The sequence below is a fragment of the Talpa europaea genome, assembly GCF_964194135.1.
Source record: "Talpa europaea genome assembly, chromosome: 16".
Lineage (NCBI taxonomy): Eukaryota > Metazoa > Chordata > Mammalia > Eulipotyphla > Talpidae > Talpa > Talpa europaea.
In genome coordinates this window covers 29,063,228-29,135,059 of record NC_140084.1, presented here as the reverse complement: position 1 = coordinate 29,135,059, position 71,832 = coordinate 29,063,228, and the positions used below count along the sequence as shown (strand labels likewise).

The 71,832-nt window shown below is 48.3% G+C and overlaps 1 protein-coding gene across 1 annotated transcript; it reads right to left on the bottom strand.

Moving 5' to 3' along the window:
• Positions 1-35,033: 35,033 nt before the first annotated feature.
• Positions 35,034-60,539, bottom strand: LOC311185832 (liver carboxylesterase 1-like; the record flags this gene model as incomplete). Its single annotated transcript, XM_084256658.1, has 14 exons — positions 35,034-35,217; positions 35,539-35,611; positions 37,150-37,275; positions 39,390-39,537; positions 39,823-39,903; positions 41,760-41,900; positions 42,654-42,692; positions 44,354-44,458; positions 46,584-46,688; positions 47,389-47,542; positions 49,130-49,263; positions 52,422-52,566; positions 55,317-55,521; positions 60,488-60,539. 14 exons carry the CDS (start codon positions 60,537-60,539, stop codon positions 35,034-35,036), a joined length of 1,692 nt encoding a protein of 563 aa, XP_084112784.1.
• Between the last annotated feature and the right edge of the window lie 11,293 nt (positions 60,540-71,832).

Here is a 71,832-nt window from a genome sequence, read left to right as displayed (position 1 = left end):
AGGAGCCCAGGGTAACGGTCAAGGTAGCAGGTAAGTCCATCTCCTTTCTGTCTGACACGGGGGCCACCTTCTCTGTCCTCCCCTCCTATTCTGGTCAAGTTTATCCTTCTCAGGTCTCAGTTATGGGTGTTGACGGCCTTCTCAGCCCAGGATCACTGGGTCTCTTCAAGGCCAGCTTAACAAGCCCTTAGTTCACTCCTTCCTAGTCATGCCTTCTTGCCCCACACCACTCCTGTGTCGTGGCCTCCTGACCAAACTTGGGCTACTCATGGTTCCAAGACCCTAGTGCTGTTCTCATCCTCCCACTGCTCCAAACATCTCCTAATCCTCCTCAGGACTCCTCGCTGTCTCCTTCCACTGTCAACCCTGTGGTCTGCAATATCTCTATCTTAATTGTTGCCACCCATCATACCCCAGTCCTCATTCACCTTCAGGATCCCTCTTCTTTTCCCTCTTGCCCCCAGTTTCCAATTTCCCTCATTCACCATCAGGGTCTCAAACCCATCATCCAAGGACTCCGGGGAAATGGACTCCTTACTCCTACCAACTCGCCAAGTCCTACTCCCATTCTACCCATTAAAAAGCTCTATGGTTCCTATCGCCTAGTTCAAGATGGTTCCTATCGCCTCATCAATGAGGTGGTGGTGCCTATCCATCCCATAGTGCCAAACCCTACACCCTCCTATCTCATGTACCCTCTTCTACCACACGCTTAGAGAAGCGTGTGTATTTGACCTCAAAGATACTTTTTTTTTTTACCATCCTGCTGGATCCTCAATGTTACTTCCTATTTGCTTTTACTTGGGAAGATCCAGACACACACTCCTCCCAGCAACTGGCCTGGACAATCCTACCTCAGGGCTTCTGGGCCAGTCCTCATTTGTTTGGTCAGGCATTAGCTAGTAATCTCTCGTCATGTAATACTCCACCCAGCACTCTCCTCCAGTATGTTGTGACCTCCTCCTCTGCAGCCCTTCTCTGCCACAATCTCAGCAACACACTGCACAACTCCTCAACTTCCTGTGCTTCAAAGGATACCTTGTCTCCCCATCCAAAGCCCAACTTTCGGTTCCCACAGTCATCTATCTGGGTCTTCGACTAACTCCTTCCTCCAAACAGCTGATGGTGAACCGCAAACAGGCCATCCGGGACCTTCCCTCCCCTGAATAGGCAGAACAAATCCTTTCCTTCCTAGGTTTGGTCGGATTCTTCCATCACTGGATCCCTAATTTTGCTTTCCTAGCCAGGCCACTGTACGACGCAGCAAAAGCCTCCCCTGAAGGACCTCTCCAATCCCCCAGAAAGGTCCACAGGGCCTTCCTTTCACTCAGAAATACCCTTCTTAAGGCACCTGCCTTTGCCCTTCTTGATCCAGAAAAGCCTTTCCTCCCGTTCACAGACAAACGTCGGGGTATTGCGGCAGGTGTCTTTCCCAACCTCTCGGGCCCAGCCCTGTGTCCTATCACTTACCTCTCCAAGCAGAAGGATCCCACCGTCAAGGGCTGGCAACCTCACCTTAGAACCTTGACAGTGGCAGCTCTACTCACCTTCTTTTGTTTCTTTTACCATCAAACTTCAGATCACTGCAAGAATACCTACAAAGAATATGGGGGGTGCCCTTACCCATCATGTACAGTGCACCTTCCAGACAAAGGCCGAATGTTCTCTCTGGTCTGTCATAATATGGGTTTCAATACGAATCAAGTTAACTGTGCTATTTCAGATCCTTGAGACCAACGTGGGGTACAGGGTGTCCAAGCCGGAGTGTACAGTTACCCAGTAGCAACATTGTCCATCTCAAGGGAATATGTGCAGATACAAAATGCCACAGTCCAAGTCTCCCAGGACATCCTCCATTTGGAGCAAGTCCTACAAAATCAGCTAACATCAACCTGGATTCATATAATCCAAAAGGCTATAACCTTCCTAAATGACTCTTTTGGGTCTAAAACCTCCTCTTGTTTCCTCTGCGCTTCCCTTCAGAGGCCTCTACTGGCGGCAGTTTCAATTAATCTTAGTACCATTATGACCAAGATAACGGACACTGCTTGCCGGACTCCCAACTCACAGTTCCTGCTGTAGTCTCCAATCGCAGGTACCCCTGCGATTGTTGAATAACTGATGCCCTTGTCGGCTTTCATTCCTGCATTTCTAACATTTTGGTTAACGGACAGATATCTCCTTAGAAAAACCTCTGTGTCTTTAGCATCATTACAAAGACAGCTCACCTCCTGGCACAGGTCACTCTCCCAAACCGGTGGGCTCTGGACTTGTTAATGTCTGACAAGGGGGGTACCTGCCTGTTTCTCAGGGAAGAATGTTGTTACTGCATCAGTGAGTCAGGGACCTTAGAACAAAATGTGGAAGCTTTAATGAAACTATGCAAAGGCACGGACAGGGAAAGCCGGGGCTCCAACTCTCCGCTGACATCGTTTCAAAATCCTACAGTGTCATGGCTCCTCCCACTCTTAGGGCCAATATTAATGATGACCTTATTTTTTCTTTATGCTCCTTGCCTCCTAATATTCATACAGGCTTGCATTCGGACAATGTCCCGTACCACCTTTAATCAACTCCTTCTCCACCCACATACTCGCGTCCCTGCAGAACACCCTCACAACCAGACCTGAGCCACCCCCTTGGTCTTCACCCCTTCCAGCAGGAAGTAGCCAAAGAACGGACCATCGCCCCTTTTCCTATCAAAAGGCTGGTATGAAAGGTCCATGCAGGAGGCCAGAATGCAAAAGCCCACCAGGCAGCCCACCCGGGAACAGGAATGGGGAAGCCTGCCTAGAGGATTCAGACAATGACGAACGTCCCCCCCGCCCTACAAATCTTTTCACGCCCTACAAACTTTCCCTCCCTATAAACTTTCCCGCCGAACAAACCCAGTTTCCCACCCGACCTCACCCCATAAAAGCCTGCCTCTGCCTGACAACGTGCGTGTCGTCACTGACCCCCACCTTGGGTAGTGAAGTCCACCCAGGGCACAGTAAGTTTTCCCTTCCTTTGAGAAAGCTTAGCCTGGCTCCCCTTTTCTTTACTGTGCCGAACCTTTCATGAAGGTGTGGGAGAGGTAGCTTAGAAAAAATGTTACGTGCTGGAATGACTTGCTTTAGAAATATTCAAGGTTATTATCAGTAATGTATTTATGTAAAACCAAACTTTAATTTCTTTCGAACTGCAGTAAAGAATCAAGTATTCTTAAACTGCTTTTACTAGTTCTTGATGACAAATTAAATTAAATACTGTTTAGGTATCTAAAATCTTGGTTCTCTTTTACCCTCATACTTGGGTTAACTGAAAAATATAGTCCTGCCAGCATTGTTGAGCACTGTAAAAAGATAGCTACTTTTAAAAACCTCCAGTTATCACTTTGGGTAATTTAGTGTTGTTTAATAAAAATCTGTATATTTTTATTAAATATACAGATTTTTTTTGAAGTGACAAAATTTTTCTTGAAGTCAAATTTCAAAAATAGTAAAGTTTTTGATCAGTAGGATGTTTTGATATATCTTAGTGTTACAGGGCAAACCCCGATATAAAATGGGGCTGCCTGACCGTGGGTCCTCACCCGCATGCTTCAAGGGCACTTATTAATGCTAAACTGCAGACATACAAAAAAAGGTTGATAAAAGGTTTATTTACAAGGGAAGGGGAAATGGGAAATGAATAACTTGGGGAGAAAAAGAGGGAGATAAGTTCGTAAATGTGTCCTACCCAATCCTCTGACCTGGAATCCCAATGACCTGCTGAACTGGCAGAAAAACCTAGCATGACTCATGGCCAAGCCAGCCACCCCTACCCCTCACCCTGACCCCCAACCCCTCCTATATCCCCCCCCACGGCCAGATAAATACCCAAACCGGGAGCCTAGCTTCTTAACTCTCAGGTCCTCGCAACTCTCCCTTTGGTGATCATGGGATTTGTAATTCCCAATGTCGTGGGGGTGGAGTCCACAAAGCCTGCGTGGAGTTTGCTCAGGACATCCTTTTCTCTATCACTAGAACTCTTAATAAATTATTTTCCTTGAGGAAAATGCTAAAACACATTGGACCAATCTAGGGATGTTAAAACTCCATAGAAAAAACATCGTCATTGACAAAAAATGTTATACCTTTTCAGCATATACAAAAATTGATTGAAGTGTTCTAAAATGATATTTTTAAAACCTAGTATGTTCTGGTATATTATTGGACAATTCTGATTATTCTAAAATAGAGATATGTGTGTGTGTGTGTCATAAAATTGAGCAAACATCCTTGTCTTTTGCCTTAAACCATAATTTTAGGTATGGTCATTTTCAGGTTTTTGTTATTTCTAAAGGTTACTTGCTGAGCTTTGTCTTCAGAAAATTCACAAAAAGAGACTGACAATATAGGTATGTTTTGGAACTTCCGAGCCTGTAAAAAAATGGATTTATGAAAATTACCAATAGAAGATCGATACTTAATACATGGGAAAAGTACACTGAGGAGAATTTGTATAATATTCAATGACTTTTTCAAAAAAAATATTGGTTTTTAATGTTTTGTTTTGATTTTTTATCTCTAGAAAACGTGTCTTTAAACGGGTCTACAACGTTAGCAGTGGCAATTTGCACCTTTTTATGAGCAAACTTTGCTTTTCTCTTTTCTCATCCTCAAAATTTGTAGGTAGTATTTGTACTTCTAGGACAATACCTATCTTTGCACAAACTCAATAGGGAATTTCATTTATTTTTCCTTAATCTAGGAAAAAAACATGTTTTGTTACAGGCTTTGATTGAAATTCTTCTGGGAGTAAAATTTGAGCTGAGCCGAGAAGAGCAAGCTGAGAAGAGCAAGCTAAGAAGAGCCCGTCACCTTGCTTACCAGTTTCCAAAGACCTCCACAAAAGGTGAGGAAGCTTGCCTTCATTGGCAGGACTGTTAAAACCCTGGAAAAAGCCCTAGGAAACTTGAGAAGAGGAAATCTCAGGTAAAGTCTGGTAAGACTGTGACTTTGATGAAGCCTGCATGGATTGGCTGTCAAAAGGCTCACTGTAGGGCCTCCCCGGTGACGCAGAGGTTGAGTGCTGGGTTGCGAAGCTGCCCGCAGCCTCTACAGCACTGGTTTGATCCCCGGCCACTGGCAAGGGTCCCACATGGCGCACAGACTTCTCCTGCCGCGCCTACTGCTCCCCTCAGCAGTGTGCTTCGTCAGTCTGCCTGTTCTGTTCCCCGCTCTGGTGAATTCTCTCACCCTCCCACACTTCTGACTGTACCCAATGCTTATATAAATAAATAAATCTTAAAAAAAAAAAAAAAGCTCACTCTAAGGTGAGCATTTGTTGGTTTCAACAAAACCAACAACATTCTGCTTGGTTATTCTGCCCCATGGGTTTATGCAAATATAGGTTAAAATTGTTGGAAATTAGATTTGGTTTGCTATTTTACAGAATTGGGATGAGGGCAGAGAAAAAATTATGTCTCAGTAACTATTTATATTAGTCTCTGGTCCTCTTCAGTGAGGGCTAAATGTATCCTAAATGCCATCATTTTGAGGAAGAGAAAAAGTAATCCCTATTACACTTAGGACTATGATATGTTGTATATATTATTGCTGCCACACAGCCACCAAAGCCTTAAAACATCATGTCAGGAACTATGGCACCAGCAATTGTAGGCCTTCCCTAGTAAACCCCCCACCACTACAACCCCATTCAGAAAGAAGAAGCCGTAAGATGGGAAGCCCTCTTCTCCCATAAAATTGGAAGGTCAGAACTGAGAGTGGGGATTATGATACAGTCACAAATGACTGGTCTCTTAGATAAGCATTAACAAGTTTTTAACAAGTTTGTCTTTCCTTTATTTCCTGCAATTTCCCCCTTGTTTGACAGGTTTGTCTTTATGACTGGTCTCTCAGATAAGCATTAACAAGTCCTCCTGCATTTCAAGGAAGAGGGAGTTAAACATCAGCTATTGAAGAAAAGCAAGACAGGTGCCCACCTGTCTCCCTGCCAACAGTTTCACCCTCCCCTCTGCAGACCCTAGCCCATCTTCCCTTTTCTTGCTTTGTATAAATAACCCTGCACTCTGCTAAAGAGAAGGGCGGTTGTCTTTCAGACATGAGTCTGCTGCCCTTCTCATTTGTCAACAGATTAAACCACTTTCCTTTTCCTCAAGCTCTGTTTCCTTTTATTGGCTGAGGGAAACTGAGGCTGGTGTTCTGTGTCACTAGGAATCTACCTAAAGGACACAAAAACATTAATTCAAAAGGATACCTGCACCCCTATGTTTACTGAAGAACTGTTTACAATAGGTAAGATATGGAAACAACTCAAATGCCCAAAAATAGACGACTGCATCAAGAAGATGTGGTATATATACACAATAGACTATTACTTAGCAATCAAAAAGGATAAACTCATGCCATTCTCAGTGACAAGAATGGAGCTGGAGGGATTATGCTCAGTGAAATAAGCCAAAAGAAAAATATTGGATGGGGCCTTTCCAGTGGCGCAGAGAATTGAGCACTGCGCTGTGAGGTTGTCCGCAGCCTCTGCAGTGTTGGTTCGATTCCCTGCTGGCCAGGGAGATGTCCACATGGCGCCACAGACCTCTCCTGCCTGGGCTGCTGCTCCCCTCAGCAGTGTCTTTGCTCTGTCTGCCTGTTCTGCTCCCTGCTTTGTCTCTGGTGAATTTCTCACCCTCTGGGTGAGAAAACACCCTCTGGCCTGTTCCCCAGTTCTTATATAAATAAATAAATCTTTTTTAAAAAGTGAAAGAAAAAAAAGAAAGAAAAATATTGGATGGTTTTGTTAGGGGAAAAGGAGCACCCCGTTTTGTATCGGGGCTGCCCTATAACAGTTTCACATAGAGGAACCAAATAAGGGATCAGGAAAAAACTTAAAAAAACAAAACAAAACATTAACAGGCAACTATAAATCCAAGACATTTTGCAGGGGAGGGAAGAGCACAAGGGACTATGGTGATGGTGCATGGGGGAACTGGTGGTGGGAATTTTATAGGACTACCCCTGAGAGGAGAAAGCATACATTGCACAAAAAGGATAATGTAAAATATATATGAAATTAAAAAATTTAATAATGGAAAAAATACTAGACTTTTTAAAGAACCAAATAAAACATGTAGAAATGAAAAAAAAAAAAGGTAGAGTTCAGTAAAGTTACAGAAGACAAAATCAATACACAAAACTCAGTTGTGTTTCTATACCCTAAAAATGACCCACCATTGCATCAAAAAGAACAGACTGGGAATACAATTAACCAAGAAAAACCTGCACAAAGAAAAACTATAAAATATGTTGGAAAATTAAAAAGGGGGAAAAATAAAGCATAATTCAAAGAAATTGAAAATAAAAATCAATGGAAAGATACTCTGTGTTCATGCTTAGAATAATGACTGTGATTGAAATCTGCAGACTTCCCAAAGAAAACCGTGGATAGAGTGCAATCCTGACGAAAACTTCCATGACATTTTTCAGAGAAACAGAACGAACCATCCTGAAATGTGGATGGGAGTGTTAGGGGGAAAGGATGTCCTGAGTTAATCCCACACAGGCTTTGTGTACCCCACCCCAACTCCAGACCAAAGTCATCAAGACATTGGCAAAGACAAATCCCATCACCACCAAAGGGAAGGTGGCTGGGACCTGAGGGTGGAGTTGGGCAGCCAGGTTGGATATAAAAACCAAACACGTGGGCCTTGGGGTGTCTCGCTCTCTCCCTCGCCTCCTGGCTTCACGGCTCGTGGCTCCTGGCCAGCTCTCAGAGTGCCATTTGGGATTCCAAATCGGCGGATTGGGTAGGACGCATTTAAAACTTTGTCTCCCATTTTTCTCCCTGAGCTGTGCATTTCCTCATTTGCCCTTCCCTTGTAAATAAACCTTTTATTAACCTTTCCCGTGTGCCTGTAGTAGAGCATTGATAAGTCCTTTTAAGCACGCGGGTGAGGACCCACAGTCAGGCACCCCGTTTTGTATCAGGGCTGCCCTATAACAATAGAAGTGGTGTTCGGTTTCACCCCTTCTTTGTGCTTTATCCCCCTCTACTTCCCACACCCACCTCCTAGAAGATCTGTTTTCCCAGCCTCACTACCAGAAGGCGGCTCTGCCTTGCTCTCTATTTGTGGGGGAAAGGCATGGCCCTTTCTGTCCCCCTTCCACCCTATATTATTCCTCTGCCTGACTATGAGCATGTTTATTTTCACCAATCTACCTGTTCTGCTCCCCACTCTTTCTCTGTTGGGGTAAATGTTAAGTTCCTATACCTAAGCTAATGGTTATGTTATTCCCTTTTCCCCCCACTCCAGCTCCCAGCATTGTGTGAGCCAGGTTTCTAGTCTTTATTTATACAAGAACCAAGGAACAGGCCAGGTGCACGGGAGGGTGAGAGGATTTGCTAGAGCCAGAGCGGGGAACAGAACAGGCAGACTGACAAAATACACTGCTGAGGGGAGCAGCAGGCATGGCAGGAGAGGTCTGCTGTGCCATGTAGTACCCTTGGCCAGGATTGAACTGGCGCTGCAGAGGCTGCAGACAGCTTCGTAGTGCAGTGCTCAACTGCCTGTGCCACCAGGGGAGGCCCTCCAACCTCCCTATTTTTTTTTTAAAGATTTATTTATTTATTTATACAAGCACTGGGTATAGTCAGAAGCGTGGGAGGGCAAGAGAATTCATGAGAGCCAGATTGGGGAGAACAGGCAGAAGGACCGAAGTACACTGTGAGGGCTGCAGTGGGCCGCAGGAGAGGTCTGTGTGCCATGTGGGACCCTCACTGGCAGCCAGGGATCAAACCGGCGCTGCAGAGGCAGCTTCGCAGCCCAGTGCTCAACCGCTGCGCCACCAGGGGAGGCCCCGCAGCCTCCCTTTCTAAAGACATGACTCAATGCCAGGTCCTTTTGACTCAGCTATCCGTGACAAAAGTTCCTTTCCATTGAAGGTCTTACATGTTTTGTCTTGATGCAGAGGATGGCAAGAACCTATTTAGAATGGTCCGGTTTGGCGCTTCTGGGGTGCCCCTTGCTCTGCCCTGTAACACTACCAGCTGGGCTGTATTGTAAGGTCAGTGCAGGGGGCTTGGTGAGGGCCCCAGGCTGCAGGCACAAGGAGGGGCCTAGAAACCTCAGCTCCTGGAACCAGAGACCTCCACCGGAGACAAACAGGACCTGATAGCTAGCGATCAACCAGAAACCACCAAAAAATAACAACTTTGGTTTGGCATACCCACTTTCCCGTCTAACCATTCCTCACTCTATAAAAGGGCATCTGTCCTCCACATCTCTCCCCCGTGGGGGTCGGTGAACCTCGCCCGGGAGAGCAATAAATTTCCTGCCTGTGAGAAACTTAGCCTGGTTCTCTTTCTCTTTACCGTGCCAATCCTTTCATGTATCAGCCTGTGTGGTTGGGGACCAGGAAGTGGCATCTCAGAGTGGCTAAGAGGACAGACCTCAAGCAGATGTCCTATGCTCAACCCGACTCCCCAGGTACTAGCTATTTAGTCTCTGTGTCTCTGGTTCCCCCTCTTGGAAATCAGGTAAGGCTACCTCAGGGGCTGACAAGGAGGACGAGTTGAAATATGTCAACTCCCATAGGGGATTCCACACATTTTTTAAAAACATTTATTTATTTATGCATACAAGAACTGGGGTACAGGCCAGAGGTGCTGATACTGAATGCCGGCCTCAGTTTCCCTTAGCCAGTAAAAGGAAACAGAGTTTGAGGAAAAGGAAAGTGGTTTAATTTGTCAACAAATGAGGAGGGCAGCAGACTCCTGTCTGAAAGACAGCTGTCCTGCTCTTTAGCAGAGTGCAGGGGTATTTATGCAAAGGGGGAAACAATGGAGATGGGGTAGGGTCTGCAAAGGGGAGGGGGAAGGGGTCGGCACTGAGATGGTGGGCACCAGCTTGCTTCAATAGCTGACATTTAACTTTCTCTTCCTTGAAATGCTGGAATGCTCATCTGGGAGACTGGGTCATAAAGATAAATCTACCAAATAAGGGGGAAATTGCAACAAATGGGAGGAAGACAAACTGTTAATCTTGTTAATGCCCACCAAAAACAAACCTGTCAGGAAATAGGAGAGAGACAAATTTGTAAATGCCTATCTAAGAGACTGGTCATTTTTTTTTTTAAAGATTTATTTATACAAGAACTGGGGTACACATCAATGGCGCAAAAGGGTGAGAGAATTCACCAGAGAGAACAGAGCAGGCAGACGGACTGAAGACAATGCTGAGGGGAGCAGCGGGAGATGTAGGAGAGGTCTGACATGCCATGTGAGTTTCTCCCTGGCTGGCCGGGAACCGAACCCATGCTGCAGAGGCTGCAGACAGCTTCCCAGCACAGTGCTCAACCCGCTGCACCACTGGGTTGGCCCAACACTGGTCATATATAACTGTATCAATGCAGAGGGTAGTGGGGGGAGTGAGAGGATTCACCAGAGACAGAGCGGGGGGAACAAACAGGCAGATCTACTGCAATACACTGCAGAGGGGAGGGAGAGAGCAGGGAGCAGGGAGCAGCGGGCTAGTCAGGAGAGGTCTGCTGCACCAGTGTGTTGCTCCCTGGCTGGGGATAGAACTGGTGCTGCAGTGGCTGCAGATAGCTTCATAGGTTGCATCTTAACCCTGTGAGTCACCAGGGAGGCCCACATTTTTTTTTTTTAAAGATTTATTTATTGGGCCTTCCTGGTGGCGCAGGGACTAAAGACACAGCACTATCAAGCTATTGCCAGCCACTGCAGCTTGAGTTTGATCCCAGGCTGGCCAGGGAGCAACCCACATGGTGCAGCAGACCTCTGCTCTCTCGCCCTCTGCTCCCTTTGGCGGTGTATTTCAGTAGATCTGCCTGTTCTGCCCCCCACTCTCTCCGGTGAATCCTCTTACCATCCATCCCCACCCCACACACCTCTGGCTTACATCCCAGTTCTTGTATGCATAAATCAATCAATCAAGGTTTTATTTATTATCCTTGATTATTTTATTATATTACTATCCTTGATTTATTATTAATAAGATTTATTTATAAATCTAAGACTTATTTATAAATAAAAAACTGGTGGTCAACATGGGCTGGAAGACTGGCCCATGTCCAAACCACAATGTCCTTTCCTGTGTCAGCAAAGCTAAGCCTGAGAAGCAGGCAAGATTAGAAAGGAGTAGAATATACATGATAACGTAGAACCTTGGCTATGAATGTGTGCCCGGACAAGGCTAAATGCTAAGAGAGTGATTCATTGTCTAGTAACTACAAAGGAGGGGAGAGGGGCGGTTTGTATCACTAAAAATGAGTTGTATCTGACATTTAACTTCCCCATGCAAATTTTCATTTAACTTCCAAACTGTGATGTTTTGAAGCCATCCATGAACATCTAGTATGAATAACTCCCGATCCATCATGTATGTGAACACATTGAGGCCTAGAGAGATTGATGAGAGCACACAGGCCCCTCTTAAAACCGCAGAACCAGGCAGGTAACCTGAGATAAGCAGAATCAGAGTAAGCTGATAATAGTAAACAATTCCAGCAGACCTGCCCCAGCTTAAACAACTGCAGCAGAAAAGCTCCTGGCAGGAGAGACCCCACCACTTGTGCGCACCAAAAAATTTCGGCAGTAACCTGACCCAATAAAGACTCACGCTCCAAATTTCAAGTCCCAATTCTCACTCAGCAGCCACCAAGAATCGCCCCTCACAGGCATTTGTTAAACAGCTTGGCTTCCTTTCTTTTCTACCACTCTCTGCTGGCATATCTCCAGTGGTGGGCAGCTCACCACTCCAGCAACAGTCCGTTTTCTGTTGTATTGAATGATCTTACAAGTGGCCTTCTTGGACTTCCTGGTTCACCCCTGGGGCTCACCACTGGCTCCCTGACAGCGTTTACATACTTGGAGACATGGACTTAATTAGTATTGGGCAATACCTCCTTTGTACTGTGGCACTGTCTACTGGCTGATTGTGCTGGAGGATAAGAATAGAAAAATTGGAATAAAGATGCCACAAGACCAGAAATCTGGCTCACACAATCCTGGGAGCTGCAAGTGTGATAAATGTAGACCTTAAGCCAGCTATGGAAAGTAAACATTCTTAGGTGCCAAGGTACATACCCAAGACATAGTGTCAAACTGTTAGAGAGTCATGGTGTTGTTGTAGAGCAACCCTGATACAAAACGGGGTGCCTGACAGTGGGTCCTCACCTGCACGCTTAAAAGGACTTATCAATGCTCTACTGCAGGCACACGCGAAAGGTTAATGAAAGGTTTATTTACAAGGGAAGGGGAAATGAGGAAATGTACAGCTCAGGGAGAAAAGTGGGAGATAAAGTTTTAAGTGAGTCCTACCCAATCCGCCAATCAGGAATCCCAAAATGGCGCTCTGAGAGCTGGCCGCCAGCCAGGAGCCCTGAAGCCAGGAGGCGAGTGACAGCGAGCCCCCCAAGGCCCACGTGTTTGGTTTTTATACCCAACCTGGCTGCTTAACTCCACCCTCATGTCCCAGCCACCTTCCCTTTGGTGGTGAAGGGATGTGTCTTTCCCAATATCCTGATGGCTTTAGTCTGGAGTGGGGGTGGAGTCCACAAAGCCTGTATGGGATTAGCTCAGGACATCCTTTCCCCCTAAAGTGTTATAGGGCAGGGAGAGGGGACGCCCCAGAACTCCTCAAACCTGCCTGCTCTAAACAGGTTCTGCCGGACCTCCCCTGGAGGTACAGGCGGTTGAGCGCTGAGCTGTGAAGCTGTCCGCAGCCTCTGTAGTGCTGGTTTGATCCCGGCCTGCCGGCAAGAATCCCACATGGCGAAGCAGACCTCTCCTGTCATGCCTGCTACTCCCCTCAGCAGTGTATTTCGTCAGTCTACCTGTTCTGTTCCCGGCTCTGTCTCTGGTGAATCCTCTCACCCTCCCACACATCTGGCCTGTACCCCAGTTCTTGTATAAGTAAATAAAATAAATCTTTAATAAATAAATAGGTTCTGCCATCCGCTGCATCAAGACAAAACATTTAAGACCTTTAATGACAGCGGCTTCACAGACCCCCACCTTGGGTCCGTGAGGTCCACCCGGGGCACAATAAATTTTCCCTTCCTTCAAGAAATTTAGCCTGGCTCTCCTTTTCTTTACCACTCTGAACCTTTCATCTGGTGAGTTGGCCGGGGACGGGGTTCAATCCCACGTGGGGACCCTGCCCCGTCCCGAAACCCTGCTTTCCCTCTTGTCCACACTCTCTCCCTACCTCTCCCCATGAACCTGGAAGCCAGGAACCCCTCCGAGCTCACTAAGGCTTAATGGCTGCCGGTTCGAAACCCAGACCACCCCTCTGTGTGGGAGAACGGGCCCTTGCTGCCTCTAATGCCACGTGAGCAGAGCAGGGACTTGCTCTAGTACCTTATTAGGCTTCCCTGGTAACTCCAATCCATGTGGCCACTTCTGCCTCAACAACTTCTTCTCATCTCCCTTGAGGGGCCATCCTCCTCTTCCTCCTGTTGGCCCACCTTCTCTTCCTACGGCACTTCGCCAAATAATCGTGAAGAACGAAAAGACCCAGCCAGCCTGTGGACCACCAGCGCTTGGCTCTTCACTCTCCCAGGGTGAGTTGTTGCCTCTAGGGTCCCTCGGATCACGGAGGTCTCTGCTTTTTATTCAGAGATCACTACTCCCTCCTGATCCACACTTTCCATGTGGGGCTCCCTCTGAGGTGAGAAATCTCCTCAGGGGAAAGACCCCTCCTATTTCCTGGAGGTAAAGAGGCCGCCTTCCCCTTTCACTCTCCCGCTCGATTCCCTGAGGATCGGGCCAGGGATGCTGGGATGCCGGCCTCCATCCCCAAACCTCCGTTTGGGATCCAAAGAGGGACACTCACTATGGGATCAACGCAATCCCACATCCCGGCAGACACCCTGTTGGGGTGCCTCCTAAAGGCCCTTGGCCCTTGAAAGCCGGATATGAGACCTAGCACCTCATTTTTAATTGCACCACGGCCTGGCCCAATTATGAATTGGACAATGGCTCTAGGTGGCTGGAAATGGGCTCTTTTGACCCCCAAATTCTAACTGACTTAGACAACTTTTGCCGTAAGCAGAAAAAGAGGCCCGAAATTCCCTTAGGGCCAGGCTGTCTTTCTCTTGAGCTCCGCCCCTTCCCTCTCTTCTGAAAACCTGCCATATTTTCAATATCTCAAGACTCCTCTCACACTCTTTGCCCTCTCCGAACCCCTCTTCTGCATTCTCTGATCCTCTAAATTCTCTATCTTCTCCTCCAGCTCCCCAATCCAGCCCCCCTCTCTTTCTTTTCACCTCCTAGCCGCCACACCGGCTCTCCTCTTCTCTGTCCCCTTAGGACAGTGGGTAGGACTGAAGCAGTAGGTAGAGTCCACGTTCCTTTCCCTCTGTCTGATCTCTCCCAGATTGGAAAGCGTCTGGGCTTTTTCACTAATGATCCCACCACCTATACCAAAGAATTTCGTTATCTTACCCACGCCTATGACCTTATGTGTCATGATTTACGTGTTACCTTCTCTTCCACCCTGACCTCTAATAAAAGGGAACATCTGCTCAAGACCATGCAGATCAGGTCCCATTTGAGGGACACAACCATGCCCCCAGGCCCTGAGGCAGTTCCCAGCCAGGAGCCTGGCTGGGAATTCCAGACTGACATTGATGCAGGTCACCAGGCAGGGCTCACTTAGACCATTTTAATACCTGTCCCCTAGCTGGTCTCCAAACGCCTGCTGCCCTCCTTAGCCACCTGACAGAGGTGCTCCAGCGCCATACCAGGCTTGACACTGACTCGCCTGGAGGCGCCACAGTAGCCATTTTATATCTCAGTCAGACCGACATTAGAAAACAGCTTAAGAAGGCTGAGGACGGTCCTCAAACCCCTATCTGGGATCTGCTGAATATGGCCTTTAATACATTTAACAACCGGGAGGAACAGGACAGGACAGAGAGGGAACTTCGTAGTCGCCAGAAGTTTGAGTTTCAATCTCAGGCCCTAGTAGCTGCCTTGAGACTGCCAGGCCCTGCTCTTCCCAACGACCGCAGCACCTGTCGCCCGAGAGAGGATGACAATGAACCCCATGGGCCCCAACTGACCACCACCAGGAGCCTGCTTCAAGTGTGGCCTGGAGGGCTACTGGTCCAGACAATGCCCCAACCCTAGCCCTCCGCCAGGACTGTCTGTGGTCACTGGAAAAGTGACTATCCCTCCACGCCTGGCCATGGTGGGCCAGTCCTTCCAGCCCTGCTATACTTCCACCGGCGATCTTGGGTTTGGCGGCTGAGGACTGAAGAGGCCCGGACTCTTGGACCCCGATAACCTTTCAGGAGCTCAGGGTAACAGTCAAGGTAGCATGTAAGTCCATCTCCTTTCTGGTTGACACGGGGGCCACCTTCTCTGTCCTCCCCTCCTATTCTGGTCAAGTTTATCCCTTTCATGCCTCTGTTACAGGTGTCGACGGCCTTCCTTCTCAGCCCAGGACCACTGGTCCGCTCTTGCCTGTGCACCCTGGAGGTCCCCGCTTGGTGTCCTCCTCTACCGGCCTCCCAGGAATCCCACTTGAGTGAGTCCCATCTACTTACTCCATCTGGACCTGAGTCTCAGCTGTCTCCTGCTAGTCCTGACTCTCCAGAGCCACGGTTCTTACGCCGCAGGTGGTAAAACGTGTAGATTGCAAGGAACAGATAGAGAGGCTCTCTAGCTCCCCTTAAGACAGACTCGGGGATCAGTATATTAGAATCCAAGCGGGACTCTCCGAGGTGGACAGAGGTTATTCACAGACCAGCCCTATTCCACCACGGACCTGCTCAGCTGGAAAATCCACACATCTTCCTACTCCAGTAAGCCCTAGGCTATGATCAATCTCAGTCCCACAATGAGCATGCCTAGGATCCAGTGTCACCTTGGGATTCTTACACAGTGTCAGCTCAGCTGGAATTTCCCCTTTTAAAAATCCTCTACAGAGGGTGAACCACCCCACCTCCTCCCCCAATTCAAACCCTACAGGGTGACCATAGCCAAATTAAAAACATTAATATCACCCAACAGATGCAGGCTTTGGACACCATTATCTGCCAATTAAATCACTGGGTACACGAACGAAAAGCTACAGTGGCTATCTACCTTAAATTTGTGTTTTTTCATCATTGTTGAGATGGTGTTAACTTCTCTTATAAAATTAAGGTTTTACTAAGTCTAGTAAATGCATGTAAGGTGAAATATGTGTGTTTGAAAAAAGAAATGTATTAAAGATGGATATTCTGAAGGTCCTTAAGATAAAAAAAAGCAGGATGGATAAAATGAAATGGTGTTAGAAAGGAAGAAAGCCTAAGAAAATGTTGAAGGTCTGAGAGAGATTTTGGTGAGAAATCATGTGTGTCTCCACCTCTGACAACACATTCATGGGCTTGCTCATCTGACCAGCAAAATCCCCTCTGACCAACTCTTCATCAGCCGAAGCTGGGGCCAGACTTGGACCAGCTCTCCCTCACTGCTATGGATCCTGCCCCTAGTAGGCCCGGTGACACTGATCATGCTTTTCTGTTTCTACCCCCTGTTTTCTCCGCTTTATCCAGGCAAAGATCTCTGAGATGAGCCTTAGCTCTCCCAGACCTGGAAATGCCATTCCTGTTATTGACAGATGAGCAACAGGGTCCCTGTGGACAAGCAGTATGTATGCAAGCGCTTGGGCCCAACTCGGGTACGCATCACTGCGTCCCTGGTCCAGGTTCCACTCAGCCTACAGAGTAGAGGCCCTGTGACTCTCCCTCCTCTGTTTCTAATCCCATCTCTTAAAGCCACTTCCCATTCTTCCTCTATACCTGGCAATTCCAGATCAGCGCAGCCTCTGGCAAGGTATTACCACTCTAGAGCCTCCGATCATAATCTCCTTATTTTTTCTTTTTGCCCTGTGCTTACTCCATTTCATCCAACACTGGATCCAAGAAATGTCCCGTACCAACTTTAACCAACTCCTTCTCCACCCATATTCTCGAGTCCCTGTAGAAGACCATCATAACCAGGCCTGAGCCCCCACCCTGGCCTTTGCCCCCTTACAGCAGGAAGTAGCCAAAGAAAGAACCGTTGCCCCTTTTCCTATCAACAAAAGGCTGGAATGAAAGGCCGATGCAGGGGCCAGGAATGAGGACGCCCACATAGAAAAAGAAAAAAAAAATACCATCAAACCTAATCTGAAGCCATAAACAGGAGAAAAACAACTCAGCTCTATGAAAAACAACTTTGTTCCGCCTAAACCTGTTTCCCCACTGCCAACCCAGTTTTCCTGCCTAACCTCTCCTCACCCTATAAAAGGGACATCTCTCTCCTCACAATGGGCGTGGCTTCATGGACCCCCATGGCACAATAAATTTTCCCTTCCTTTGAGGAAAAAGAAAAAAAAAAAAGACCTTTAATGACAAGGAACTTTAACACAATTAGAAAGCAATACAGAAAAGACAAAGAATATAGTTTCTAAATCAAGCTCCCAAAGTTACCCGTCCCCTCGTGGGTAAAAGTCTACCCAAACAGGATTGACCCAGAGCAAGGCCTGAAAGCCTGCCACAAGTCTAAAGCAGCAGAGACCCACAGAAAAGGATCAGAAACAACCAGACAAGCCTGGGGTAAAAAGAGCAAAATCAAAACCAAGATAAAAAGTGTCATTGTTGAGAGACCCCACGGGTCTCTCACCCACATCTGTGTCACCCAGTCCAGGACCAAGAAGCAAGCACTTCCATGTGCCTCCTCCAGGTCTCCTCGCTGCTCTCCATCCTGTTTCCTTCCTTCTCCAGTCTCCTCTCCAGCTTCTTCTCCTCCCTGCTCAGCTCCACCCTTTGAGTGGAGCAGGGAACCTGGAACTTCCTCTTTTCCTGGGCACTACCCTGTTACAGTGGGGAGCAGACTGGAGGTGAGGATATGGAGATTGAGGCCATTGTAGAATCTCTGGTCCCTTTCAAATTCTACAGTTATTCAAAAGCAACAAAAACAAATCACTCCACAAAAGAACAGAGCCCCTCCTAAAGAGAAGACTCTATCAGGGCAATTTCTGCAGTGGCAAGGGGCAGCAGCCTCCTGCCTGGCCATGACCTGTCCCATGCCAGGGCTTCTCTTGACTGACCTCCCTCAGCAGTGGCCGCTCTCCTCAAGGCTGGCCGGCTGTGACTCCGCAGGCCTCTCTCAGCAAACCTGTCTCTTTCTGGGCAGCTCTTTCTGCCAGTTTGTGTCTATGCAAGTGCCCTTTATTCTTTTCTACCTTTTATAATGAACTTGCTGTTTTGTATATAACTAACATGTCTGTTCCTGGAGAAACCTGCCTGGGAAATTTGCCAGTGCCACTGAAAGGGAAGCTCTGGTGAAACTTTTCCCAGAGTGAACCCAAGGACCCCACTCTCCAAACCCTACATTTCCAAAAACAACGTCAATTGCATTAAAAATAATCATCTAAGGGCCTCCCTAGTGGCGCAAGGGGTTAAGCACCACACTATGAAGCAATCCGCAGCCAATGTAGCATGAGTTAGATCCCCTGCAGGCCAGAGAGCAACCCACATGGCGCAGCAGACCTCTCCTGACTCGCGTGCTGCTCCCCTCAGCAGTGTATTTCAGTCTGCCTGTTCTGTTCCCCACTCTGTCTCTAGTGATTCCTCTCACCTCCCACATCTCTGGCCTGTACCCCAGCTCCTGTATGCAAAAATAGATAAATCTTTAAAAAAAAATCATCTAAGGTCCTCCCTGGTAGCGCTGGGATTAAAGTTTCAGCACTATCAAGCTATTGCCAGCCACTTGCAGCATGAGTTCCCCAGGGCAGGGAGCTGACCCACAAGGTGCAACAGACCTCTCCTGTCTCACCCGCTGCTCCCCTCAGCAGTGTGTTTTAAATAAATCTTTAAAAATAAAAATCTGGGCCTCCCCGGTGGTGCAGCGGTTGAGCGCTGGGTTGTGAAGCTGCCGCAGCCTCTGCAGCGCCAGTTTGATCCCCGGCTGCCGGGCGAGGGTCCCACATGGTGCAAAGATCTCTCCTGCCTCCCGCTGCTCCCCTCAGCAGTGTATCATCAGTCTGCCTGCTCTGTTTCCCGCTCTGGTGAATTCTCTCAACCTCCTGCACTTCTGACTGTACCCAGTGCTTGTATAAATAAATAAATAAATCTTTAAAAAAAATAAATAAAAAATAAATCATCTATGCTCATGCCTTCCCTAAACAATGACAGTCCTCAACACTGCTCAGCCAGGTGCCAATGGAGCCCTCTCCCCAGAAAATGCACACAGCGCTCAACTGTGCTTTCAGTGTAATGGGGGCTTGGAGCCCCTTGAAGTTCAGCCTAGAAATGAAAAAGCAAACTAGATAACCAACCTGGTGTTGTAATAGGGCAGCCCCCAGGAAAAGGGGAGGTTCTGGGTTCCCTAAAGTAGGGTGGAGCTGAGCTCAAGAAGAAGCTGGAGAGGAGACTGGAGCAGGAAGGAAGGTGGATGGAGAGCAAGAAGGAGACCTGCAGGAGGCACAGGGAGCAGAGACACATGTGAAGAAGCTGCACTTGCCTTTTTGGTCCTGGACTGGTTGAAATAGATGTGAGAGACCCCTGGGGAGGTACACGGTGGCAGCTTTTATCTTGTTTGTTTTTTTTTGTCCCAGAAGAGCTGGGCCCCTTCTGCCCCTTTCCTTTGGATCTCCTTGTGGCAGTCTTTTGGGTCTCAGTGGCCCTGAGTAGCAGCAGGAAGAGCACAGAGCAGGTTTTCTAAGATTGGAGCAGACAGGTAAAGGAGCGTCCTGGGGCCCTCGGAGGCTTTCTGTCTTTTATTGAGCTGTACATGTAGTGCCCCAACCAGGTGCACGGTGGGGGGAGGGGGGAAGCCCAGGGCAAGTCTTCACTCCAGGCTTCTCTGACCTCTCTCTCCCACCTCTCTCCTGACTCTGCCTCTCTTGGTGAATATCTCAATACTGCTGACACGCCCCACACAGAAGTAAACAATATAACTTATAACAATATAACTTATAACAATGTAACAAGATGCAAGTGCCCCATCCACAGGACAATCCTCATGGCCAGAAGGCAGAGAAGCCTGAGAATCATTTACCCTACCATCCACCCCCTAGGGTTTTCTGCTGTACAGTCTACATATAAGTTATAAACAATTTTCCCTTAACGAACATAAACACTGCAGCCATGGCCCACAAAAGAAAATAGAATACAACTGAGTAATACAACAGAACACAAATGAATCCAGGCAGGGCACCAACCTAGTGGCAAAAGATAATTACTGGCCCCAGCAGATGAGCCACCCCTTCTGCTGCCGAAGGCACTGCTCACGCAAGGGGGAACCACTCAGGCATCCGCCATCACACACCAGGAGCCTTCTCTGGCTGTAGTCTCGGCCACAAGCCTCACACCGCATCCACCCCCAGGATGCACTCACTCTTGGATTGGCAATTCTGTACTCTTTGCGGGTAATCACCCCATCCTCAGGGTTTTCTGTCTGCGGTCACTCCAACATTCGGCTTTCATAACCACCAGTGCCACACGCAGACCCCTGCACTCAGGCCAACCCGTTGCACAAGCACATGGGTCGGGGATCCGTGGATAGAAGCTCCATATGCAGCCTCTCTTGGGTCCCCTCTTCAGCTGTGGGCTCCACCATAAGCCACATTCCCCACCCGTCCCCCGAGGATGGGCTCCTCAACTCCTCACCCTCACTCAGCAATGAGCAAGGCATCACCCACAGGTGATTTTAAAGAGACTCACTGGCCTTCTTTAGCATACGCAGGCTGCTTAACAGCTGCTCAGGGCTTCCCAATCTCAGCACCAGCTTTTGTCTAAATTCACATTTCCTCTGCCTGGCTACAGAAAACTTGGAGAGGGCTTCCTCCCTCAGCCTCTTGGGCTCTTACTCATGCCTGCCCCTTCCTCTACACTGGCCATTGCCTCTCTGGACTGTGGCCCTAGGATTGCTGGGCAGTACACAGGCTACTTTTGGTCACCAAGGCCCACTGGCCACCCCCAGATTCCCATCTCCTGGGGTGTACAAACAATACCATCCTCTCCCAGGGTCCCCAAAACATAACATTACCCTTCAAAGTTCCTCCGCCTTCTCGCAGGATTGTCAGTCCGTCCATCTGTTGTCTTTGTGTCAGCACAGGCAAGCTCCAAATTGTGGTCCTTTCTTCCCCAATGATTCTGCTGCCTCAGGAGTCGCGGGCTGGTCTTCCCGGGCAGTCTCTTCCTCCACTCGAGGTCTCGACCCGCAGCTCCCAGACCTTGTGTAGGGGCAGGAATGGCTACGGAGCAGGTTTTCTGATCCAGCAGACCGGGGCAAAGGAGGAGTCAGAATCCTGGAGACCTCGGTGGGTTTTGCAGGCTTTTATTGGGATTTACCAGGCATATGGCAGGCAGCGGTGCTAGGGGCCGGGAGACTGGTAGTCCTCCCAGCCCCCAGCAAATCTTTATTCTCTGCTTCTCTTCTCTCAGCTTCTGCTGGCATCCCCATGACGCCGCCCTTATAAACTCAGTCTCTCAGCCCAGGTGTACCCACTCCAGATGCCCGCCATCAGGCATGCATTCAGGACCACAAGGTTCCCTCATCTATCCTAATGGCAGGAGGGCAGAAAAGCCTGATACTTTTTCCTCACCCTACACCTTGTCACCTCCTGTGCGCCTGCAGCATCTTTAGCTTTTCCCACAGCTCCTGGAATTTGGCCACCTCCTGTGCTGCCATGGCACGTCCAGCGTTGTCATGGGCAAACAGTCTGCTACTCCTCAGTCCCTCCTGAGGTCTCCAGAGGGCTCTATACCTGTCTGCTTTGAATCATCCTCCTTTGAACCATCCTGCTCTCTATGCCAAATGTAGTGGCAGGAAGGGCCAGTGCAGGTTTTCTAAGATTAGAGCAGACCTGGAGCCCTCGGTGTCTTTCTCAGGCTTTTATTGAGCTTTTTACATATAATGCAACCAGGTACACAGCAGGCAGGGCTGGGAGTGGGGGGCAGAAGACCAGCAGGCCTCCAAGCCCTGGGCAAGTCTTCACTCTGGGCTTCTGGAGCCTTCTCTCTCCTGCCTCTCTCCTGCCTCTGCTTCTCTTGGTGAATATAAAAATACTGCTGCCATGGCCCACAGAAGTAAACAACATAACTTACAACGATGTAACAAGATGCAGGTGCCCCATCAGGCAGGGCAATCCTAATGTCAATTGATTTAATTTCCTCCAGTGTCCTACTCCACAGGTTAAAAATGGGTTATTTGGGTGAAAGGGAGGACACTATGACCAGAGGCTCTTCTTTACTAGCTGGAGGATGATCAGAGACAAGCCCATTTCACTTACACAATTCATAGCGTAAGGCTGAAAAGGACTAAAGGGCACTCTAAGGTCCTGTAGGCACAGGTTTTATAATTATCACACTAGTGGGCACCAGACAGGAGAGAGTTCTCCCTGAAAGATCTGGGCCCTGGGGCCTCCCTGGTTTAAGACACAACTTATGAAGCTATTCGCAGCCACTGCAGCACAAGTTCAATGCCCGGCCAGGGAGCTGCCCAGGACCTCTCCTGATTCGCCCGCTGCTCCCCTCAGCAGTGCATTTCAGTCAGTCGGCTTGTTCTATTCCCCACTCTGTCTCCAGTGAATCCTCTCTCTTTCTCTCTCTCTCTCTCTCTCTCTCTCTCTTTCTGTCACACACACACACACACACACACACACACACAGACACACACCCATCTCTGGCCTGTACCCCAGTTCTTGTATGCATAAATAAATAAATCATTAAAAAATAAAAGATCTGGGTCCTGAACATACACAAAAGTTTCCTTTTATACTCAGTGTAACATGGGTTACATGGGTAGATTACAAGTTGAAGGTCAGACAGAAGATGAGCAAAAGGGGAGTTTCACTGATGGGGACAGGAAAAGGGCCAGCAGAAGAGTCAGCTGGCTCTGCCATGCCCCCTCCTCTTGGAATCAGCCTTGTTAGACAAGAGGGGAACTTGCAAATGCTAAGGTAAACATGCGAATTGCACCAGGTGGGATGTTTGTCTGATGGGACCCTTTTACTGCATCCTTGTTTCATGGCTTTCCCATTGACTCTAAGTTTCAACATGACTTTGGATATTTTCTACTTCAATAGCATTTTACCTTCACAGCAGAAAGTTCCCCACTATCAGATACACGGCAAAGGAAAGACCTTTTATTATTCTGTACACTTCCTTTTCCATGAAAAGAACAGCTTTTAAAATAAATCCACAGGAGGGCCTCCCTAGTGGCATAGGGGTTAAAGACAGCACCATCCAACTATCACCAGATGCTGCAACACAATTTCGATCCCCAGCCGGCCAGGGAGTAACCCACATGGTGCTGCAGACCTCTCCTTCGCCCGCTGCTCCCCTCAGCACTGTATTTCAGTAGATCTGCCTGTTCTGTTACCCACTCTGTCTCTGGTGAATCCTCTCACCCTCCTGCTCCTCTGGACTGTAGCCCAGCTTTTATAGAAATGAAAAAACAAATCTTTAAAAAAAAAAAAGCGTACATTAAAAAAAAAAAAAAAGGCTTTCCTAAGCCATCCCTGCCACCACATTTAGCACCAGGGGTTGAAGTGACCTATCAGGACCAGCAAGGCCAAGGACAGGAGCAGCAAATGCTGGCTCGTGTCTGTCTCCAGGGCTGGCATGAGGTCAGCTCTCCATGGAGGGCTGTGATGGAGGGCCATCACAAGAATAGAAAAACTGGTGGAGCAAGGGGTTAAGACGCAACCTATGAAGCTATCCACAGCCACTACAGCACGAGTTCAATCCCTGACCAGGGAGTTACCCACATGGCGCAGTAGACCTCTCCTGCCTTGCCCACTGCTCCCCTCAAAGGTGCATTTCAGTCAATCTGCCTGTTCTGTTCCCCACTCTGTCTCTGGTGAATCCTCTTGTTACAGGTGTAGAGGCAGGAATGAACACAGTGCAGATTTTGTGATCCAGCAGACCGGGTAAAGAAGGAGTCCTGGAGCCCTCAGTGGCTTTTGCAGGATTTTTATTTAGATTTACCAGGCACATGGCAGGCAGGGATGCTGGGGGGCCGGGAGACTGGTAGGCCTCCCAGCCCCCAGCAAATCTTCACTTTATCTGGGCTCTTTGGCCTTCTCTCGTGTTTTTTCTGCTTCTCTGCTCTCCTGCTTCTGTTCGTTCTTGGCTTCTGCTGGCGTCCCCGCAATGCCGCCCCTAAAAGCCCAGTCTTAGCCCAGGTGAATCCCATCTACCTATGCCCACACCCTACTCCAGGTGCCCTACATCAGGCATGCATTCAGAACCGCAGGGTTCCCTCATCTATCCTAATGGAAGGAGGGCAGAAAAGCCTGATCCTTTTTCCTTGCCCTACATAGGGCAGGAAGGGTGGCACCCCAGAGCCCCCAAATCTGCCTGCTCTCTATAGGTTCTGCCATCTGCCACATCAACACAACACATATAAGACTTTAATGGACAGGAACTTTAATACAATTAGTAAATACAGAAGAGACAAAGAATATAGTTTCTAAATCAAGCACTCAAGGTTACCCATCCCCTCGTGGCTAAAAGTCCACCCAAACAGGATTGGCGCAGAGCAAGTCCCCAAAGCCTGTCACAAGTCTAAAGCACCTTTCGGCGGGGACCTGTGGGAAGCCAGCTCCAGCAAATTGTCGTGTCAGGGTCCCTGTAGGAAAAGACGGCGTCAGCGACTTAAGGGAAAGGGAACCGGGGGAATGAGGAGACACTGACACTTGATCAGGGTGCAAGTATCATCCTGCTGAGGGTCTCAGGAGTTCTTTTTTTTATTTCTTTCTTTTTTAAGATTTATTTATACAAGCACTGGGTACAGTCAAAAGCGCGGGAGCGTGAGAGAATTCACCAGAGCCAGAGCGGAGAACAGAACAGGCAAACTGACAAAATACACTGCTGAGGGGAGCAGCGGGCGTGGCAGGAGAGATCTGCGCGCCATGTGGGACCCTCACTGGTGGCCGGGGACCTGGTGCTGCAGAGGCTGCGGGCAGCAGCCGAGCACTCAACCCTTGCGCCACCAGGGGAGATCCATCAGCAGTTCTTTATTTATACATCTCGAGCAAGCCATGTGTAGGGTAAGGTAACAGTGTTAGGAGGAAAAGGATGTCCTAAAGCTAATTCCATACAGGCTTTGTGGACTCCACCCCCACCCCAGGCCAAAGCCAAAGACACTGGGAACTCCAAATCCCATCACCACCAAAGGGAAGGTGGCTGGGACCTGAGGGTGGGGTTAGGCAGCCAGGTTGGTATAAAGCCAGACACGTGGACTTTGGAGGGGTCCCCCATTTTGGCTCTCTGCCAGCTCGTAGTGTCCGGCCAGCTCTGAGAGTGCTTTTTGGGTTTCCAGGTCGGCGGATCGGGTAGGACGCATTAAAGACTTTATTTCCCTATTTTCTCCCTGAGTTGTACATTTTCCTTATTTCCTTTTCCCTTGTAAATAAACCTTTTATTAACCTTTTGTGTGTGCCTGTAGTGGAGTATTCATAAGTCCCTTTTAAGCATGCAGGTGAGGACCCACAGCCAGGCAACCCGTTTCATATCAGGGTTGCCCTATAACAAAAGTATCAGGCTTTTCTGCCCTCCCACCATTAGGGTAGATGAGGGAACCCTGCAGTCCTGAATGCATGTCTGATGGCCCACCAGGCAGCCCACCTGGGAATAGGAATGCAGAAGCCTGCCTAGAGGATTCAGACAATGAATCTTCCCCTGCCTACAAATCTTTTCTCAAAGAAACTCCCTCTGCCCTACAAACATTTTCCTGCCCTATGAACTCAGTCTCCCACCTGACCTCTCCTCACCCTATAAAAGCCTGCCTCTCCCTGAAAACGTGCGCGGCTTCATGGACCCCCACCTTTGGTCCATGAGGTCCGCCCAGGGCGCAATAAATTTTCCCTTCCTTTGAGAAATTTAGCCTGGCTCTCCTTTCCTTTACTGCGCGAAACCTTTCAGCGGGCACCTGGAGCAGGGTGTGGGCATATGTAGATGGGATTCACCTGGGCTAAGACTGGGCATTTAAGGGCAGCGTCATGGGGACACCAGCAGAAGCAGAGAAGGAATGGAAGCTGAGAGAAGAGAAGCAGAGAGAACGCCAGAGAGCCTGTTAGGGGGAAAGGATGTCCTGAGCTAATCCCATACAGGCTTTGTGGACCCCACCCCCATTCCAGACCAAAGTCATCAAGACATTGGGAAAGACAAATCCGGTCACCACCAAAGGGAAGGTGGCTGGGACCTGAGGGTGGAGTTAAGCAGCCAGGTTGTGTATAAAAAAACCAAACACGTGGGCCTTGGGGGTCTTGTTCGCTGTGGCTCGCCTCCTGGCTTCAGGGCTCCTGGCTGGCGGCCAGCTCTCAGAGTGCCATTTGGGATTCCAAATCAGCAGATCAGGTAGGACACATTTAAAACTTTGTCTCCCATTTTTCTCCCTGAGCTGTACATTTTCCTCATTTGACCTTCCTTGGTAAATAAACCTTTTATTAACCTTTCGCGTGTGCCTGCAGTAGAGCATTGATAAGTCCTTTTAAGTGCGTAGGTGAGGACCCACAGTCAGGCACCCCGTTTTGTATCGGGGCTGCCCTATAACAAGCCCAGATAGAGTGAGGATTTGCTGGGAGACTGGGGCGACTGCCAGCATCACGGCCCCCAGCACCCCTGCCTGCCCTATGTCTGGTAAATCTAAATAAAAGACCTGCAAAGGCCACTGAGGGCTCCAGGACTCCTCCTTTACCAAATCTGCTGGATCAGAAAACCTGCTCAGTGGCCTGTCCTGCCTGGACACCATGGGAGTGCATCAGAGAGTGCTTTCAAGTAGTGAAAAAGACTAACCACCATGGCATTTTTTTTCAAAACTGGCCAAACCGGCCTGGGGACCTATGAGCCCTTGCTGAGGTGATAATGGCCAAATCATTTTGTCCTCAAGGTAAATGCAGTCACCACAAAACATGTCCCCTCATAATCATTTCTCTTCCACTGCCCAGTAATCAATCATTCTGTTAATGCTAAAAAACAGCAAAACAACAAAAACTTATATGACTAAAACATAACTCCTTTATAACTGCTAAATTACTAATTAATCAAAATTTATAAAATTCCTAAATCTTAAACATTAAAAAACATAATCACCTTACATATCGGTAATCAAATCCAATTACTGCTAAAATTAAAAAAACTTCTTATTCCTATAACTAATCTCTTCTGATTTAATAAAGGTAGTAAATTATTAAAAGGAATTAAAAAACCCAAAGAATCTCAGTGCTGCATAAGTTGCACTGACCTTTTTTCTAACCCCAACCTTTGAAAAGGAAACTCCTTTTACTTTCTCAAGGCAATATTTTTACCCATTGCTTTATTTATCTTGTCAACTCAAGGCTATCTCTAACTTCAAGGCTCCTCTCCATATATTGCTTTTTTATTTATCTTGTCAGATTGTAACAGGGTGGTCCCCAGGAAAGGGGAAGATTCCAGATTTCCTGCCCCACCCAAAGGAGGGTGGATCTGAGCAGGGAGAGAAAAAGCTGCAGAAGAGACTGAGGAAGGAAGCAGGATGGAGCCAGAAGGAGACCCGCAGGAGGCACATGGGCCGAGAGACACGTGAAGAAACTACGCTTGTCTTTTGGTCGTGGACTGGGTGATGTTGTGCCCAAGATCAGCACTCTCGGCGAGCACAGCCTCCAAGAATCCCAAGACAGCTGATGCAAATGCAAAAGAGTTTATTATGGGCTCGAGTCTGGGTTAATGGCACCTACCCACGCAGTGGCAGATAGCGAGAGCCCCGAACAGATGAAGCAGGGGTCTATTATAGGGTCACGAGCGGCGCGAATTTCGAAAGAAGCTGGCAATTACTCATTGGCTACTACAAAGGCATTTTGGCGCTCGCAGTTAGTTTCAAACTGATTGGGCCGTTAGAGATGCTGTCCCATTTATGGACAGGACTGCCCTCATTGGCGGCTGGGGTGGTCTGCTTTTTCGTCACCAAGTGGAGCGAGGGTTGTGACTTTTGAAACAATCTCCGGAATGCGGCTGGACAAGGACTAACATATCAAGGTGGAGGATATACAAAATGGCGAAACCTCGGCTAAGCTTGGTTCCACAGGTGACACAGGTGTAGGTGAGAGACCCGTGGGGAGGTGACAATGGCAGTTTTTGTCTTGATTTTGGTTTTGCTCTTTTCCCTCCAGACTTGTCTAGTTGTTTCTGATACTTTTTTGTGGGTCTGTTAGGGGGAAAAGGATGTCCTAAAGCTAATTCCATACAGGCTTTGTGGACTCCACCCCCACCCCAGGCCAAAGCCAAAGACACTGGGAACTCCAAATCCCATCACCACCAAAGGGAAGGTGGCTGGGACCTGAGGGTGGGGTTAAGCAGCCAGGATGGTATAAAGCCAGACACATGGGCTTTGGAGGGGATCCCCCATTTTGGCTCTCCACCAGCTCGCAGTGTCCAGCCAGCTCTGAGAGTGCTTTTTGGGTTTCCAGGTCGTCGGATCGGGTAGGATGCATTAAAGACTTTATTTCCCTATTTTCTCCATGAGTTGTACATTTTCCTTATTTCCTTTTCCCTTGTAAATAAACCTTTTATTAACCTTTTGTGTGTGCCTGTAGTGGAGTATTCATAAGTCCCTTTTAAGCGTGCGGGTGAGGACCCACAGCCAGGCAACCTGTTCCATATCGGCGCTGCCCTATAACAGCTCCCCACTGGAAGATGCTTTAGACTTGGGGCAGGCTTTGGGGCCTTGCTCTGGGCCAGTCCCATTTGGATGGAGTTTTATCCACAAGGGCACGGGTAACTTTGGGTGCTTGATTTAGAAACTAGATTCTTTGCCTTTCCTGTATTGTTTACTAGTTGTATTAAAGTTCCTTCCCATTAAAGTCTCATATGTTTTGTGCTGATGCAGCGGATGGCAGAACCTATTTAGAGCAGACAGGTTTGTGGGGTCTGGGGTGACCCTCTCCCTGCCCAGTAACAAACTAACTGTTATTTCTAACTTCAATTATCTATTAACTTTAACTATCTCTAACTTCAACTATCAATTAACTGTTATCTCTAACCTCAACTGCTGTCTCTAACTTTTACGTGCTATCCCTAAATTTAAAACTCCTCTCCAGACGGTCTGTCTTAAAAGACAACAAATCTATCTCAAAGACTTGGCTGGGAATGTTTTACAGCCTTAAGTTCCCAGAAATTTTCAGGTGTGACATATCACTTGTTATTGTAAAACCAAAATTTAAATCACTGCTTCCAAGCAGAAAAATACAAATTGTTTCAAAATGTACTGTTTGTATCATGCAGTGCCATTGTTGCCAAATTAGTTATTTAGTATTTGGTCATACTGCATTTGCAGTTTTACTTCTAAATGCATATTTTAACAATTGCCACATTGGGTAGAAGCCAGCCACAAACAAATGAGGAGAATCTAGCAGGAGTCAGCTAAGGAGATTCCTGACTTCAGGAATCTGCCCCATGCCTGGACCTTTGTCAGAAGACATGAGTAGCATGGCCCTCGCCAGGGACCCATAGAATCAGAAACAGCCATAGAAGTTTGGGAGTAAAAGAGCAAAATCGAAATCAAGATAAAAGCTGTCTTTGGTAACCTTCCCACGGGTCTCACCCACATCTGTGTCACCCAGTCCACGACCAAAAGACAAGCGCAGTTTCTTCACGTGTCTCTCTGCTCCATGCGCCTCCTCCAGGTCTCCTGGCTCTCCATCCTGTTTCTGTCCTTCCTCCGTCTCTTCTCCAACTTCTTCTCTTCTCTCTTTAGCTCCATCCTCCCTTGGGTGGGGTAGGGAACCTGGAACTTTCCCTTTCCTGGGGCCACCCTGTTATGTTCTCACCTCCCCATGCCTCTGGCCTGATGCCAGTTCTTGTATGCATAACTAAATCAGTCTTTGAAGTGGAAAATGTCCAAAGTTATGTTGAAACTGATAGTGAAGGGAAAAGCAAATGAAACAAAGATGCAGTAGAAGGGTGGCATCAATCAGACAACATACCCACCTGGTGCAATTAGCACGTTTACCTTCTTATCATTTGCAAGCTCCCCTCTTGTCTGAGGGATTTGTGGCTGGTCTCTTTCTGTGCAGGGCTGCATTCCAAAAGAAAGGAGTCAAATGGCAGGGCAAGCTGGCCCCTCTAATCTTCTGCTGGCTCCTTCAGCCTCCCATTGCACAGACCCTTGTCTAACTCCCCTTTTGCCCATCCTTTGTCTAAATAGCCCTGCACTCTACCAAATGGTCTGCCCATCAAAATCTGTCACACTTCTCAGTATAACAAATGCTGAAATGACTGATCTCTATGCATGTCGGGGCCTAGGAATTTTTGGAGATTACTCCCCTAAGTCCACCAGTGTCAAATAAACTTTCCTGATCTTCTCAGTTCTCTGAGTGCCACTTGGTTCCTCCTGGGGTAAAGGGCTGAAGTTCCGCAACAGTTTAACTCATGAATCTGTGGGCCACCTAGAAGGGTCTGCCCATCCAGACATGGCTCAGCTGACCTTAATGGGCTCGCTCATGTGTCTGCAGCTGTGGCTCAGCTGGAGGCTGGCTGGTCTTAGAGGCCCACACCAGGGCACCTTTTGCATGGTGTTGGGAACTGGATTCATTCTGTCTTGGAGGCTGGGGAAGCCACTGAAGGCATTTCACCGCAGTTTGGATTTTATCGATCTAAGCTGCCCCTGAATGGCTGCAAAAATCAAAAGACCGACATGAACACTATTCCTGGACGTGTCAGCTCAGGCACAGTCCTTACTGTGCATCCAGGGATGTTGCTAGGGACCTTGGCCTGGAATTGGGGACCTGGTTCCCCACCATTCCAGAGGGGCGGCTATAAGGACATTGACCACAAGAGGGCAGCAGAGAATCACTAGTTCAATGGTCACCCTTGTCTGGAAATGCGAGATCAGGACAAATCCAGATAAGGGTTTTTAAACAGTGTCCTGTGTAGAGGATAGAATTGCTCTGCACTGAAGCACTCACCAGTCTTCAGAGGTTCCTGTCTCTGCTCTGTCACCAGGGCCACTTCATGGGCGTGAGACCTGTGTCCTCACACAAGACCCTGCTCTCAGACCTCCAGGCTGCACAGTAGTTTTAATGCTCTAGTGTCAACATCTCGAAATTCTTCATAATTTTTAAAATTGCTGTGCATTTTTTATTTTGCACAGCAAATTATGTAGCTGGCCTCTGTTTTTTTCATATACTGATTGCGTTTCCCTGAGCATGGTGTTAACCTTCATAGGATTGATACCAAATATTTACCAGATAGTGTGTTGTACATGGTTATTTGAATTAATATGAAAACTACCTTATTATGAAGACAAATAATAAACATTTGATTACTTTTCGTTGTGACTATTCAAAGGTAGTGAGCAGATTGCTGAAAGCTGATGTCCACCATCACCTTGTAGAGATCCACCTGGCTGGCTGGAGTCCCAGGGCAAGTCAGGGATAATTAGGCAGCTTCAGAGGCAGTGCAGGCAGCAACATCAGGAGAGTTAAAGATGCTCCAGAGATAAGGGCAACAAATTGCAAAGGGAACTAATCAAACACTGCAGGATTACGGGAACAGGACATTGCCGAATAAGGATGGTAAAGAAAAGTATGGTAAGGTAAGGGCTGGGACACAAGGTCTTAATTCTGAACACAGAGATATTAAGGCAGAGTGAATGAGAACACCAAGAACTAACCAATCACAAAGAGACTGGTGGGGCTTTAGAACAATGAGGGAAAGAATGTATATGTTCCCTGAGACAGGGCTCCACTTTGGCTTCCTTGCCCCTCCCTGGCCTGGATCCATGGGCCTTGGAGTTCCACTTTATTTCTGTTCCTTTTCTCCTTAATAAACTTTTTCTTTCTCTAAACAAATCTGGCTCTTTTCACCTGCTCACCTGAGTGTCAGCGAAGTTCCTGCTGCGGCTTCGTGAGACACCAACCCGTGGTGGTCTAGTGGCTGGGACTCAGCGCTGCCCCTGCAGCCTGGGATCCATTCCTGGCTGGGAGACTAGGCCTGAAGACCTAAAATTATAGTATCGGCTAGCTGTTAATTGTCCATCTAGTGCCACTGCTAGGCTCTTGCTAGGGGGACCATGAAAATGGATCTGATCTTGGTCTTGACCCCAAGGAGCCCTCCATCTAACTGGAAAGCCTCTGGTCCCTAGTTAGCTTACCTGCATTTTCATTCCTGGTGTCACCATGCAGATGGGCACATATGAGCTTTAGACCACAAGGACTGAATTACCAAGGCCACCGGAATGGGAAAGCAGAGACCTGTATTCTGCACCAGAGGTGTGATCTTGGAAAGGACCTTCCTTGCGCTGAGCCTCAGCCTCATGGAAACAACTGCCCCTTTGCTCCAGGCTTGTCAGACAAGTATGAGGAGATATTACAGGTAAGGGACAAGCTGCCCCAGGGGCTGCTTGCTTGATGGTGGGAGCTTTGGAAAGGCTCACCCCCTGCTCACTCTCCCCTATCAGTGATGGAAGAAGACTGGACCCGGGCAGGATCGGGGATCTTCCTGCTGCTGACAGAGCTATGAAGACACAACATAAAGTTCAGCCATGAGCAGGGTTCCCATTGCAGGAGACCCCAAGTTCTTGGTAAAACAAAGGAGCTTTTTTGCAGCTTTGGAGGGTTAAGGAGAAGTTGTGCTGGGGAGAAGTGGTGCTCACCCATCCACCCGGTCTTCAATCCTATAAAGGAAGCCTGTCCCTTGATTGACAGACTTTTGGTTCCAGAGTGGGTGGGCACCATTTTGGGAAATCAGTCAGGAACTGTCACCCCACTTCTCATTGTTTCCTGCAATGTCCCTATTGAGTCGCCTCCGGCCTCTATGTTGTCCTCTTGGGAAAGTAATGTCAGAGCAGGACACAGAAAATCAAAGAACCTGTTCCTGGCTTCTGGTCTAATAGGTTTGAGTCCTGAAAAATCGCAGGGGGAGTTGATAGATTTGGAAGAGTGAAAGATGATCCAGCAGGCCGACTTCGTGATCAACCACAGATTTCCCAGGCTAGGAGGATGAAGAGAAGGGAGTGCTGAGGATTTGGTGCTGCCAGCATGGCCGAGAGCAGAAGCCTAGGAGTGCACCCCAGGTAGGTTTTAGAGGCATCTGAGAATTGAGGAGACCTGGGCCTCCACTCTGGACAAAAACCCAGAGAGCAGCCAGAGTCCTGATAAAAGCGGGCTCCTTCAGGTTGCGGGGCAGCCAGATTTAAACCAGGATTGCCAAACTCTGGCAGTGCCTGAACTCTGTGGACCTGATCACAACTGAGCAGTCCAGGCAGGCACCCAGCCCAGAGGGCATAGGGGGCAGGGATCCAGCCCCTGGTCAAGACAATCTGTCCTGGAGGGGCCTGGGACGACCATTCAGACTTTCTCTCCACAGAGACAACTCAAGCAGGCATGAGAGCCAAGTTCAGCAGAGGGGATGGAGTGGGATGTGAGGTCACAGTGAGCAAGCGGACCCAGAGGGCATTGGCAGGGGCTGCCAGAGCAGAGGCCAAGAGGAGCTGAGCGGCGAAGAAGGTGGCTCTGCTGGTGTGGGGCTTTGCTGCAAGAGAACTGGCAAATTGACCCCAACACAGTGGCTTCCATGGGTGGCCATCCTGTCCATAACATTCCAGTCTCTGCAAGGCCTGGTCAAAAAACTGTTGCTTTGGTTTCCTGCCTTCTTCCCACAGGCCCTGAAACATCTGGGTGGATCTACAGGTCTTGCATCTCCAGGGACCAGGCACACAGCACCCGTACTCACTTACTGGTGCATTTGGGGTGCCTTTGGCCCATACTCTGTATGGGGCCCTGTGGTCTGACATTGCAGAAAGGGTTTGTGGCTCTCAACCTTGGCTTCCCATAAACATGGAGGTCAGGAAAAATCATGATCTTCAGGCCCCTGCCTAGGCCAACAGAATCAGAATCAACACAGGCTTGGGCATAAGCATTTCTAGAAGCTGTACAGGTGATGCGGAAGTCCCTGTAGTTCCAGGAAGGCAGGGCCCCTTAGTTTGTGGGGTCTGATGGCCTCTGCAGGCTTCTGTTTCTTTCATTCCTCTAACTTTTTCGTATCAACAGTTATTTTCAGTATTTTCCATCCTAGAGCTGCACAGGGTGGGGGCAGCTGCAGGCAGGCGCAGAGGGACAGGTCATCAAGGGAATCCATGCCATTCCTGCCTGGGGGGCCGAGGCGGTGGCTGGGCAGTGTGGTCTGAAAAACCGCCTTTAAGGTCAAGGTCCCCGTAGTTCCAGCAATGACTTTGGGTGATTCAGCCAGCCTTCCCCAAATCTGGGTCTCCCCTTGTCCATATGGAGGGTGGTCAAGAGTCCTCCCCATGCCCTTTCTAGTTTAAATTTGGTGGTGGGTACTGTGCTGCTCATGTCCCCACACCGTACACACTTGGGGCTCCTGGGGCTCTCCCTCAGGGCTAAACCCTGGGATGTCGTGGTGTTGAGGAGAAACCCCCATGAAGAGAGACTATCCCAGCTCGTTCCCTTCCTCCCCTGGAGAAGCACCCTGAGGTTTGTTGTATTCCACCCCCTACTGGCCTCTGAGAAGAGGCTCTTGATACAGTCCACATGAAGTGCTTTCCCTTGTAGCTCTTCTCCACTCCTCTCTCAGGGTCCCCTCGGGCCACCCATCAAATAAACAAATGCACTCAAATCCTTGTCTTGGGGTCTGCTCTGGGGAGGTGGGGACCAAGCCCAAGACATCACACTAGACCCCTCGGATTCCATTAGGTGCATACATACTGAGGAGTGTGGTATTTTCTTGGGGAGACCCAGCACGGCTCCAAAGTCCCCTCAGCAGCTCATGCGGTGCCTTCTTGCTCCTGTGCTCTCTCTTCACCTTTCTTTTCTGAGGAGGATGGGTTAATCTCCAACCCAAGACACAGCCACTGACATGGTCTCCAAAAGAACATTTATTTCCCAAATTGAGGCCATGCCATACACATGTAAATTTCCCCTCCCTAGCCTGTGCCCTTCCCCACCAGAAATTGCCCAGTCTCCATGAGAATTCACCTATTTGGCCCATAAATGCCTCCCGTAGAAACCCGACTGGGCCCTTCTGGGCTTTGAGGCCAGTCAGGCCTGCTGCTCACAGCTCAATGTGCTCTGTGTGTGGCGGCTTCTCTGCGGCCTCCTGGGCCAGGAGTTCAGCCCAGAAAGCCACTTCCTTGTCTTTCAGCTTCTGGGCTGCCTGGGTGGTGGCTCCAATCTGCAGGTACCCTTCCTTCTGGTCATATGCTGGCCAGTGTGGCAGCCCCTCCCCGTTGGGGTTCCTGGGAATAGAATCAAATATAATTCCCTAGAGCTACTATGTGGGCCCAGCAAGCCCTAGAGATTTGCAGCGACCACCACCCAGCTTCATCTTCATGTCCGCCAACAGGCTCAACACCTCCAGAGGCAGGGAACACAACACCTCCAGAGGCGCGGAACACACCACCTCCTAGGTGGCCTCTCCAAACAGGAGACTCTCATGTCAGAGGTCTCATGGTCAGAGGTCACATGGCCAGAAGTTTGACCATTTCACATTAGCAGCAACCCCCTTCCAGCAGCTGTGCCCTGCCCCAGCCCCGCTGCATCTCTGCCATCATGCTCACCCAGTCCGAGCAAAGTTGGCCCAAAATTTCATGACCATCTTGCTGAGTTTGATCTCCTCTTCAGAGGCACCTTCTGTGGAGAAGAAGAAAAAATAGTTTTGCTACTCAAACTGTGTTTCCTGGGCAGGTGGCAGTGGAGAGCTTGCCAGAAATTCAGGCTCTGAGTCCGTGCTCTAGAACTTCTGCCTCAAAAGCTGCAATTGGGTAATTTACATGCACTCGAAGCTCGAGGGTCACTGACCTGGGCTCCGTGAGGGCAGCAGTCAACCCTTTGTGACCACCGCCCACACCAACCCCTTCAGGCCCTTAGTTATCAAAGCTCGGGATTGCTCTTCTTGGGTTTTTTCTCATTCTCCGTCACCCACCCACATTTTCACAGAATCTAATACAACACAGAGCTGCAAGGGCCTACAGAAGCACCCAGCCAGGAAATACCCAGGGCCCCTGAGGTGTCAGGGACAGTCTCCAGGTGGCTAACAACTCACCTGTAACTACTAGTAGTTAACATACTGAAGGTGTTTGTGAAAGATCTTCTTTGAAATATAACATAATTAAATATATTTTAAAAGATTTTTAAAAAAGATTTATTTATTTATTTATACAAGCACTGGGTACAGTCAGAAGTGTGGGAGGGAGAGAGAATTCACCAGAGCGAGAGCAGGGAGCAGAAGAGGCAGACTGACGAAATACACTGTTGAGGGGAGCAGCAGGCAAGACAGGCGAGGTCTGCTGCACCATGTGGATAGCTCCCTGGCTGGGGATCGAACTCATGCTGCAGTGGCTGCAGATAGCTTCATAGTGCTGAGATTTAACCCCTTGCGCCACCAGGGAGGCCATTACAGGAATTTTAGATGGATTGATAGAGATACGTTGGTCCTGATTCAAGGTCAATGCCAAATTTTAAAAAAGATTTACGCTTACAAGAACAGGGGTACAGGCAAGAGGTGTGGGGGTGGCACCTCAATGCCAATTTTAACCTGACTCTCACTCACATTCTGTTACACTCTTGTGAGTGGGAGGGCAAGAGGTGTCAGATCCCTGAAGGTGACCCATCATTTGTCTTATTGATGCCCAGACCCGGTTCCTAGCATAGCCATGGATGAGGGAGCAGGCCTACACATTTTCCACTGTTCATGTCAAAACAGGAAAATGCTGGAACCCTTTGTTGTTAAACTTATTACAGTGAATTCAGGGCCTCTCTGGTGGTGCAGGGGTTAAAGTCTCAGCACTATCAAGCTATCACCAGCCACTGCAGCATGAGTTTAATCCCCAGCCAGAGAGCTGACACACATGGCGCAGCAGACCTCTCCTGTCTCGCCTGCTGCTCCCCTCAGCAGTGCATTTCAGTGGATCCGCCTGTTCTGCTCCCCACTCTGTTGCTGTTGAATCCTCTTACTCTCTCCTGCCACTTCTGGCCTGCAACCCGAGTTCTTGTATGCATAAATAAATAAAAATAAATCTTTTTTTTTTTAAAAAAACAAACAAAAACCCAAAACTATTATGGTGAATTCAGGAAATTAAGACTTAAAGAGGAAGAACTTGCCCAAGACCACCAAATGGGAGACCCAGATCTCCTCACTCCATACTTGCAGTCTCAATAAGGGTCATCACCTTTTAAAAATGGAGCTCCGAAGACCGACAAGAGCTCATCCCCGTGGTCTGGCAACTTGGGTTTCAGCTCTGACGAGATGCTTGGGTTGTACTGGTACTCATACATGTAGGTGGGGGCTCCGGCATCTGAGAAGATATAGTTCATGCACAATTCATTAAATAGACGCACTCTTAGGGGGGTGTCAGATGTCCAGGGTCCCTGGGCACCCAGGGAAACTGCAGCACAATGGGGGCCTGAGCACACAACTGTAACAGTAGTAGCCACTGCATGTCTCAGTGCCAACCACGTGCTGGATACCGTGTGTCCCTACATGAGCCCCTACCCCTGATGACCAGCATAATAGAGAAGCAGAGTCTTGGGGAAGCCCTATGACTTGCTGGAGGGTGCAGAGCTGGTTGAATGGAGCTGGGATTTGAGCCATGTATTTGTTGAATGATTAAATGAATGAATGAATACTGGCTGAATAAAAGAATAATGAAACCTTGGTGAATCCATTCAACTTTCATTACAGGGCGGTGGGTCAACTCACATCATAAACCCCTTTGCCTACTCAACACAGCCGCACCGAGACATACACGTACAGATTACGCTGCTGTAACGCATAGATCCCTGCCTGGTTTGCATCCTTTTGGAGAACACCTGCAGCCTAACAGGTGTCTTCTGACCTGTCTCACTTCCAGTGTTTTCTCACCTATTCTAAGGAGGATGAAGGGGGTCCAAGTGACTGGTCTGAAGGTGCAGCTATTTAAACACAAACCTGTGCACAAAGGTGACAGGCTGCCACTTGCGTCAAGGAAAACCACAAGCTCAGGGTTTCCTATGCCACTTCACTTATCTCACTTCCTGTTTGGCCAGGGGGGCAGGAAGGTAAGGGCTAGAAAGATAAAGGGCCAGGACAGACAAAGTTGCCCCTCTCTTTTCTCCTGCCTGGTCCCTCACCACCTCCTCTCCAAGCCCCAAGAAGATATCAGGTTTCCTGCTGATTATGCCATTGGAGCTGCCCTCTCCTGCTTCTTGGGGACTAACTCTTGGGCCACCCAGCTGTGGGGAGCTGGTTGCTTTGCAGAGATCACAGTGCCCATAGACGGGGGATCTCATGGGGAAGGGCTGGGTGCCGACTCAGGCTGGTGGAGAAATTTTACAACCTTCCCCACTTGGATACAACAACGAACTTGGAAAATGCAGAAAAAAGGAAAATGAACAATATGATCATTTATAATCCCACCATTCAGGGAAACCGCTATCATATTTCAGCACACACCTCTCCTATGTGTATAAAGTTGGGATAACAATGCATATATTATTTCATAATGCCAATCATCATTTCTTCATGTAATGAAATGTTTGGCCACAAATGACAACATCATATGCCATCCCAACATGAGGATGTCATTTGTTAAATGGCCTCCCTAACCCCTGCTCCCCATCATGACATCTTTGAGCAGGAAGTATTGTTTGGAACAAGCAAACTTGTGGTTCTGTAATTCACTCATTAAACAGTTGAGTCAAGGTCAAGCAGAGCTTGCTGAAAGGAGGGGTTTAAAACTGACCTGTTCCACTCCAAAGTTTTGGCTTCATTCTTCTTCAGCTCCACTAGTTAATAAGTGAGTTTGCCGCTAGCTCTGACTTTGGACTCTTCAAAGACTCATCTAAGATTTGCCCTCTGACCATAACTTCCAGTAAGGAGCCCCTATAGTGGAGGCTGCTGTTGCTCACCCAACCCCTACTTCTGGGTATGCCAGCCTGACTGCTGCCTTTGGGATCTGTAGCTCTTGGTCCAAGGTCTTTGACCATGGAGACCATTCTGTCCATGTGGGCAGCATGCCAAAGTGCCAGGGAATTAATGGGCCCTTGGGAACGGGCCCCTTGCAAGGGACAGTCACGAGACAAGTCTTCTACCTCCCCAGGTCTCCCCAGCTCCGCTGGCCACTGCGGACACTTGCTCATCAATACAGCATTGCTTGGTTCCTTCTTCTCCCCATGTCACCGCTCTACTCCTCCCCTGGCATTTTCTGGGATCATCTCCCAGATAATCTACTTGAGTTCAGATCCTTGCCTCAGAGTCTGATTCAGGCAGAAATCAAAATAAGACAGTGCCCCACCCCAGGTCTTATGGAGTCAGCCTTGGAGGCCTAACCCCCAGCTGTTCCCTCACATCTTTCCATGCTGAGGGTGGGCAAGACAGACAGGAAAGCTTGTGGGATAGCTGTCCCTTCCCTGTCCAATGTCTTGAACTCACCTCTGTGACGACGGGCCACATTCACAGAGGGGACACCAAATAACAAATCTCCCATCATTTTCAAGAACAGGTCTTTCTTTTTGGCAGGGTCGTCTGTCCCTCCTAAATACTCCTCAGTGGCCGCTGCAGTTAGTCCCTCGGGGACATTCTGAAAGGGATCAGAAATGAAAATGACAGCTTCCTCCCTGTACCCCCCCCCCCCCCCGTGGCTGGCACAGCTTCTTCAGCCAGTGAGGAAGACTTGAGTTAATAGGGAGCTTTTCGCCCTGTGCAACCCCTGACCCAGGGTGCTTGGGTAAGAAAGGCAGAGGGGTGGGGACAGAGACCCCCGGGCCTAGTCTTTATTCTGCCATTTAATTGCTCTGTGAGGTAAGGTGTGGCTCCACCCCTCCTTGGGTCTCAGCTAGTTACCATGATTCTCCCAAAGTCTTACAACAAAAGGATAGGACTTCCATAGGAGAGATGTGGCTGACTCCTGGTCCAGCTTGCCTTCTGAGAGTGGGTAGCCCATCATCTGTTAAAATAACAGTTAATCATTTGTGACTCACTGGGAATTAGCAGGAAGAATCAACTGACCAACTGCCCAAGCCAATGCGGCTAAAGCGCCTCTTCCTTCGTCATGTCTCCTGGACATGGGTCTTCGATGAGTTGGGAAAAATCAATGATCTAATGGACTTATATCTAGAAAGTCAAGATGTGCTGAGGATAAAGTAAATGTTTAGACAAGTGGGCCCAGACCTTTGCAATTGTCTGTGTCTGTGTCTGTGTGTCTCTATCTATCTGCCAACTGTCTATATATCCGATGTAATTGTCTGCATCTGTCTGTCTGTCTCTATCTGCCAACTGTCTATATATTCAATGGTCAGTGAGACAGGGGAGGTTTATATCAGGCTAGTGCTGAAGTCAGGACACTGGAGAAGATGACACAGACCTTACAAATATCCATCCCCATTCCAAATGGCCAATGAAGCCCAAGTCCCTCCATTATGATTTTTTAAAAGATTTATTTATTTATGCATATAAGAACTGGGTACAGGCTAGAGGTGTGGGGGGTGAAAGGGTTCACCAGAGACACAGTGGGGAACAGAACAGGCAGACTGACTGAAATACACTACTGAGGGGAACAGGGGTGAGTTAGGAGAGGTCTGCTGTGCCATGTGGGTCACCTCCCTGGCCAGCCAGGATTGAACTCAAGCTGCAGTGTCTGCAGATAGCTTCACAGTGCTGCATCTTAACCCCTTGCGCCACCAGGGAGGGCCCCCATTATGATATTATATTATAGCTTTACTCCTTGGGTAAGACCCAAGAAATTTTTCAAGGTTAGGAATATAGAATTCTGTACTTAATGCCTCCATCCAAGCCTCTGCAGGTGACCACACTCCAATGTGGCCTCTGGCCACTTAAGGTCACATACCTAGGATGCCTTGAGTCCCTCTTTAAAACATCTACCTGAGAAAGCTCCAGACACCAGGAGAACTTACCTGCTATGGATTCTAGTGACAAACCTGGGATGGGCAGAGGGTCCTCAAACTCAGTTCTAGAAAGCTTGCCATTATAAACCTGGTCTCTGCCCTTTGAGATGTAAATTAAACACCCAAAACTGGTTCCACAAGGACCAGAGAGCCTTCTCTCTGAAAAGAAAACACTCAGTCCTGGGGTGTGGGGAGGGAGTATAAGGTCTACCCTTGGTGGGCACCTGGCTTCCACTTACACCACTGCTCCTGCCATCAAGACAAGTCGATTTCTCCTCCAGAGAAAACTCAGGTGGCCTAGTCACACGGACAAACCCACATGCACAGTCCACCTCTTAGTATACTATGGCCTTTATATGATCTCCAGCCTTTTGTATCAGGGATGAGAGCTCAGTTCACACTAGACTCTTCTCCCTATTGCAGTGGGGTCACTGAATAAACCTAATGTTCCAACTTCAATGAGTGTATAAAGCCCTTGCTAACTTTTAGAAGACAATTCTAACTCAAGAGGAAACACATTTCTCTGAATCTGTCCAATTAGATGACTAAGAGCAGGAAGGGGGATTTATGGGGAAACTGAAAATCCCAAGCCTGGGGGTGAGGCTGCTAGTAGGGCCCCAGGCTCACTCCTCACTCAAGTACCTCCTGTCAAGGCTGTGGTTCCCCCTTCAGCACCCACGAGTCTCCCCCAGACCTTACATGCCAGGATCTTGGTTTGAAGACCATCAAGAGAGGGTTTGGGGAGAGGCTCCTGGGCTACACCACCCAGGTGACCATTGGGGTATCCCAGAGAAAGTGTCCATGGAAATGTCAGTTTGTGCTAAAGGGGACAGGGATCTGGGGGGAGGGGTGGCGGGGCAGCAGGTGGCAGTCTTCTAAGAGGCCCGCACTTGCTCACCATTGGCAGAAGAAAACTAAACTCATCCTTGTTGATTCCAACCATGTAGGGAACAGTGTTCAGGTTCTTTTCAGCCAGCATCTCTTCAGGGGTCTTCGGCAGCAGCACTCCATCAACCACAGTGGGCAGGAAGAGGTGGCTCTGGGAAAAAGCCAGCATGCTGTTTGTGCTTCTCCCATACGGACACCAAGGTCCCCATCTCCAACCACCTGGGTGAGACCAGTACCATAGACCTGCGTGGCCAAGGGCAGTGGCCATTGAATTCAGGGTCCTAAAAAAGGCAGCTAAATCTTTCTGATCCCAAAAGGTAGAAGTTTGCCCAGGGGAAAGCAGTGGTAAGGTGATGGGTAACTACCCCAGCAGGAGGGCTGACAGGGCAGGATATTGAGAAGTTGCTTCTCAAGAAGGTAAAGTCATCAGAACCCAGCCAGGTTGCAGGATGGGAGGAGAGGAGACATGGAAGGGGATCCCCTTCCTGAGGGTCCTGCAAATAGTGAGTTTGTGATACTAATCCTTCCTGCAGCTTTCAGGAGATCTGGGCCCTTCCTGTAGGCTCCCCTATCCAGTTATCTCCACCTCTAACTGGTGGAAAATTCTAGTCTCCCCTTCTCCCCCCGGGGGCAGGAAATATAAACATGATGGGGGAGGCAGCCTGGGGGCTGGGCCCAGGGAGTTAGAATTAATGAGTGGGAGCCCTGGATTAGGAATCAGGGGATTGAGTTCCAGATCCACAGTTGGTCCTCCTGGCGGTGTTACCTAGGCAAGTCACCGCAGCCCTCTGGGCCTCAGCAATACAAACATGAGTCCAGAGGGAGATTTCTTTCATTCATAATTAACTGCAGCTTAAAGTTGTCAAGATTTACAACCTATAATCAAGAACTCAAAGGTCCTTACCTCCCTGGGGTCTCCAAGTAAATCAAGAGTGAAAAATTTCTGTGAAGACAAAGAGAGAATGTGGGTGAGAAAGGAACCGGGGGAAAAAATCTGATGTTTGTGAGCTGTGTGCTGCCAAAAGTATCAGGTTCAAGGTATCAGGTTCTCCTCACTGGTGCCAACCTGGCTGGGCCAGGAGGAAGTGGGCAGGATGCTGGCTCCCCTGGACACAAGCTCAGGGTGGAGGTGGAGGGGGGTGCTGGGGGAGTGAAGGGGTTGGAGCACTGAGAGATGTCTTTTGTGCCTGCCCTGTCCTCCGTCCATGTCTCCTCCTTGTTCCCCAGAGCAACAACATCCCGATTTTCCTTTGGGATACCTCCCATTTTCCCATTCTCACTCTATGAATCCAGGCCTCTGTATGTGACCCAGGGTACTTCCTTTCCTGGGCACAGAGATTGGTTCAGGGATGGGCATGTGCCCATGTCAGTCCAGTAGAGTTAACCTCAAAACTTCTGCTAGAATTACTAGGGAAGAGTGTTTCTAGACAGATAGGATCTAAGTGTAGAGAGCTATTGTCTTCGACCTCCCAAGGAGACAAACCTCCTAAGAGTGAATTTAACATGGGTGGATGGGTGGATGGATGGATGGATGGATGGATGGATGGATGGATGGACAGACAGATAAATGAATGCACAGATGAATGGAGTTGGTAAATACAGGAATACAGGCAAATTGGATGGTTAAGTGGATAAATGCCTGATAACTAGCAGGTAGGTGATGAATTCACTATTGATTTTAGAGAGATGAGTAATGGGGTGAAGATATATGATGGCTGGATAAACATGGGTGATTGATAATAAATTAATAAAAGGTAAAAATGGATTGACATTAGATTGATGAAAGGATATCAATGAACTGGATGGATTGGTGAAATTATAGGTGGATAATAAGATGGTGAATGAAAGGATGAATGACTGTGTGGATGCATGTTATCCCAGAGTCACAGTTGAGGCAATCTCAGAAAACCCCTACGGGGCTGAAACTGAGTTTCTAAATTAACCAAGAAAACTGTGACAATTTTTCTGAAAAATTTTTGTTCTTCATATCACCAACCTTAAAGTTCAGAATGGTAGTGGCGTGTGGGAATATGCAATGCCTGATTTATTAGAAATATATCTGAAACAAGAATGACAAAATAGAAAGTTTGATAGAGCTAGGAGATTATTATACCATTGTTGATTATACTATTTTTTTAATTTACCTTTTTTTAAAAGATTTATTTATTCATGCATACAAGAACCGGGGTACAGGACAGATATGCGGGAGGGTGAGAGGATTCACCAGAGACAGAGTGGGGAACAGAACAGGCAGACTGACTGAAACACACTACTGAGGGGAGTAGCAGGCAAGACAAGAGAGGTCTGCTACGCCATGTGGGTATCTCCGTGGCCGGCCGGGATCGAACCCACACTGCAGAGGCTATGGACACCTTCACAGTGCTGTGCTCAACTGCCTGCGCCACCAGGGAGGCCCCATTGTACTATTTTTTTACTTTGTGAATGTTTAAGATATTTCCGAATAAAAAAGGAATGAAGAAATTCTTCCTCCAGACCAAAAGCTGACATTAGCCTGGACAGGTGAGAAACGTCCCAGGTAGTCTTTCTGAGGCCCAGTTCACAGGCTTGGGGAAGGTACAGTGAGAGGTGTGTATAGGTACCTACCATCTTCAGCGACATGTCCAAGAGCTCTTCCTCTGTCTTCTGGCGCAGGCAGTGAACAAGGACAGCTGAAGTGGTTGTCTTACAACCAGCAAAGAAAGCAATTTGCTGCAGAGATCAAAGGGGACAGCAGAATTCAAGAGGCATGTCCCTTGCCTCCATCAGTAAAGAGGTATTCTTGTCCAACGTTGATGTCTAAAGGCAGCAGGGGGTGGCAGAAAATCCAATAGACCAAGAGGTGTGGGTCCTGGGTCCTAGTCACACCAATTACACAACCTCCATCTATGTTACCTTATCTCTGTTAAAAGGACATGCTCTCAAGGCTGAACATCTAAACAGAGGCAGCATGGAGTGGGGCTTAACCTTAAAATATGCTGTCTGGTTTCAAATTGCAGCTCAGCCACTTGCTAACAATTTGGCATTGAGCTATCCACAGGTAGGGTGAGGGAGAGAGGAAACTGCTAACAGAGACAAGGCAGGGTCCAGAACAATGGGGTGTGGGGAGGGTGCATGGGCGCCCCATTGCTTAGTATCATGTCTGACACAGGGTGCCTGAACGTATTTGTTGAATAAAGAAAAAGTCACAGGGAGAAGTAGAAGAGGGAGAGAGGGAGAGACTATGAGTCTTAGATTCCCTTCCTTTTGCCAATGTCAAGTTCCTGTTTAACAGCAAAATGTTCTTTTCTCTGTCACCTCTTTAAATAAATTCCTCCTTGACTTAAGCCTGGTCAAGTGCGTCTATTGTTTACAACTAAAAAAATTCTTTAAAACATTCTAAACCCCCCAAAATTCCTGGTGGCTTCTTTTGCTCCCCTCCTACTTACAAGTCCCCTTTAGTCTGGTGCTGAAGCCAGCTCTCACAGCCCTGACTCATCACTGACTGTAGGGGGCGCTCTTCTCAGCAGAACCTCCCTGTTGCTCACCTTCCTGGGCTTCCTAACACTCCAGATAAAGACAAACTCCTCACCAGGGTCCTTCTTACGCGTCATGATCCCTGCCAACATTCCCGCCATCAGTCTACTTCAAGTTCCCTCTGCTCCTCCTCCAGCCACATCAGCCTGTCTTGCTTGCTCCCACACAAGATACCTCCTTCTATCCCAGGACCTTTGCACATGGTGCTCCCTCTTCCTGGAATACCCATTTCTCACTGAGTAAATAACTGCCCATTCTTCTGATCATAACTCATTGATCAATTTTCCAGGAAATTTTTCCTGATAATCTCCCCTTACACTCTGGGGTAAGTGCTTCTTTTGGATGCTTGTTGGGAGCCTGCTGCCCTAAAAGGAGCTGGAGTTTTTGGAGAATACCTGTTTACTCTGTATATGGAGTTCCAGGACATTAGAAGTTCTGCAAATAGAACTTCCCAGAATTGACTCCTGTTCTCTGAGGACCTACTGGCTTCTGCTCATGTTCCTCACTAACCAGAAAAACTTGCTTTCAGTAGTAGCTTATTAATCTGTATAAGCAAAACCACAGTTGCATGCTATTTTCTTGTTCCTTTGTTCATATCTTCAATAAAAGCTTGGGCTGGGAGACTGAAAGGCAGAGATGCTCTCGATGGCACTCTCCCTGGCCTCCCCACATTGCAAATTCATTTAGACTCCAAGTCTTTGTTAATGGCAGAGAACTTCATCGGCTGTCTGCAGCAGATGCTGTTATGACATCAGGTACCTCTCCTTTATTGCTCTTGTCACAGTTGACATTTAATAATTAGTGTGATTATGGAACCATTAACTGTCTCCGTTCTTATAATGGAAGCTTCATAAGGTTGCTAGATGTCTCTATATCAAAACTATTTATTGAGTAAATGAATGAATTCTCTAGGAACCAACCCTGGTTACAAGGTCTTCAGGGAGGAACCACTCCAGACCCACATTCAGTAAGGGGGTTCACCAGAAATCAGACTGGAAAGGGACACAATGACAGTCCAGGCCTACTGTTCAACCCTGCACCCCACCTTGGCATAACTGAGGCAGTGCAGTCAATGTGCCCAGAGCTCCTGCTCGGCCCTGACAGCTTGATGACCTTGGCATGTTTCTTCTGCTTTATGATCCAGTTTGCTCATCAGTGAAACTGGGAGCTTGAATGAGATGTCTCCTTGCCCTTCTCACTCAGATATTCTCATTTTCAAGATTTTTTGAGGATGTCAGCTGGATCCCATAGCAAGAAAATTCTCAGATTTCAGGTCACAGAACAATGGGTATTAGAGGGATCCAGAGTGAGTGAGACCTACCTGAGCTGCAGCGCTCATTTCCTTCTTGACCAGAACAGAGGTGAGGGCCACACCACTCTGAGAGATAGCCCGGTGGAAGAGGTTCTTAGACAAGGGAGATAAAACCTGGGAAGGGAGTGGAGAGGAAAGGAGAATATGCTTCTGGACAGGAGGTCTTCAATGACTTCCCTCACCCCTTGTACTGTCCTGGTCCATTTCCCTGGGGACACTGGAGTTCAGTGGACCCCTCAAAGCCTCTCGTGGCTTTGCCTTTTCTTCAGGTTGCTCCAAGAAAACATCAGCAGGAGGGAGCCAGGACCACAGGGCAAGGGACAGAACACAAAGTATGTGGTTTGTGCCACATTCTGATATTAATCAGAAGCATCAGGACACTTGTCAAACCCAAGATTCCAAAGTGATGAGATTGAGTATATAAATGATTTCACAGTCTTACCATGGAATACTATGCAGCTATAAAAAATAATGTTACGGAAAAGTACTTAATAGTTAGGTGCATGTTCATGTTATACTGTAATGCTAAGGGAGATTATTTGTTTAAAAAATCTTAGGTGGGTATGTAGGTAAGTAAGTAGGTAGAGAGATAGGCAGATGGATGGATAGATATCTAAGTTAAACTGAGTTCTGAGCTTCCTGGAGGCTATACTGGGGTCCACGGAGTGCTAAGTCATTAACTCACCACCATTTAACATTGTACAGCGTGGGGTCAGCCCTGAACCCAGGTCTAATAAGTAAAGGTGCCAATGGATAGACTGGTTGAATTCCAAGGGATCCAGTCAGCAACTGCATTAGGACCAGAAACACTTACAAGAATAGAGACACTTTCACCTCCTGCTGATCCTCCAAAGATGGTGACAGAGCCTGGGTTTCCTCCAAAGTTAGCAATGTTCTCCTGCACCCAGCGCAGAGCAGCCAACTGGTCCAAGTGACCCCAGTTTCCTAAGCAGTGTTCATCTCCTGTGCTATGAGTAAGAGAACAGGGTGGGTTGGGGAGCAAAGAGGTCATGGCTAGATTCTTAAGAACATGGGTGGGGCTGGGAGCTCCAGGTGGTGAGCCTTCTGGAGTAAAACTGGTCTTCCGTGGCTCTGACACATGTCTTCACTTGCCTCCCATTCCTGCAGCACAGTCCCATTGTACATTCATTCATACCACTGAGCATCTTCTATGGGCAAAGTACTGTCCCCTAAGGCCTAGGAACACTTTTGAGAACAAAATAGGAAAAAATCTCTCATGGAGCTCATACTACAGATCATAAAAACAAATAGATAAATATAGCATTACAGGTAGTAAAAATGCTTTCAGGAAAAATAAAAAGCAATAAAAGAAAAGGCAGAGGTGAGGCTGGGGAACAGGAGGTTCTGGCAAAGAGCCTAGAAGGTAGAGGCCAGGAGCCAAGAGAAGGAAGCTGTGAGCAACCATGTGTGGAAGCTGCCAAGATTCGACCCACAACTGGTGGCATGGCTGCGGTGAAGTGGAGAGACCTGGAGGAGAGGAAGGGAGAGAGCTCATGTAGCACTTTTAGAGTGACAGGAGCAGAGAAAGGGCTGTGGGTGGGAGGAATGAGGAGAATCAATGAAAGCAAGAAGGCAAAGCAGTCCAGGACGCGACACAGCTCAGAAACCCCTCCCCCGGCTCCCTAGGTCTTTCCAGGGAAAAACCCACCGCCGCCTCAGCCTGTCCACCCGTGGCCCCAGGGGCAGTAGTTCCAGGGCCAGGGCATTCAGAAAAGGCATTCAGAGTAACTGGGTCCTGCAAGAAACTTGGCTCCGGTGCCCATGCAGAGTTGACTGAGAAGGTTCTAGAAGATTCTAACCTTCAATCATTCTCATGTGTGTACCAAATCGGAAGGAAGAGGGGTGAGTGGGCCTAACATTGCTTCTAGGAGGGTTGTCCCAGCCATTGATGTGTGGCTCCAGCCTCCCGTTCCTTTACTCACAAGCATTGCCTAATTTCCTGCTCCTTTCTTCCTTTCCTGCGAGGTAAGAGAAGTAATCTGTCACAGCTGGGCTGCTTGCTAACTTTCATGATGGAGGCATACCATGAGCGGGGCAGCACAGGTGAAAAAGAAAAAAGTTTCAGGAGGTAACATTTGTGCTGGCCCTTGCAGGGTGCATGGGTATCTGTCAGGTAGAGTAGGCATTCCAGGTAGAGGGGCCAGTACATGCCAAAGCTCAGGAACAAGTGAACCATTACCACCCCCCCCAAAATCAGGGTTGCAATTGTATGGGGAATATAAAAATTAAAAAAAAAAACAAAAAAAATAATACATTATCTGGAATCACAAGTCAGAAGAAGTAAAAACATTGCAAGAACTATACTAAAAAAAAAAAGAAAAAAAAAACAAAAAACACAAGTGAACCAGTATGGCTGGAGGTTGAGAAGGTAGGTGGAGCCCAATTATGAAAGGACTTGGTGAAGGTAGGGGGTATATAGATAAGTAAGTAGGATCCCCTGAAGGGATTCCCCCTGAGGGCTGACATGCCTGGAAGTGGCCCCAGCACACTCACTAGGAAGTCCACAGTGCAGGGAGGAGTCTCCACAATCTTACCTGAAGAATCCCCAGATGCCCAGGCGGTACTGGATGGTCACCACCACCACGTTTTCATGGGCAGAGAGGGCCAGGCCATCATAGGTTGATGCTGTACCAATCACCAAAGCCCCTCCGTGGATCCACACCATCACCTGGACAGGGAGGAAGAAACTTACTGGTTATGGAAGCAGAGCTGGAAGGGTGTCCCGTTTGCTTACCTGCTCCTTGGCCATCATCCAAGGAGGCTATTACCTAACATCCACCTGATCCTACAAAGTCAGGAGAGGTACTCTCTTTCCCCATTCTCCCTGCTGGGGCTCAGATCACCATCCCATGCAATGCACCTTGGTGGCCCTGCCTGGCTTCCCAGCCTCTGGGCCACCTTCTCTCAGGACTCCTCATGCTGAGAGCACCACATTGGGAACAGTCAAGGCAAAGGGTGTCATCTCCTCTCAAAAACTTGGGTCATCTACATGCTTGCACCCCCTCACCCAGTTTGCCTTCATCTTAGTTACTTCTTGTGCAGTGAATTAAACTCGTCTCCTGTGACAATGATTTTCTTAAGAAGCACACATGCCAGGCCTCCCTGGTGGCACAGTGGTTGAGCGCTGGGTTGCCAAGCTGCCCGCAGCCTCTGCAGCGCTGGTTTGATCCCTGACCACCGGCGAGGGTCCCACATGGTGCGCAGACCTCTCCTGTGTGCCTGCTGCTCCCCTCAGCAGTGTACTTCATCACTCTGACTGTTCTGCTCCCCGCTCTGGCTCTGGTGAATTCTCACATCCTCCTGCGCTTCTAACTGTACCCAGTGCTTGTATAAATAAAAAAAAAAAATCTTTAAAAAAAAAATAAAGAAGCACACATGCCTCAGGGCTATCTCTTCCTTACATGCCTTCCCTCTGCCCCCTTTGCATCCCCAGATCGCACCCTTCTTCCAAAGTCTGACGGAAGAGTCACCTCCTCCAAGAAGTCTTCAGTCATGTTCATAATGAACATGGCCTAAGAACTTACTGTTGCCAGGAACTGTGATGAGAATTGAGGATGAGTGCTTACAGCAGACACCATTCAGCTTTTGTATTTAAAAAGGTCACATAGGGGGCCTCCCTGGTGTCCCAAGGGGTTAAGCACCAGCACTGTGAAGCTATCCATGAGTTTGATCCCTGGCCAGGGAGAAAACCACATGGTGCAGCAAACCTCTCCTGTCTCACCAGCTACTCCCCTCACCAATGTATTTTAGTGGATCCGCCTGTTCTGCTCCCCACTCTGTCTCTGGTGAGTCCTCTCACCCCCCGCACCTCTGGCCTACAGCTCTTGTATGCATAAATAAAATGAATCTTTAAAAAAAAAATAAAAAGCTCACATAGCAATTTAGACAGGGTGGCTAAAATAATATTATAGTAACTTTGGGGCCTCCCTGGTGGCGCAGGGGTTAAGATGCGACCTATGAAGCAATCCGCAGCCACTGCAGCATGAGTTCGATTCCCGGCAGGCCAGGGAGAAACACACATGGCAGGACAGACCTCTCCTGTGTTACCCGCTGCTCCCCTCAGCAGTGTACTTCAGTCCTTCTGCCTGTTCTGTTCCCGGCTCTGTCTCTGGAGAATCCTCTCACCGCCCCCCCCCCACATCTCTGGCCTGTACCCCAGTTCTTATATAAAAATAAATAAATCTTAAAAAAAATTATAGTAACTTTGTCACTAAAAAACTAAAGAACTCAACACAAATATGGGCCCAGTACTGTCTGAAGCACTTTGAAAGAAACCATTCATGAGGTACATACTGCTGCCCCATTTAACAGACAGGAAAACGTAGGCGCTGAACTTGCCCAATCACGCACCTACTAAGTGGTGCTTTATTTAACCCAGGCAGTCTGGTTGAGAGTCCACATGGGGAGCCGCCCAGCACTCTGCAGCCAACGAGGCACAGCAGCAGGCCAGCTGTTAGGGTAGGAATAAGATCTAAGGTCTTCCCTTCAGCTCCCACTAATGCTTCAAGAGCACTTGCCTGTGCACTTTGCCAGGCACAGAGATCAAGTTTGCTATTCACCTCTGAATACTCACGTAATTACTCCTGATTTGAGGAAACAGAACCAGGCCTCCTGTCGCAAAAGGCAGAAGCAGGCTAATACCCAGACCCCAGAGTAGAGCTGGGTCCCCAAGTAGAGGTTCTCCAGCCATCAGCTCCCAGGCCCCTGGACCTCCCTACCCCTGCTGACTTCTGGCCAAAGGGCAGAGCTCAGTCATTTCTGAATGAAGACTGAGCCAAGAGCTGCTCAGTGTGACTTGCCAAGAAAGTTAGTTGATGTCTGCAGCCCAGAAGGTAAGATCTTTGAAGGCAGGAGCCGGTGCCCATGGTTGTAGGTTCCTCCTCTTCCCATAGCTCCCCGGGCTGACTGCCAACATGGGACACTGAGGCCGTAACAGAAGAGTGGCTGGGTGAATGGATGGTGAACCTTCATCCTCACCTCTCTGAACCAAGCACGTGCAGTGCCAGCTTTTAGTTATAGGTTCACAGATGCCCTCCCACACTCCTGGGCATCTTGCCAGGGGTGCTCCTGGCTGATGGCGGGTGTTCAGGCCCCTCCCAACTAGGGGCAGCCTTCTCCAGCTGACCCTCCCCCTCCCAGCAGCCTGAGACTGGAGGATGGGCCTCCATTTACTCTGCAAATGCTGACTCACTGGCTCACCAGCCAATGCCAAAGACAATTAGGGAGGGAAATTAGCTACACTAAAATCCCAGAGAGTTGGCCAAAGGCAAAGGAAAGTTCTTCCTGGATTGCCCTAGACCCTGTCCCCTCATTCTCTGTCCCATACTCTGTTCCTTGTGTGCACAGGAAAGGACACAGTCAAAGAACACCGCTTGGAGGTCAGAAGATCCGTGCTTTCCTCTGACAGCCTCCCTGTGTGACCTCTCCACCCTCTCTCTGGGCCTAGGTTTCTCTGTAAAGGAAGAACTGGGCTGCTGTTTATCTCTGAGAGTCCTACCAGCTCTGATTTTATTAGAAACAATATCTTAGCTGCTCTGGATATCAGATTCCTGATCTAGTAACTAAGAGTAAACCTTCTTCTATTACATGAAAGAACTTGGAATGTGCAAACTTCCTTCAGTGATGCTATGCCTGTTTCTAGGAGAAAGGGAAGTATGGGGCGTACGTGTTTCCTGCGGTCACATGGTCTGGCTGTGGTGGTAAAGGACGCCTGGGGGCCCTGCAGAGATGCATCTGCCCCAAGCCACCTTCATCCTCTTGCATCTACACCTGGAGCTCCTGGAGTGCTGGAACACACTAGCCGTGAGCTGTGGGCCCCATGCTTACCGGAAGTCTGCTTTTCTTTGTCAAGTCAGCGGGAGTGTAGATATTTAGGTAGAGACAGTCTTCGGAAGTCTTGAGAGGGATGCTGTCCTTTCTGTTGGTAAAGAGCTCTGACAGCACTTGGCCCCGCACTGCATCTTGGGAGCACCTGGGTTGGGTGGAGAGACAGAAAAACCCCAGAAACTCAACAGAGCTAAGTAAGGAGGCACCTCCTCCTGTCAGAGTGAGCCTAGGCTGGGAGGTCTAGGCATAAAGAAAGTTGTTCTTACCAGACTTGGATGCTGGAATGGGTAGGAGGTGGTCTGGATGGGAGGCCCTGGGGTTCACCAAGGTCACTTAGGAGAGTCACTAAGACCCCAGGAGCTGGGTCAAGAAGAGGACACTGCCCACCCAGGAGATGACATTCCTGTACGCTCTGGACACAGTCTGCTGGCACTGGGTGGGCTACAGGGGACCATGTTCCTCCACTAGGTAAATGTCTACTATGCCACAGGAAACTTCCATAAACCACGAGAAGTCACTCAAGTGGCAGACATAAGGGCCTGCAGCAGGTCAGAGTTGACCTATTTGAGGGTCAGCTTCAGGAGGATTGCACTCTACTCTTGCTTCCACCACTAGTTTGTTGGGTGACTTTGGTGAATTCCTTCCTCGGTCCGGGCTCCAATCTACCAGGTCTAAGTGAAGGGAATGATTCCCATAGGGGTCTTCCAGCCCTTACATGCTAAGGTTGTGCCACCAACCCACCCTGAGCAAGGGCTGTCGGTTGCCCTAATAACGGAACTTAAAGATTCCACATAGATTATAATTGGTGATATTTCTTCAGTCCTCCAGCATGCCAGGCGTTAAGTTTAACTCACTGAATCCTCAGATCAGCCCCCATGACAAAAGTTCTATTATTACCCATTGTACAGATGACAAAACTGAGGCACAGGGAGGCTAGAGCAAACATCCAAGGTCACACAGCCAGGAAGAGCTATGACATGCAGTGTTTATATTTCCAGATCTCTGCATGCCCAGAAGGCAGGCAACAACAGCCCAGGATGGAGATGCAGTGACTGGAGTACCAAGGTGTCTGGTGACAGAGCTCTCCAGGGGCAGCCCTGGAACCCACAAAAATGGTTTCCTGGTTTCCATCCTGGGGGACCTTTCCCCTGATCATCAAGAGTAAGAGCCATAAATAAAAGGAACTCAAATGTCAAAAAAGGGAACAAGACTTCCATAGAATTCAAATAAATGAAGAATAAATAACATATAACGATAATGACTATAGTTATTTCTACTGCCTTGCCTACCTAACAATCAAAATATGTTTTGTAATAATCCCAAGTGGTGAAGGCCTCCCTGGTGCACCGTTAGGGGTTAAGTCTCAGCTTTCTCATGCTGGCACTGCTTTGACCTGAGTTCCATCCCCTGTAAGGAGCTCACCCACATGGCGCAGCAGCCCTCTCCTGTCTTGCCTGCAGTGCCCCTCAGCAGAGTATTTCAGCAGATCTGCCTGTTCTGCTCCCCACTCTGTCTCTGGTGAGTACTCTCACCCCTGCACCTCTGGCCTACACCCCAGCTCTTGTACGCATAAATAAATTAAATAAATCTTTTTTTTTTTTATAAAGAAGGAAGTGGGTTGAATGCTGTGCTGTGAAGCTGTCCACAGCCTCTGCAGTGCGGGTTTGATTCCCGGCCGCCTGGCAAGGGTCCCACATTGCGCGGCACATCTCTCCTGCCACCCACTGCTCCCCTCAGCAGTGTCTTCGGTCCGCCTGCCTATTCTGCTCCCCGTTCTGCCACTGGTGAGTTCTCTCACCCTCCCGCGCCTCTGGCTGTGCCCCAGCTCTTGCGTAAATAAATAAAACTTTTTTTTAAAAAAAGGAAGGAAGTGGGGCCTCCCCGGTGGCGCAGCGGTTGAGCACTGGTTGCGAAGCTGCCCACAGCCTCTGCAGCGCCAGTTCGATCCCCGGCCACCAGTGAGGGTCCCACATAGCGCACAGATCTCTCCTGCTGCCCACTCCTCCCATCAGCAGTGTACTTCGTCAGTCTGCCTGTTCTGCTCTCCGCTCTGGCTCTGGTGAATTCTCTTACCCTCCTGTACTTCTGACTGTACCCAGTGCTTGTATAAATAAATAAATCTTTGAAAAAAAATAAAAGACATTGTGTTAAAAAAAAAAAAGGAAGGAAGAGAGAGAAGGGAATGGAGGGAGAGAAGAAGAAGAGAGAAGAAAGGCCAACAAGAGGCAGGATCCTGGACATTCCCAGAAATCCTTGCTGAGGTGATGAGAAGTCTGAGGTAGCCTGGGGGGCGATGCTGGGGCTTCCTTGCTCGGCTTGATCAGGGTGACTAGAGTCAACCACTGCTCCGCTTGTGTCTAGCTGGCTCATCTTGGGGGTCGAGAACTTGCCTAGTCAATATCCAAAGCATTCCCCACCCATAGACCTCTTGGATTATCCCACTCTCCAACTCTGAGAAAGTTCAAGAAAGGAGAATAAATGGAATCATTACATCTTATCCATCTCATCTGCTGGACTTCTTGTTTCTTTCCAAAGCACTTACCATATTTCTACATATGACATTATTTGCTTATCAATTTGCATATTGTGTATCATGTACCCCCTTGCCAGAAAGCAAACTCCATGAAGGTAGATCTTTGTTCTATTCATTAATGGATCCCAGGTGCCTAGAACATGCACACAAGCCATACAGTAAGTGCTCAATAAATGTTTGTGAAATACAGCGCTCTAAAATGTTAGGTGAGTTCTGGGATTTTTTAAGGATCTATGCTCTCTTGAGGATTCTAGAACAAAGTAGAAGCCACTCAGAGAGTTGCCTTGTTCCTTCGCACGTCACTTTGATGCAAGCATCCCAGTGGAAAGATACCGAAGCCACCCCTCCCAACCCCAGCTTACATGGGTGGGTAAGAGGTGGTGTTCTTCACAGAGCTCCATGGCTCTGCAGGCTGTGGGGGCGCGAACCTCAGGGACCCGAGAGGCGGCTTGGCAAAAGGGACACTCAGGAAGACGGCCACGGGCTGCGTGAATCCTTTCAGGGGGACGTACTTCCCCAGGACCTTGCCCTGCACGGTGTCCACCACAGGCGCCTTGGACGGGTGTCCTGGGAGCATGGGGAGGAAATGGGACAAGGCAGAGATGAAGGGTTTGACTTGGTCTCACGTGAGTCTTGTCCTTCTTGGCGTATGACCCCGAAGGAAGAACTTTGACTCTTGGCCTCGGTTTTTTCCTGACTCCCACAGTCGCTTTTTTTTTTATGCTTTATTTATGCATACAAGAGCTGGGGTGCAGGTCAGAGATGTGGGGGTGAGAGAATTCACCAGAGACAGAGTGGGGAGCAGAACAGGCAGACTGACTGAAATACACTGCTGAGGGGAGCAGTGGGGAAACAGGAGAGGTCTGCTGTGCCATGTGGGTCGCTCCCTGGCCAGGGATCAAACTCGTGCTGCAGTGCCTGCAGATACGTCATAGTGCTGAGACTTAACCCCTTGCGCCACCAGGGAGGCCCCTCCCACAGGTTTTTTAAGGTGCAAACTGGAATGGAGGTTAATCAAGTAGACAATAAATGCAAGATGCAAAAACACAGTTTGTTTCCACACCTTGAGCCTCTGCATACAACGATCCTCTGCGATGGGGGGCTGAACAGCCTCTGCATGAGGGCATGGACACGAGGCTCTCTGAACCCTATCAGGAGGATGAGCCACCAACATTTTCGACCCTACAGCTGGTAAGAAAGTGGTCAGGGTCCTGGGAGCCGTACTTTTTGGGGCTACATGAGTTAGGTGAAGAAACCAGGTCTTGTGCTTGGTGGCTTCATGGAAGGGGTGTACTTGGAGGGGAGAGTGAACAGGAGGTCTGAGGAGGGATCATAAAGTATAAAGCAGAGAAGAGAGTGTTTTAAGGCAAGGGTCAAGCCAGCATGAGGCAAGGCTCGGCAGAGGGAGAGCCAGTGACCCAGCTGGGCCAGATGGAATCTGGGGGAGTAGAAAATCAGTCAGCAAGGAGGTTCTGTCTGGGAGGGCTGCGGGTGCCAGGCTAAGGGTTTAGGCTTTATCCAGTGGGCAAACGAGCAGCAGTGAATGCTCTGGAGTATGGGAAAGTGACACGATTGTGACATAGCCCCTTAAAGAAGATTCTTCCGGTGACTCTGAGCCAGAGGGGAGAGGGGCTGAGGCCAGATTCCTATCTGCTCCATTCCTGTGGAGGTCTTGCTCACTGGGCTGACACTCCGCCACACAGCTTCCACATTGGTCCTCATTCTGCCTGCGCTGGGGCCACCTTGCACTTTCAGGTGAACCAATCTCCAACTCTCCTCACATCTGCCCTTAATAGGCCAGCTTACTGAAGAATCCCTCACGGGAGGTGATTTCTAACCTCTCTCCTTCCAACTTGCTCTCCTTGGAATATAGAAGAAATGTCAACATCTCCTAAGTGTGTGGACCAGAACAGAAAGAATATTATCCAGAGTTGGTCTTATGAAAGATGTGAGACTCTATATGTGAAATCATGTCACAAACCAGTGCCTCCCTGGTGCCACAAGGGGTTAAGACATAGCACTATGAGGCAATCCGCAGCCACAGCTATATGAGTTTGATCCCCAGCCAGGGAGCTACCCTGAGCAGTGCCATGACAACACCCACTGTCTGCCTGTTCTGTCTCTGGTGAATCTTCTCACCCCCTACACCTCTGGTCTGTACCCCAGTTCCTGTATGATAAATAAATAAATCTTTAAAAAACAAAAAACAGGGCCTCCCTGATGACGCAGGTGGTTGAGTGCAGCGCTATGAGGCTGTCTGCAGCCTCTGCAGCGTGGATTCGATCCCGGCCAGCTGTGGGGATACCTGCATGGCGCAGCATACCTTTCCTGTCTTGCCCACTGGTCCCCTCAGCAGAGTATTTCAGTTGGTCTGCCTGTTCTATTCCCTGCTTTGTCTCTGGTGAATCCTCTCACCCTCTTGTACATCTGGCCTGTACACCAGTTCTTGTGTGCATGAATGGATAAATCTTTAAAAACAAACAAAAAAAAAACAACAAAAACTAGCGTCCATGTCTCATGTTAGTAATAGCCAAGCACATATGCGGCCATTTATAACAGGTTGTTCTGCTTTGGCTGCTAATTATTGCCAGTGACACCCAGTCACACTGGGTAATGCTCAGAAACATGTAAATCAGAATGTCAGTGGGTGGTGTCACGGCAGGTGACATTTTCCCTCTGCGCTTTCCAGATTTTTGCACTACCTCAAATTCCTGTTTACAAGTAGGAGACATTTTTATGAGGAAATAGAGTGATGTCTAAGGAACTTTTAAAAAATATTTATTTATTTATGCATACACGAACTGGGGTACAGTCCAGAAGTGTGTGTGTGGGGACATGAGAGGATTCACCAGAGACAGCGAGGGAAACAGAACAGGCAGATTGACTGAAATACACTGCTGAGGGGAGCAGCAGGCGAGTCAGGAGAGGTCTGCTGCACCATGTGAGTAGCTCCCTGGCTGGGGATCAAACTCATGTTGCAGTGGTTGGCAATAGCTTCATAGTGCTGCGTCTTAACCCCTTGCGCCACCAGTGAGGCCCCTGACTAGAAAATTTTGAAGATGGATTTGGCCCCTGACCAGATAGAGGGGGGCATGGAAGGAAAAGGAGAAAACCAAAGCACCTACTTTAGGTGGTAAGTTCCATTTTAGGCAGAAGGTGTGAGAGGCCACAGTAAGTGGGCTTTTCAAGACAGGAAGGCGGGCAGGTGAAGGTAGAATTGTCTTCCTGATGGTGAAAGCACAAACCCTGGATGTGTGTGCTTTCGTTCAAGAGGCCACTGTGAGAGAGAAGAGAAAGAGCTACAGAGCCAGCCAAGGAAACTGCAGCGGAGGCTGAGGGCCTCCATGGGTGGGTGAGTCAGAAGAGAGCCAGAGGGGGTGGGGAGCACAGAGTCAGGTGGAAGGGGTTTCAAGAATGCAGAGTGTTGCAAAGAGGCAAAGGAGGGTAATGTCTGACAAGAAACCAGAGTCCATAAAGGTCTTTGTCAGCCTCCAGAGAGATGAAGTGGGTGTGTGAGCTGCAGAGGACTTCTGGGAGCTGAAGGGCAGACAGAGACCTTGAGGATGTTAGTGAGTGAATTCGGGGCCTGGTGCTCTTGGGCTGCACCTGGGCCCTGGAGCTGCGCTCCTACTTGCTGGTGTCTGCCTGCTGCCCTCTCTGGGCCCTGCAGGTATCACATGACCATGTGAACAATAATGACAACAGCAGCGCTTGCTTCGGTTATATGTTGAACTCTTACGGTGTGCCAGATGGGCCTTCCCGTTCACTTAATTAACACGCGTGAAGGCCGGGGCCTCCCGGGTGGCGCAAGGGTTTAAGCCGCAACCTATGAAGCTATCCGCAGCCATTGCAACATGAGTTCAATCCCCCAGCCCGCCAGGGAGCAACCCATATGGTGCTGCAGACCTCTTCTACTGACTCGCCCTCACCTGCTGCTCCCCTCAGCAGTGTACTTCGTCCAATCTGCGTCTTCTGTTCCCCACTCTGTCTCTGGTGAATCCTCTCACCGCACACACCTCTGGCCTGTACCCCAGCTCTTGTATGCATAAATAAATAAATCTTAAAAAAAAAACACACGTGTGAAGGCCTTGCTCGCTAGGTGCTAATATGCCCATTTCACAGAGGAAACAGAGGCAGCCAGTATGGCCTTTCTTAAGATGGAATTCTCCATCCTGGCCAGAGATAGATAATCATCAGGAAGGGACTATTCCACACCTAATCTGGCTCCTTTCTGATTCTGCCCTCTCCTCAGTGCCAGCCCTCTCACAACTCACGCCACCAGAAAGAAGAGAAAATCCAGACAGGGCCTGTGCTGCCCGGGCACCGATGGCCAGCACCCTGCCTGCAGATTCAGCAGAAGATTCCAGAGCGTGACTTCCCCTTTGACCTTGAGCCACACATTTCCCTTCCAAAGCCTCAATTTCCCCACTTAAACTAGGACTCCGGGGTGGCCTGGGGTCCCTTGCTTCCCCCTTGTACTAACCATGCCTTTTATTTTCTGTGTTCTGATGCCTTGCTGACCCTAGAGGGATGGAACCCCACAGAGTCAGCTAATTCCTGGAGACAGTAATTACCTTGTCCTTTGAGCATGCCAGGCCCATGCCCAGGGCCCCCTCCACGGACTCTCACGGGCCCCGTCGCTGTTGTCCTGCCCTAATCATTTCAGGGCAAGGCCCCTGGCAGCCACTGACAGCCCTGGCCAGAGCACACTGGAAGTGTGAGCCTGCTACTCCTAAACCTGCCTGACCTCTCCCTTCCCCTGGCATCTACAGACAAGGTCCTTGCCCACAACTGCTCTCCTCTGTTCCTGCCCCACCCCACCATGGTGGACATTCCCTCCTCCTCTTGGTAAATACAACAAGCTTTCTTTGCAGTGGCAGTCAACTCTTAATCTGTTGTTGGTTTTAGCATACCGCAAATTTTCTATTCATGCATTATATTTTAAAACAACCCCTTTACTTACAGAGTCCCTTTTTGTACCACCTGCGTACCAAGCTCTATGTTCCCTAGCAATGGCCACCCATTTCCACCTCACAACAGCCCAATGAGGCTGGAACTACTGTGCCCAGGACAGGAGTTTTCTGGGAGGGGAAAGCTAGGCACAGAAAAGTGAAGAGCCTTGCCTACAGACACAGCTAGTAAGTGCTGAGCTGGGATTTGAATCCACACATGCTGGCTCCAGGGTAGATACTGTTAGTATTCTGCTAAACCACTCTCCCTGATTTGGATGTAACCTGACTAATCGTCAAGGGGAAACAAACTGAGCTCTCTGACGTCCCCATCTGTGGTGCATGAGACAGCTGCCCTCCTGCACATGACAAGTGCAGTTGATCTTGGGGATCTTCCCTCCCTGCATTCAGCAGTGCTAGCTGCCTGGGAACTGCAACCCCTCAGCATGCCTGCTGCAGACCACACCTGCCAGGCATTTGCTATCAGTGCCTTTGCCAGCTATGCATCTTTTTTTTTTTTTTTCAGTACCAGGAGGAGGATTTCTAAGTGTTCCTCCTGCTACCTGCATTTCAGAAGGACTCACCCCAAACGTCAGAAGTGATGAGGGAGACCAGGACCAGAGCAGAGAGCCACATCTCTGAAGAACAACAGTTCCTGCGCGCTGTGAGGTCTCCACTGTCCATGGAGCAGTGTCAGTCCAGTTCCAGTGCCCTAGCTCCTGCCCCCCAGCTGCCTACTACCCAGCTCCAGTTCCCGCCCCTGTTTCTGCCCCACCACACCCACCCCACCCCCAGGACTTGCCTCCACTGTCAATTGCCTAATCAGGAGGCAACCTGAAAAAGCTCTGCCCCTTCCAAAGTGGCTCCAGGGGTCAGTTGGGGCTTCTAAGCCACGACCACCCAGAGTTTACCCTCTTTTATCTAAACTGCTTGGACTAAAAAACCTCTCAATTTATAGCCAGCTACAGGCTCCTCCAAACAACCTGTTACAAAAGGGTTTCTCCCTTGCAGGATGGCAACCTTAGTGGGAAGTGAACTTCCCACAGGTTGGCACTAGCACTTACCTGCTTTTAGGCAAGGGAAGTGCTGGTCTGGGGACATGAGAACAAGCTTGAAAAGTTTTAGAACAACTCTCAGTCCCTCAGCTGCTCAAGTGGGGCATTTAGGACAAAACTTCCAGTTTTCTGAGCTGTTATTTCTTAAAGTTCTATGCTCTAGACTCTAGTCTTAAAGTTTAAGCTGGAGGAATCTACATTTCATCCAGTTCTCCTTCTGAGGCCAAAATTAACTTTGCAATATTCAGCTCAAGTGACTCAACCTCCTGTTGCACACCTTCAAAGGCAGGGAACTCACCACCTCTCCAGGTAGGTCACTGTACAGAATGTTCTTACAGTAAACAGACTCCATCTCACCATAGTCCCTGACCCTAATCATCCATCTAGCCATCCTCCTACTTATTCATTATTCCAGTTGTTCACTCATTATTCCAACATTTACCAAATGCCTGGTGCTATGCTAAGTATTATAGATACAAAGATGAATTCAAGAATGTTCCATCTTCTTTTTTTTTTTTTATAGAGGCATGTTTATTTATTTATTTGTTTGTTTGTTTGTTTGTTTTGTTTATACAAGCACTGGGTACAGTCAGAAGCACAGGAGGGTGAGAGAATTCACCAGAGCCAGAGCGGGGAGCAGAGCAGGCAGAAGGACCAAATTACACTGCTGAGGGGAGCAGCGGGCGGCAGGAGAGGTCTGTGTGCCATGTGGGACCCTTCTCCCGTGGCCGGGGAGCAGCCAGGGTTCGAACCGGTGCCGCAGAGGCCGCGGGCAGCTTCACAACCCAGCGCTCAACCGCTGCGCCACCGGGGAGGCCCTGTTCAGTCTTCTTAAGGGGCTCTCCAGATAAGAAAGGAGTGGAGGAGGGCATGCATTGCAGTGCCAAAGCACCAAAGCAAAGAGCTAAAAAGTTCTCTGGGCAATTTTGGGGAAGTGTCATTTACGTACTGGGGACACAAGGAAGATGCCCAAGCCTATCTGATAGAATCATTAAATGCTCAGCAATGAGGAGCTAAATAAACTCTGGCAAAGCTGGCTAAGGAAATGCACTCACTCAAGCCAATGCACACCTCTATTTGTTAACAGGGGAAGGCAGTCATGGTAGATTGTGAAGGGGAAACAACAGGTTAAAAAGTAATTGTGGCTACTCTTTAGGAAAACAATTTGCATTTCCTCAAAATGTTCAGCACAGGGCTACCATATGACCCAGCAATTCTACTCCTAGGTATCTACCCAAGAGAAATAAAACATATCTAGACGAAAACTTACACATAAATAATAGCATTATTCATTACAGACAAAATCACCATTAACAACAACCCAAATAACCATTAACTGATGAAAGGACAAATAAAAGTGGGTTCTAGTCATAAGATGGAATATTACGCAATCACAAAAAGAAATGAAACATTGCTTTCTAAATCATGAGTGAACCTTGAAAATACGATGTAAATGTAAGAAGTCAGACACACAATAAGCCACCTATGGTATGATTCGATTCATAGGAAATGTAAAGAGAGGAGACTCATGGCTGCCAGGGGCTGGGGTAGGAGCTATGGGGAATGACTGCTAATGGGTATGTGACTTCTTTGTGATACTCAAGCCCATGAACTGACACTGTTATCTCCTGGGGACTCAGAGTGGTTGGAACAAATGGTGACACATCAAGGAAGAGGAAGAGCTAAGGGTTAAGCAAAAGCTGAATAATGTTACAGATGATACTCTCAACCACTCGACCCAGGTGTCAAAAACTTTTTGACAAGCCAAACGTTTGTGGCCCTAGGCACCTGCCGGATTCACCCCCTTCTAGGTGCCCACACTGCCCTGGAGGCCACTCCTGGGTCCTCAGGCTGCCTGGAAACATGGCTGGCAACAGGAGTGCTGGGATTTCTGGGACAAGAGGGCCTAGGAGGCAGTACTGACCTATGACGCAAACTTCATTGTCCCCTTCTCCCAATGTGGACAGGTTGGAGAAGTTGCTGCCCAACCAGAAGTTGCATTCTCTACCCCCTTGCATCAAACTGGAGTCCTCAGTTCACTCTTGCCAATGGAGGGCAGCCATGAAGCGAGGTGATCGCGGGTCAGGCAGCTAGTGAGGCGGCAGCTGGGCCTTCTCCACGCTTACACTGTGTAGAAGTGTTATCTGGCAACCCTGCCCTGGTCTAGACATGGCCAATGTGCGATCAGGAATAACTGGGTTACCAGCTGCCATAAAGCACAAGACAGTTCCAGAAAAGTGCATGCATTCTTGGCCAAGGCCACAGCTTACACCTGAAAGGAAGATTCTGTCACCCCAAATTCAAAAAATAGGATGCTCACTTGCATTCATGCTAGCCACTGTAGCTGGCCAGTGAGAAGGAACCCTGTGGTGGGGATAAAATTGTGACAGCATTACAGTTGGTCCCCAGAAGCAACTGCCTCCAAAAAGATTGACCCGGACTGGGGTTCCTCTCTTACTTTTACCCAGGAAAGAACTACAAATCATAAAGATCATCCTAAAAATGAGCATCACATCTCTACCCACAGGGGACACTCTGGGTGGTCCTTCTAAACTGAAAACAAGTGGCTTCTAATCACATAGCATCACACACACACACACACACATCCCCTACCTATTTTTTCTAAACCGTCTGTTTCTTTTTTTATCTAAAGATTTATTTATGGGCCTCCCCAGGGGCGCAGCGGTTGAGCTCTGGGATGCGAAGCTGCCCGCAGCCTTTGTAGAGCCAGTTCAATCCCCGGCTGCTCCCTGGCCACCGGAGGAGGGTCCCACAGGGCGCGCAGACCTCTCCTGCCTCCTACTGCTCCCCTCAGTAGTGTACTTCAGTCTGCCTGCTCTGCTCCCTACTTTGGCTCTGGTGAATTTTCTCACCCTACCGCGTTTCTGACTGTACCCAGTGGTTGTATAAATAAATAAAAATAAATCTTTTTTTAAGAAATAAAGATTTATTTATATTTATTTATGCATACAAGAACTGGGGTATAGGCCAGAGGTGTGGGGGGGTGAGAGGATTCACCAGATATAGAGCAGGGAACAGAACAGGTAGACTGACTGAAATGCACTGCTGAGGGGCACAGTGCGGGCACTTAGGGGGTGAATCCAGCAGATGCCTAGGGCACCAAAAACGTTTGGCTTCTCAAAAAGTTTTAGACACCTGGGCCGAGTGGTTGAGAGTCAGGAGGGGTCTACTGCACCATGTGGGTAGCTCCCTGGCCAGGGATTGAACTTGTGCTGCAGTGGCTGAGGCTAGCTTCATAGTTGCGTCTTAGCCCCTTGTGCCCTCCAGGAGGTCCCCTCCCCCCACCTATTAAAATAACCACCTTATCTCTTATCCTGGCCAGCTGGCCTGTGTAACTTGGGAATACAGCCCGTATTCTTAGACCATGAAGATTGTACGATACTGTCTTAGCAAAACATAAAAGGTAAGGGTGAACTATTCTCTCAACCCCACTGTTCAATCACATGCCGACTGGCTACATGAACCGACAGAGGCAGCCACTCCCAGACCTAGCTGCACCTGGCTGCAGCCTGGAAGCCCATTTGTGGCTCATCATGACTCTGCAGAAGTGATAGGTGAGACTGGCATCTACCGAGCCTCGAGCCAGAACTCAGTTTTGCTGAGCATGAGCCAGCTCCCTGGTCACATGAGCTGTAAGTGATAAGGTTCTCCTTGTTTCCACGCTGGTTGAGTGCGATTACCTCTTTTCCCTTAGGGGAGCTCTCTAGGATTTCCAAGGTTTAAGTACTAGGGCAAGTATTAGGAGAGACAACATCTCTGGGGCTCCAAATTAACCTCCTGAAACTGCTCCATCTGCGTAAATTTACTCATGAGATATATGGAGAACAAATTCTAGAACAAACACTAGATGTCATACTGGGCCCTTCACTTGGCTTTGCCCATGAATCATGGAATTAATCAGGTATCTTTGCAAAATATAAGTATTAACAAATAATATAAATGTATATCAATATAAAAGGTGAATGCAGTACTGGGTGACACTCGAAGACCTCAAGTGTCCTGACCTCAAGTGACCTGACCTGCTGTTCAGGTCAACAAGGTAGTGGTCTGGGGTTTGACCAGGAGTCAGCAACGCTGGCATGAAGGGTCAGATAGCAAATATTTTAGGTTTTTCAGGTCATATGGTCTCTATGGCAACTACTCAGGGTGGGATGATCTCTCACAACCACTCTGGATCGACATTCTGTGAATCTAGAATTTTATGACACTTTCCAGTGCAGCCGGGACATCTACAGTGTTTCTAGCACTTCAGTTATTCTCATCCTGACATATTTCTTGCCATGTCAGCGTGCCATCTGTACTGCTGCTGCTAGCAGTTTTCTTTAAATGGATTTTGTTTTTTTAAGATTTCTTTTTATTTATGCATTCAAGAACTGCGGTGTAGGCCAGAGGTGGAGGGAGGGTGGTGGTGAGAGGCCTCACCAGAGACAGAGCGGGGAGCAGAACAGGCAGATCTATTGAAATACACTGCTGAGGGGAGCCGCAGGTGAGACAGGAGAGGTCTGCTGCGCCATGTGGGTAGCTCCCTGGCCAGGGATCGAACTAGTGCTGCAGTGGCTGCGGCATCTTCATAGGCTGACTTTTACCCCTATGGCACCAGGGAGGCCCTAAATGGATTCTTGTACACATTCATTTTAAAAGGACATTTTACTCCACTTCCTTCATGGAAGACCTGTACAACTTACCATGAATTAAAGTTAAGCATGGTGCTGGAGCCCAGCTCCAGCTAGAAGTCGTGTCAGGGGTCTCAGAGAGGAGAGGACGGCTTCGGCCAAGTTTTCTCGGGGGACTGAAGGGAGGGGAAGTGGAGCGAGGCAGGAGTGAGGAAGACACAGACACCCTATTTTGGGCAAGTGTCTCCTGCTGAGGGTCTCCGCGGGTCTGTATTTATACCTTAAGCGAGCAGTGGGATTACATCAGCATAAGCATTGAGGCAGAGCAGAGACAATCAATATAGATTTTCTCATGAACATGCAAAGACTTCCTAGGTCTCACACCTAAAGGGCATTTCTCTGGTAACCTTAAGAACAATTAGTTTCCTAGGTACAGCTCATTTACTAACATGATCAATCATATAAGACAGCACAACATTTGACAACAATTATTTCCCAGTTACAGCATGGGTGTAAAATTCCTATTCTATATCCAATTACTAAAATCAATCTATCTCCTAGCACTCAATTACCTTGGCTAATATTTTGATTACTTCAAAGTGGTCTAAAACAACTCATCAAATCTAGGTAAGTGCTACTGAACTAACTCTTAACTAGAAATTTCTAACTCTTAACTAGAAATTCCAACATCCACACGGCCTGCGAACTATTGACCTCTTGCATACACCAGGAAATGTGCGGCTGCCGCAACATGCACCCCCGTGTTAGGCTATGGCTTCCAAGCACAGCTGGTTCAAGGCAGCTTGTTCTCCATAGTTCTCAGGGCCGGAACATTTCCTTCCTAACTATACCTTTAGCATTCTGTACTTTCTTTGATACTGATTCAAGTCTAAGAATAACAAATCAATTAACATCTAGGTCCGAATTGGGTTTTCACATGCCAATTAATAACTAACTTCTGCATTAACCAAGAACAAAGAGGACAGCATTAGCAGGCATTGCCATGGAGACTCCCTGGTTCAGATCTTCTTTGGGAAGTGCAAGAACTCCCCTCTTCTGGGAAGTACAACTATCCCTCTTCGGGGGAGCACAGAATCTCCCCGCTTCTCGGGAGTCTCCCCCAATGCCCAGACCATGTCAAGAGACAGCATGGGAGGCGCAGCCTGCCACAGCATGGAAACTGTGTTACTGTACTTTTAAAATTAAAATAATGTTGTAAAAAGTGAATAAGGAAAGACGAGTAGAACACTTCTAATGGATTTATCAAAGTGTATGACTGAAAAACAAGTTACCCCATGGGAAACAAGAACTGTTGAGGGCCAGTTAGTAACATAAAGGCAGGCACAACCTCATCCACCATCATGATCAGTTAGGTAAACAGGTATAGGCTTCATCCAGAGTCACCATCACTGCAGCCATTTCCTTGAACTTCACCCTCGGACACTCAGATCATTGGGTAGAGGCTGTGTTGTCATTAGGTGGCTGGACTCCCAGGGGCAGTTTGGTCTCAGGACAGACTGTACTGCAGGGCCCCTGTGGGAGATACTTTTGGCCTGGGGGTGGATCCCTGAGTGCTGCACTCGCACAGGCATGCATGGTGATGTGTGTGGCACACACAACTGGCATTCAGGTCCAGCGGCCATCATGTGGTGCTGCCTGGCTGAGCTCCCACTGAGTAAGAGTGTATTGTGAGAGCAGGGTCAACTATGGGAGCAACATAGAAGTTCAGAGATTAATTCTTGCTTATGTAAAGAAGTAGATGCTGTTCAGGTCAACAAGGTAGCAGTTTGGGGTTTGACCAGAGGTCAGCATGAAAGGTCAGATAGCAAATATTTTAGGTTTTGCAGGCCATATGGTCTCTGTGGCAACTACTCAGTTCTGCCATTATAGCAAAAGCAGCAGAGTTGATGCAGCTGGCCCTGAGAGAGGCCACTCAGGGTATTTTTTCAATAAACTGAGTGTTCCTGTCTCTATCTCTCCTTCTGCCTCCTCCCCTTCTTCTGTCTCTGCCAGCCCTGACACAGCAAGACCTCCTCACCTTCCTCCTTCTCTGACGACTCAATGGGAAGATGATGAGGATGCACTTCCACTTATAGAACCTAACCATGTGGCCATTCTAATATCAGGTGGGTGGGAAATGTGGTCTGCTTGGATGCCAAAGAAGGTGGGACATATTTTAACGGACAGCTAGCAATTCCTGCCACAAACAATATCTATTAAATCATGGATGTGATTGTAGGGATTTTTCTTCTCTATGTGGGAAATCAGTAGATGACCATTACATAAATGGTTTACAGTTCGTTTGCACACCATTTAAAATCATATTGCATAACTCCTGGAATGAGTATAGGGCACTTTGGTAAACACTCAGCTTCGGTATTTCTCTGATTTTAAGAGCCTGGTGGTAAACCCAGCCCCTGCCTCTAGGGCTACCTAATAAAGTTTTCCTCAGTCTTTTTTTGAAAAAAGATTGATTCATTTATTTATGCATACAGGAGCACTATCAAGCTATTGCCAGCCACTGCAGCACGAGTTCAAACTTGGGATCACTGGCCAGGGAGCAACCACATGGTGAGGCAGGTGAGGTCTGCCTCTCCTCAGCAGTGATTTCAGTAGATCTGCCTGTTGGGCTCCCCACTTTCTCTGGTGAATCCTCTTACCACCACCCCCACCACTGGCTTACACTCCAGTTCTTGTATGCATAAATAATCTTTAAAAAAGAAAGAGAGAAAGAAAGAAAGAAAGAAAGAAAGAAAGAAAGAAAGAAAGAAAGAAAGAAAGAAAGAAAGAAAGAAAGAAAGAAAGAAAGAAAGAAAGAAAGAAAGAAAGAAAGAAAGAAAGAAAGAAAGAAAGAAAGAAAGAAAGAAAGAAAGAAAGAAAGAAAGAAAGAAAGAAAGAAAGAAAGAAAGAAAGAAAGCTGGCGGAGGAATGACAACTTCTTTTCTGAGCAGAGAAAGTGAAGGTCAGTGCTTGGGGAGGAGGGACCGCTGACACATGGTTCCAAGTGGAAGCAACAGAAAACTCTGGATATAGAGGATTCCACTGTGAAAATGGGGTGGGGGGCAGGCATCTCCCACTTAAGTATATGGGGAGCGCAGCTCTTTCCTCCCAGATCCATCTCAGGCCTAAATCCCACACTGGAGCTCTGCCTCTGCCAGCCGGAGAACTGAATGAAATCTCATCACCTGATTACAGAAGAACAGGTGCGGGATCTTTGCAGTGTCAACATGCAGTGATTTCTGTCCAGGGATCAGAATGTAAAAGGGAGAATTTCCCTTAAGTTCAAGGAAATGGTTGCAGAAACGTGACCCCGGATGAAGCCAGCACCTGGTCACCTAAGCCGTGGCAGAAGGCTTCCCTGTTGTGTTACTGACCATCAGACACCACTCTTCCCATGGAGTAAAGGCAATTCTGTAAATCAATTGCTGCATCAGTGAACAGTAACTGAAGTAAGGAAATATAGACTGATAACAACAAAAATGTAGCAGAAATACCCAGTATCAACAACATGGAGCAGCTGGAAGCCTCTTCATCTGCTGACAGGAGAGCAATTTTTTTTTTCAAAGATTCATTTATTTATGCATTCAAGAACTGGGGTACAGGTCAAAGGTATGGGGGATGCGAGGATTCACCAGAGACAGCGTGGGGAGCAGAACAGGTGGATCTACTGAAATACACTGCTGAGGGGAGCAGTGGGTGAGACAGGAGGGGTCTGCTTCACCATGTGAGTAGCTCCCTGGCTGGGGATAGAAGTCATGCTGCAGAGGCTGCGGATAGCTTCATAGTGCTGTGCTTAACCCCTTCCACCCCAGGGAGGCCCCAAGTGGGCACTTTGTACAACACTTGGGAAGACTCTTTGGAGCATGCACTGAAGTTGATGTATACAACCCCATAACCGAGCAAAGCCACCCTAGGTCAATATCCAGAAGAAATGCATGGGAGAAATGTAGTCGCTGCAAGACATATTCTAGAACACTCATGGAAACTGCTCACACATGACCTTAAACTGTAAATCATCCGAACAGCAGCACGGACTGATTAGGGCATAGTCACAGAAATCACGATTATCCCCCAAGATAAAGAACAAACTACAATCACATACTCTATGAATGAAAGTCACAATCTTAATGTCGAAAGAAAGAAGTCGGAAGCAAGAGAACACATTCTGCTTATATGAAGTACAAAACCTGGGAAAACCAAAATATGTTGCCAGAAGTCAGCATGGTGGTTACCACAGTGGGCACTGGGGTGGTCATGGTGGGTACTGGGTGGGGAGGGGTTGGAGGGCAGGGCCTGGACCTGAGCACAGGATGGCTTTTAGGATGCTGGTCATAATCTGTTTTTTTTTTTTTTAAGATTTATTTATTTATGGGGCACAAGGCAGAGGTGCGTGGGGTGAGAGGATTCATCAGAGACAGAGTGGGGAGCAGAACAGGCAGACTGACTGAAATACACTGCTGAGGGGAGCAGTGGGCAAGACAGGAGAGGTCTGCTGCACCATGTGGGTCAACTCCCTAGGCGGCCAGGGATTGAACATGTGCTGCAGAGGCTGTGGACAGCTTCATAGTGCTGTGCTCATAGTGCTGTGCTCAACCCCTTGTGCCACCAGGGAGGCCCCTATAATCTGTGTCTTTATGTGCTGGTTTCACAAGTGTAATCAGGCAGTGAAAATCCGCCAATATAATGTAATATAACTAATATAATATAATAGAATATATATTTTCTTGTATGTATATTATACTCAATTAGAAAACTAAAAAATTATCTAACAGAGGAGATAAGACTATTATGGATAAAATTACCAAGGACTCTCAAATTTTAGAAATAGAAAAATGTAAATAGTTAAATGTGCAATTGTTTTAATCAGGATCCTTTCATACGTACTAAAATCCTACTTTATCTAAAGAATATACTGACTGTGTTGCCTCTTGTCGAGGAGGTAAACAGAATTTCAAGTGTAGTTATATAAAGGGGCCAAGATAGCTAGCAAGCTAGACAGGTGGACAGATAGATGACACACAGAGGAATGTTAGGTGGACATATACATACATTCATCACAGATGACTAGATAGGCGGTGATAGATGGATGGACAGACAGATGATAGAGGGATGGATGGGCAGAGAGATGGGTAAATTCATCTTTTATCAGTCATCCCCTGTAAAGATCAAGGTATAAAAACTGTTCTTCCACCATTTGCTTCACAGCCTTGCTAATATCAGCCACACTGCCCTCTGGGCTGGACCCTGGCCACCACTACACACTCAGAGCCGCGCCATCACACTCCTTTGCTGATTTCATCCTCCATCTGTTAGGTCCCAACTTGAGCTCCGAGGCATCCATGGAGCCCAGCAATCCCTTTGCCTAGGAATTCCCTTGTGTCCGGACAGAACTGAGTGGCAGGGTAAGTTTCTCTTTCCCCTACTTCTCCCTGCCCAGGGGGACAGTGAGGTGTGTGCTTAACACACACTCAGCAGAGCACAAGGGCTGTGGCTGATGGACCTGCCCCTCTGTGGGGTTCATCTTGTAGATGTGTCACCTGGAGCAGCACCCAAGTGCAGGGCTGAACTGGCCGCCACACTCCCCCTGCCTCTGTCTTGGGGGAGACCTGGCAGCCTTGTTGCCAGGGCTGAGGCTGAGGGAGCACTGGGGTTGGCAGAAAGGTCCAGAGTCCAAATGGCCTTTAAGGAAAGAGAAGAAACAAGGAGCCACAGGGCAAGGGACTCCTCTCTGCCGTCTGAAGTGGGTTTCTATGGACTTGATGGGAAAGCAAACATTATAAAAGCAAGAGTCCTGGCCTTAACCTCTGTTCTGCCTGGAAATACAGTCTTGTCAGACTTTTCAAATAACGGGTTATATTTCCCCCTTTACTGGGAAATGATACAATGGTGTATAGCATTGGTTTGTAATTTAATGATTTTGTATGGTTTTCTTTCCCTTTCAAGGTCTACAATATCGCCCCAGAAGTCTCTGAGTAGAGGGAAGCATTTCCTCACCCCCCCATTGTAATGCTGCCCTCTGCTGGACATTAGGAAATTCACAGGAAAAGACTGGTTCAATTTAGGGATTTGAGTTAAGATTGTTTTTAAAAAGGATTTTCTGTAAAAAGTGAATTTTTTATTTTATCATAAGAAAGTTATTAAATATTTTATGCTTTTACAATAATGTAAAAGCAGAAGTTATGTAGCTGCATTGCTAATGAGTATGAAGTGATGTGACCTTTAAGGGAAATGAAATTGTAA